This window comes from Emys orbicularis, chromosome 5, assembly GCF_028017835.1.
Source record: "Emys orbicularis isolate rEmyOrb1 chromosome 5, rEmyOrb1.hap1, whole genome shotgun sequence".
Classification (NCBI taxonomy): domain Eukaryota; kingdom Metazoa; phylum Chordata; order Testudines; family Emydidae; genus Emys; species Emys orbicularis.
In genome coordinates this window covers 24,115,356-24,187,444 of record NC_088687.1, presented here as the reverse complement: position 1 = coordinate 24,187,444, position 72,089 = coordinate 24,115,356, and the positions used below count along the sequence as shown (strand labels likewise).

Below are 72,089 nucleotides of genomic sequence, written 5' to 3'. Positions count from 1 at the left end.
AAACAGTAAATGACTGACTGTCCTTGGCCACTTTTATATTGTGTGAGTACATGTACTGCCAGACCCCTATCTGCAGAAGGGATTCTTTCAGCAGCAAAGTAACATGAAGTGATTTACTTTGTCCATATTGGATACAAGGTTCGGGGGGCGGAGAATCACTCCAGGTTCACTTGCTTTTGAAATTTTTATTTCCATATTCCATAGGTCCTTTGGAAGAAATTTCATACAAAATGAAATCAAAGATTGCCTAATTGGAACTTCTTTTTTGGATGGGATAAGTATTGCTGGTAAGTCATATAAATGATTGTGCTGTTAAGATTTGAATTTACTTAGCTCCTGGCCTAGCCCAAATTTGGTTGTGTGTGTGTGTGGGGGGGGGGAATTGGTTTGTTTGTTTGTTTGTTTTTATTCTACATAGATTGTGCTGCCTTGGAACAATAAATAAACTCCACACTAGAAAAGGCCCATTCTGTGCATTAACGGCTGGCTTCCTCTCTCCTTTACTTTCACTGAGCAGTACTTTCATTCCATGAGTTGTCCCCCTGATTTCAGTGGGAAACTTTTACTAATAAGACACCGGAAGTGTGTGCTGTAGCAGAATTGATCCCTTGTTGCCACATTTTCAAGAGTTCAGTTCCCCTTTGGGTGCTTTAGTGAAGTGGCCAGACTTTCAAAAGTGCTCCATACTTGCCAGCTCCCACCATTCTAGCCTTTTGAAAATCTGATGCTAAATGTTTGTCAGGGCCCTAATTATGTTCTTCAAAGGCAGAAGGAATGTGGGATCTTTTATGGTAGACTAGTTCTGAGACATTGTAGCTCAGGATAATAGAACAGACTTGATGCTGCAATTCAGCTAATTCAAATGATTGTAGTCCCTTGCTGAACTGCATTTCCCAGGATTATTTCAACCTAAGATCAGAACTCTTCCTCTTCCCAGGTATAAATGCCAAGCCCTGGAAAGTCTTGATAGAGCATCTTAAACAGCATAGTGTAGAGACCATCCAACCAGGTATGCGTGTATGTCTAAATGACTCAGTTTCATTAGCCCCGATCTAGCTTCTCCCTCCAAAAACTGTAACTTTAATTTTCCTGTAATTATATGCTTTCTTAAATACTCCTTTTTCACCACCTCACTACCTGTCTGAGGTGTAAGTTTGCCCCCTTGTCCTTTATTGGGGCCAGGCCTTCAAGGATGTTCCAGCATTTTATTTTGTAAAATATATGGGCTCTTCCTGATCTCCAGCAGAGGGATGCTCCACAGGCGAGGGCTCTCGGCTCCAGAGGGAAGTGTAACTTAAGCAGTGAGTGTTGTTTTTCCCCCCCAAGCTCTGTCAGTCATATTTCTTGTGTGGATTGGTGTATTCTTGAAGGGTTGCACAGAGCCCCTGATCTAGCTCACATTATTGGGGCTTTATAGATCAGGGCTAGGACCTCAAAGCAAATCCTGCACTGGGGAGACACTGCAGTGCATTGAACATGGCCTAATAAGCTGTTGCCAAGGTGACGCTGTCAGTTGTTCCAGCATGCTGGACCAGTCCAAGCTTCATCTAGACTGGGCTGATTGAGACTGGGCTGCTTCTTTACCGATTGTTTTCCCCTCAATTTAACATACACATGATAACTTGTTGTAGGGAGTTAGGACAATTCACCTTGATGGTGTCCCTTCTTGGCATGCCAATATTTTATTTATAAAAATGGATATTATTGTTATTGACCTTCTGGGAAGGACTAATGGACAGGCAGTAGATACTGAGGAGGTGGAGCCAATATTTCAAAGCCAGTAAATAAATTACCTATCTGCTTTAGAAGTAGGTTTTAGTTTCCTGTTTGAGTGCTAGCTAACAGATCTTTTAGGTCCAAACCTCAGCATTTGCACAAAGTCTTATGCAAATCCACAAACTACATGTAACTGACCAATTTGCCCTGCAGATAAATCTGCCTACAAATGTTGAGGAAGCCTTTAAGGAGGTCTGTTAAACATTTGGCCCGGAGAGTCATACAAGAAAGGTAGAAAGGTAAAAGTTGTTCCACTTATTTGTAGCAGATTGCTTCTCTAATGTCCATGTCCAGCATATGTACATGTGTCTTTATGAGGACCATTAAGGGACTGGGAGGGATAGCTCAGTGGTTTGAGCATTGGCCTGCTAAACCTAGGGTTATGAGTTTAATCCTTGAGGGGGCCAGTTAGGGATCTAGGGAAAAAATCTGTCTGGGGATTGGTCCTGCTTTGAGCAGGGGGTTGGACTAGATGACCTCCTGAGGTCCCTTCCAGCCCTGATATTCTATGATGGGGTGAATCTGCTTTAAATTGCAAAATCTGTTGGAAAGAGGGATGGTGTCCCTAGCCTCTCTTTGCCCGAAGCAGGGAATGGGCAATGGGGTGGATCACATGATGATTACCTGTTCTCTTCATTCCCTCTGAAGCACCTGGCATTGGCCACTGTTGGAAGACAGGGTACTGGGCTAGATGGACCTTTGGTCTGACCCAGTATGGCCATTCTTATGTTGAATAAGTTTCATAAAGATGTGTTCAGCTATTGAGGGTCTAATCATCCCAGAAGAAATGTAACATTTTCGTGGACTCTCATTGTGCTGGCGCCCAACTCTGGCCGCAAGGATTTCACTACATAGTTTACCTCACTCAGCTGCTTGATGACCTTAAAGGGCCTGTCCCGGGCAGCCTGTAGTTTATTCTTTCTTACGGGAATGAGAGCCGTAACCTGGTCCCTGGTAGCATAGGAGCGGGCATGCGCTGAGCGGTTGTACCAGACCTTTTGCTTCTCTTGGGCCCTGGCTAAATTCTCACCGGCCAAGTCCATGACCTCAGCGAGCTTTTCCCAGAAAGTCAGTGCATACTCCACCTCTAATTTTCCATCAGGGGAGGCCTTCCCCTTCCATTCGTCCCTCAACAAGTCCAGAGGTCCCCATACAGCAACTCAAAAGGAGAGAACACGGTTGATTCCCGGGGCACTTCCCGGTACGCGAACAGCAGGTGGGGTAAATACTTGTCCCAGTCCTGTGGGTGCTGGTTCATAAAGGTTTTCAGCATCATCTTTAGGGTTCCATTGAACCTCTTCACCAGCCCGTTGTATGCTGAGGCCCAGGTGCGTCGGACCCCACACTTCTCCCACAAGCACCAGAGCAGAGTTGATATGAAATTGGAGCCCTGGTCTGTAAGTACCGCATTGGGGAACCCCACTCCGCTGAAAACGGTCAGCGGTGCGTCTGCCACAGTGTCTTCCTCACCAAGGCCACCTCCTCAGGATAGGGAATAGCGAAATCTACCACCACCAGAATGTATTTTTTCCCTGTCCGAGTTGCCTTGCTGTCCATGGCCACCTTCTGGAAAGGCTCCTCTATGATGGCCAGGGGCCTCAAAGCTGCTTGTGCTGGGCCTTCCCCACCCTCTGGCAGGGGTCACAGGACCTGCAGTACTGCTGGACGGCATCAAAGATCCCGGGCCAGTAAAAGTTCTGTTGCAGCCTCTGCCTGGTGTGCTGGATTTCCTGGTGTCCTGAGAGAGGGACATCGTGGGCCAGGTACAGTAGCCTGCGGCGATACTTCTGGGGGACCACTAGCTGTCTCCTGATCCCCCATGGTTCCACTTCCCCTTGGGGAGCCCATTCCCAATACAGGAATCCCTTCTCCCACAGGAATCTTTCCCGGCAGCCTACCCCCAGGGGTTTCGCTGTGCTGTGGCCAGAAAGTTCCCTTAGCTTCTCTAAGGAGGGATCCTTCCTCAGCTCGGCCTCGAATTCAGCGGCTGGGGAAGGGATAAGAACATAAGTAAGAACATAAGAAAGGCCGTACTGGGTCAGACCAAAGGTCCATCTAGCCCAGTATCTGTCTACCGTCAGTGGCCAATGCCAGGTGCCCCAGAGGGAGTGAACCTAACAGGCAATGATCAAGTGATCTCTCTCCTGCCATCCATCTCCATCCTCTGACGAACAGAGGCTAGGGACACCATTCTTACCCATCCTGGCTAATAGCCATTTATGGACTTAGCCACCATGAATTTATCCAGTCCCCTTTTAAACATTGTTATAGTCCTAGCCTTCACAACCTCCTCAGGTAAGGAGTTCCACAACTCCTTATGGGGATGGGGACCTGCTGCCTCTCAGTGGCTGGTCTGAGGCCGCAGCCCCACCAACTCCTGTCCCCAGTGACTCCTTTCCCGCTGGGGTAGGAACCTGCACCTCCGGCAGGGCACTGCCCTGGTGTCAGAGCAGAATGCCCTTCGCTGGCTCTGGCTATGGGTGATGATTAGGGCGCTCTGGGGGCCGCCCGGCCAATCCACCATGTCACCCCACATCAGCACCTTGGTTGGCAACTGATGGTGCACCCCCACATCTTTGGCCCCTCCTTGGCCCCCCATTTCAGAGGTACCCTTGCCATGGGTATCTTAAACAGGGGCCCGCACACCCCCATTAGGGTTAGGTAGGTGTTGGGCACCACCCGGTTTGGGGCCACCACCTCGGGCCGGGTCAGCGTCACCTCAAGTCCCAGTGACCTGCTTCCCATCCGCCTCCAGGGGAATGAGGCACTCGCTTCTCAGGGACTGTCCCGTGCCCACCCTGTAGACTGAGAACTTTGATTCCAGAGCATCAAGCCTCCCCGAGGAGCTGGCCTGAGAGACTTCCTCCCTCCTTAGGCCATTGCTAAACTGCCACCCCCTCCTGCCTGGGGGCCAGCCCTTCCTCTGGCTGGTCTCCCACCCAGTTAACCCTTTGTGGGCTCGGTTTGCTCATCCTGTCCCTGAGCTTTTGGCACCGGGCCCATCTGTGGCCCCCCTGCCCACAGTAATTACACCTCAGGTCCCGTTGGTCTCCAGGGGTTGGTGGGTCAGCTCTGGTATTGGCTGTGCCTCTCAGGAGGGATTTATCCGAGACTCCCTTCAGGGAAGCCCCTGGGTGACCCCCCTTCTGCACAGATGTGGGCCTGTCCCCCTGGGATTCCATTCCATATCCCAACCAGCTAGCTACAAACTCGTCAGCCAGCAGCCCTGCGCGGCACAGGTCCTTCGGCCTCTTGTCCACAAACTACATCCTCCGGTCAGGGGGACAGAGTTCATACAGTCGCTCCAGCCCCATACAGTTCAATCACGTCCTCCTTGGTCTGGGCCCCGGCCCCATTCGCCCACTTGCGGGTGTATTCCGCCATCAGCATGACCAGTTCCAGATAGGTCACCCCCTGGGTCTTCTGCACACTCAGGAACCTTTTCCTGTACACCTCGGGGGTCAGCTCAAACTTGCACAGCAGGGCTTGTTGAACATTTCAGTCAACTACTTCCACCTCATCCATCTGGCTGAACATCTCTATGGCTTTGGGATCTGGTAAGGGGGTGAGATTCATAGACTCTAGGACTGGAAGGAACCTCGAGAGGTCATCAAGTCCAGTCCCCTGCCCACATGGCAGGACCAAATACTGTCTCGATCATCCCTGATAGACATTTATCTAACCTACTCTTAAATATCTCCAGAGATGGAGATTCCACAACCTCCCAAGGCAGTTTATTCCAATGTTTAACCACCCTGATAGTTAGGAACTTTTTCCTAATGTCCAACCTAAACTCCCTTGATGCAGTTTAAGTCCATTGCTTCTTGCTCTATCCTTAGAGGCTAAGGTGAAGAAGTTTTCTCCCACCTCCTTATGACATCCTTTTAGATATCTGAAAACTGCTATCATGTCCCCTCTCAGTCTTCTCTTTTCCAAACTAAACAAACCCAATTCTTTCAGCCTTCCTTCATAGGTCATGTTCTCTAGACCTTTAATCATTCTTGTTGCTCTTCTCTGGACCCTCTCCAATTTCTCCACATCTTTCTTGAAATGCGGTGCCCAGAACTGGACACAATACTCCAGCTGAGGCCTAACCAGCGCAGAGTAGATGCTGAAGCCTGTCTGCAGGGTCAACCTGGTGCACACTGTAGGCCTTCTCAAAGTCAGTGACGAAGGAATCTATATCATCCCCTTTTTATACCTCTGCAGCAATTTTATATCTGAGTTCACTAGGGGCTTAGCCAGCCTGGGCCCATCCACACTCACCACAGGAGGGGTCTCTCTGCTTCTCAGCTCCGCCATCACCAGTTCATGCTGTCTCTGTCTCTCACGGTCCTCCCGTTCCTTCTCACGGTGTGACGTTATGATTGTAATATAATATCTCATTGAAAGGTGACAGGGCCAGAAAGAGTTAATTAAGTCACAGACTGACCTGACCCATGGCCAAACTTTAGAGACTGGTTAGGAAGATATATAAATGAATAGAGCTTTGAAATGCAAGTCTGCATTGTTAGAGATAGAAGGGTAGATGTTTGCTCAGGTCTTGTGATGTAAGCAAACAAGTCTTGTCTATTGCTATAGCTTTGATTCAAAGTTCAAAAAAGGAGTATTAACATTTAGGAAGACACTTGAGTGAAATAGTATTATTGTCTATATGTCTCTTTGAAGGTTGTGGTAACCTGTATCTGAACTGTTTAATGGATAAATTATCCTGTGCTAATTGCCAGGATGTTTAGGAGAAGGAAAGGTAAGCTTATTGTTTTCTCAGGCCAAAAGGCTGCAGGAAATGTATAAAAACCCTGGGACACGATCCTTCTTCATCTCAGATCTGCTTTGGGTTTCAAGAGGAGGAAACCTTAAGCCATAAGCATTGAGATCACCAGTCTCTGACTGGAGTCACCCTGAATATGGACATTGGATTACAACCTATGGACTATTTCGAAATGGACTTTTGGCAACTACAAGCTCATCTCTGATATGTATTAGAACTTCAAGAATTGAACTCAGGACTGTATGTATATTGATCTTTTAACCAACACTCCCACTTTTCTTTTTTAATAAATTTTAGCTTAGTTAATAAGAATTGGCTATAAGCATGTATTTTGGGTAAGATCTAAGTTATCATTTGACCTGGGTCTGGGGCTTGGTCCTTAGGGATCAGGAGAACCTTTTATTTTATATGATGAGATAAGATTTTCAGTAATCATCATCATATCTGACATGTGTGTCTGGATGGAGGCCTGAGGCTCGGTACTTTAAGGGAACTGCGTTGTTTGGACTTCTGAGTAACCAGTGAGGTAATACAGAAGTTGTTTTGTGCTGGCTTGCTAAATCTAAGTACACCTCTACCCTGCTGTCCTCGGGACCCAAAAAATCTTACCGCGTTATAGGTGAAACCACATTGTATCGAACTTGCTTTGATCCGCCGGAGTGCGCAGCCCCACCACCCCGGAGCACTGCTTTACGGCATTATATCTGAATTTGTGTTATATCGGGTTGCGTTATATCGGGGTAGAGGTGTATTGGAATATCCACCAGCATTTGGTGTTTGTCTGCCCCATTCTGTTTGCAGTTCACCCTAATTGAGTGACCTCAGAGCTGGCTCCCATGGGCAGCATCGTCACACAATGGTCCTGCCATTCCCTCTCAAGGTCCTCCAGCTCTTTCATTTTCAGTCCCTTTTCCAACTCCAACCGTCTCAGCTCCACCAACGGGGAACTCGGTCGGGAAGATCCCCTGCTGGTCGGGTAGGTGGATCCTGGGGCTACCTAGCTGCTCCCAGCCTCTCTTGCGGACCCAGCTGGCTCAGGAACTAGCTCCTTAGAGCAATCATTCTCTTCCAACTGGGCAATCAGCTGTGCCTTGGTGAATTTTCCAATGCGCGGCCCTCTCTCTCTGCACAGTTCTACAATGCCCTTATTAAGGAGATGGTTATAGGCCATGTGCATGCTGTTCCTAAGGGGTCACAGACTCACAGGCCTGTGATCTTTCAGCTCCCCACGATCCCTGGGAGGAACCACTTCAGTGCAACAGCCATTCTCAAGAGTCCACTCTCTCTCGGGGGTTAAGCCAACGGCTCCTCCAGCTCCTGGAATCGCACCACTCGGACCCGTCTCCCGCTAATCCCCCTTTGTTTTATTACTCCACAGTCACTTACTGCAGGGTGCTCTTTGCAAGATGCAGTTTGATACCACCTCTGCCACCAGTTGTCACAGACACTTGGGGCGATGCTCTGCAACTACTCCATACGAAGCCAGTCAGGACTCTGGGGGAGCATGCCTCCTCTCTTTGCGCATACTGTCTCCAGAGCAAGAAGCTTCCAGAGCTTCAACCTTCCTCGGTTAAAGATGTGACAAAGTGCGGTTTTATTCATCTCATTATGATGCATGTGAGTCTTACTGTCCTACACTAATATTCTGTGTACCTGGGCGCCGATGGCCGCAAGGCCAGAGGGGGGCCGGCCCCGCCGATGGCCGCAAGGCCAGAGGGGGGCCGGCCCCGCCGATGGCCGCAAGGCCAGAGGGGGGCCGGCCCCGCCGATGGCCGCAAGGCCAGAGGGGGGCCGGCCCCGCCGATGGCCGCAAGGCCAGAGGGGGGCCGGCCCCGCCGATGGCCGCAAGGCCAGAGGGGGGCCGGCCCCGCCGATGGCCGCAAGGCCAGAGGGGGGCCGGCCCCGCCGATGGCCGCAAGGCCAGAGGGGGGCCGGCCCCGCCGATGGCCGCAAGGCCAGAGGGGGGCCGGCCCCGCCGATGGCCGCAAGGCCAGAGGGGGGCCGGCCCCGCCGATGGCCGCAAGGCCAGAGGGGGGCCGGCCCCGCCGATGGCCGCAAGGCCAGAGGGGGGCCGGCCCCGCCGATGGCCGCAAGGCCAGAGGGGGGCCGGCCCCGCCGATGGCCGCAAGGCCAGAGGGGGGCCGGCCCCGCCGATGGCCGCAAGGCCAGAGGGGGGCCGGCCCCGCCGATGGCCGCAAGGCCAGAGGGGGGCCGGCCCCGCCGATGGCCGCAAGGCCAGAGGGGGGCCGGCCCCGCCGATGGCCGCAAGGCCAGAGGGGGGCCGGCCCCGCCGATGGCCGCAAGGCCAGAGGGGGGCCGGCCCCGCCGATGGCCGCAAGGCCAGAGGGGGGCCGGCCCCGCCGATGGCCGCAAGGCCAGAGGGGGGCCGGCCCCGCCGATGGCCGCAAGGCCAGAGGGGGGCCGGCCCCGCCGATGGCCGCAAGGCCAGAGGGGGGCCGGCCCCGCCGATGGCCGCAAGGCCAGAGGGGGGCCGGCCCCGCCGATGGCCGCAAGGCCAGAGGGGGGCCGGCCCCGCCGATGGCCGCAAGGCCAGAGGGGGGCCGGCCCCGCCGATGGCCGCAAGGCCAGAGGGGGGCCGGCCCCGCCGATGGCCGCAAGGCCAGAGGGGGGCCGGCCCCGCCGATGGCCGCAAGGCCAGAGGGGGGCCGGCCCCGCCGATGGCCGCAAGGCCAGAGGGGGGCCGGCCCCGCCGATGGCCGCAAGGCCAGAGGGGGGCCGGCCCCGCCGATGGCCGCAAGGCCAGAGGGGGGCCGGCCCCGCCGATGGCCGCAAGGCCAGAGGGGGGCCGGCCCCGCCGATGGCCGCAAGGCCAGAGGGGGGCCGGCCCCGCCGATGGCCGCAAGGCCAGAGGGGGGCCGGCCCCGCCGATGGCCGCAAGGCCAGAGGGGGGCCGGCCCCGCCGATGGCCGCAAGGCCAGAGGGGGGCCGGCCCCGCCGATGGCCGCAAGGCCAGAGGGGGGCCGGCCCCGCCGATGGCCGCAAGGCCAGAGGGGGGCCGGCCCCGCCGATGGCCGCAAGGCCAGAGGGGGGCCGGCCCCGCCGATGGCCGCAAGGCCAGAGGGGGGCCGGCCCCGCCGATGGCCGCAAGGCCAGAGGGGGGCCGGCCCCGCCGATGGCCGCAAGGCCAGAGGGGGGCCGGCCCCGCCGATGGCCGCAAGGCCAGAGGGGGGCCGGCCCCGCCGATGGCCGCAAGGCCAGAGGGGGGCCGGCCCCGCCGATGGCCGCAAGGCCAGAGGGGGGCCGGCCCCGCCGATGGCCGCAAGGCCAGAGGGGGGCCGGCCCCGCCGATGGCCGCAAGGCCAGAGGGGGGCCGGCCCCGCCGATGGCCGCAAGGCCAGAGGGGGGCCGGCCCCGCCGATGGCCGCAAGGCCAGAGGGGGGCCGGCCCCGCCGATGGCCGCAAGGCCAGAGGGGGGCCGGCCCCGCCGATGGCCGCAAGGCCAGAGGGGGGCCGGCCCCGCCGATGGCCGCAAGGCCAGAGGGGGGCCGGCCCCGCCGATGGCCGCAAGGCCAGAGGGGGGCCGGCCCCGCCGATGGCCGCAAGGCCAGAGGGGGGCCGGCCCCGCCGATGGCCGCAAGGCCAGAGGGGGGCCGGCCCCGCCGATGGCCGCAAGGCCAGAGGGGGGCCGGCCCCGCCGATGGCCGCAAGGCCAGAGGGGGGCCGGCCCCGCCGATGGCCGCAAGGCCAGAGGGGGGCCGGCCCCGCCGATGGCCGCAAGGCCAGAGGGGGGCCGGCCCCGCCGATGGCCGCAAGGCCAGAGGGGGGCCGGCCCCGCCGATGGCCGCAAGGCCAGAGGGGGGCCGGCCCCGCCGATGGCCGCAAGGCCAGAGGGGGGCCGGCCCCGCCGATGGCCGCAAGGCCAGAGGGGGGCCGGCCCCGCCGATGGCCGCAAGGCCAGAGGGGGGCCGGCCCCGCCGATGGCCGCAAGGCCAGAGGGGGGCCGGCCCCGCCGATGGCCGCAAGGCCAGAGGGGGGCCGGCCCCGCCGATGGCCGCAAGGCCAGAGGGGGGCCGGCCCCGCCGATGGCCGCAAGGCCAGAGGGGGGCCGGCCCCGCCGATGGCCGCAAGGCCAGAGGGGGGCCGGCCCCGCCGATGGCCGCAAGGCCAGAGGGGGGCCGGCCCCGCCGATGGCCGCAAGGCCAGAGGGGGGCCGGCCCCGCCGATGGCCGCAAGGCCAGAGGGGGGCCGGCCCCGCCGATGGCCGCAAGGCCAGAGGGGGGCCGGCCCCGCCGATGGCCGCAAGGCCAGAGGGGGGCCGGCCCCGCCGATGGCCGCAAGGCCAGAGGGGGGCCGGCCCCGCCGATGGCCGCAAGGCCAGAGGGGGGCCGGCCCCGCCGATGGCCGCAAGGCCAGAGGGGGGCCGGCCCCGCCGATGGCCGCAAGGCCAGAGGGGGGCCGGCCCCGCCGATGGCCGCAAGGCCAGAGGGGGGCCGGCCCCGCCGATGGCCGCAAGGCCAGAGGGGGGCCGGCCCCGCCGATGGCCGCAAGGCCAGAGGGGGGCCGGCCCCGCCGATGGCCGCAAGGCCAGAGGGGGGCCGGCCCCCGCCGATGGCCGGTTTCATAAAGATGTTGTGATAAATGAATTGGCGTGGGGAAGGTAGTTCCCTTTTATGGACACCCAGTCAGCCCTTTTTCTATAAAATCCCTCTTAGTAGATGTTCTCTACTTGCTTTACCTGTGAAGGGTTAAAAAGTCTCACTGCATTGCATAGGTAAAAAGAAGTGAGTGCGCACAGGGCTTGAACTTTTGTAAAATTGAGGCAAAACTCTCCTGCTGTCTGTCTCTTCTCCCAAGTCGAGAGACCCAGGTTCCTGGGACCCAGACAGAACCAGTCCTAGGATCGGAGCAGGCGGAGCAGTCTGCACCAAAGCCTGTGCTTACAATCCCACCAGTTCCAGGCAAAGCGGGAAGCGGATGAGAGCCTCAAGGGAGCTTGGACGGCAGCCCGGAACAACCCACCACCTCTCAGCTTTTCTCATAGTTCCAGGTTTGTTGTAGAAGCAGGACTCTCACACGAGGAGACCGTTTCTGGTGGGCACAGGGAGGACTGGCATCTTCAGAGACAGTTGGTAGTTCCAACTAAGTATAGGGAAAAGCTCTTGAGCTTAGCCCACGATCACCTTCGTGGCCATGCTAGGGTGAACAGGACCAAAGACCATTTGGGGAAGTCATTCCAACTGGGAGCGAATCAGCAAGGACGCAAATTGAAAACAAATTTCAGTACAATATTATTTATTTTTGTAGTAAATAAAATATTTGACATATTAATAAATTCTCAGAAATGTAGAGAAATGAATTATATTTCATATTCCCTCCGTACACACACGGGAATTGAAATGACGACATCTTTGTTATTTTATTTGTATTTTTTTTTATTTTATTTTTTTCCTCGAATTTGGAACCCCATTTACCTTGGCATCCTAGGCGACCGCCTAGTTCGCCTATATGAACGCCCCCCCACACACACACTTTCTCTCACACATTCTCTCTGTCTGTTTCATTCCTTCCTGTGATGGGGTGTTTACCCCACCCTTGCCTGCAAAGGGTTGATGCAGACAGAGAAGGGGGCTAATTAACCCAACAAGCCACAGCTGAGGCGAATCAGGTGGCCAAGTAATTCCCTGGCTGAATGAGGGAGCCCACCTGAGGAGGAACAAGCTGGACTAGGACTATAAAGACACGAGATTGGAAGCAAAAGAGGGCTGGTAGGAAACTCTGTAGTTACAGCCTTGGAGAAGGGAGGTATGGTTGGGTTAGCAAACCTGGAGTCAGGGGAAGCCAGGGCTCAGGGAAAGGCGGTAAGGTTCTAGAAGAGACCAGACCTTGACTGTTGACGAGTGGGGTCCCTGAGCTGGAACCTGGAGGAGAGGGTGGACCCAGGTTTCCCTGCCAGTCACTGAGAGAGTGGCACTATGAAGCAGAGAATGGGAAGGCTGTCTAGGGCTGCTGGTAAAGATAGACTTTCCAACCCTAGGAGGGGAAAATGCGTACAATGACCTGGCTGGAAGGCTGAGTCACAAAGAGGCAGTAGCAGCTTGTGGAGAGAGAGAGAGGTGCAGGCTGGTGTGCAACTGTGGGAAAGGGTGTTGACCTGGTGAGCTATTCCCCACCGTGACCAGGAGGAAGTGCCAGTCTAGTGGTGAACAGAGCACCCTGTTACACTCCACGCTTGGTTCCTTAGTTCACTATTGCCTGCTGTGCTGTGGAGTCAAGACATCATCAGTGCTATGAAGAGCTGAGTCTGTATGAACCACATAAAGACTTGATTCCCTCCATAGCCCTGATACATAGGAAGGAACCTGTTATGTAGCCCCACTATTCACTAACTGCCCCACTCTACCTTTCATGGCCTGACAGATCTTCAGTCTATCCCCTATGCCTCCCAAATACCTGTTCCTGCCTGTTTTTCTTCCTTGGCTCCTCAGGGTCTCTGTGCTGAGTGGAGATAGAGGGAGTCAGACTAGCAGCATCAGAGGACAGAAGTAGCTAGTAGAACTCAAAATGTCCATTGGCTTTTCATCCCAGAGATAAAGCAGGTTATAATGAGGAAAGGGAATAAGTCTATTTGTGTTTAAAGTTAACCGTTTAAGAATTTTTGTGTGTGTATGTGTGTTGGAGTTGCTGTGGCTCTTAAGCTAGAGGATGGGGGGACATTTTGTAACTGTAGGGAAAAAATTCAAAAAGGGTTCATTCAGAAATGTTTCCTCTGCTGAAGTTAGTAAATCTTTGAACAAAAATATTATAGAAAATTCAGTTGACCCACAAAGAGCATATATTAAATTTGGAGACTAAATTCAATTGTTAAATATAAAAATGGCTTTAAATGCAAAATTTGAATGCAACCTCAACTCTGGAGTTACTGCTAATGAATCCATAATAACTATAGCACTCCTTGTCATAAACTTTAAAGTGCTCTGGTCCTACAGCGTAGTGTTACAAAGAAGGGGCCAGGTATTGGCTCATGGCATGTAGATCAAGTTATTATATTGAAGGTTTTATTGTATTCATTTATACTTTTTCAGTCTAGTGCAAAGGCAATCTCTTCCCTACCAGCTCCATTCCTGCAGCAGTTGTTTGCATGAGTATTCAAACCCCAATGAGAAACATGGCAAACATTACATGATGTACCAGTGTATTGAAGTCCATCCAAGTCCTTTTCTAGGGAACTCAATAGCAAGTTCACAGCAAATATGAACAACTAAGTGGCACATTTGACAAGTAACTCATGTTCTGTGCACAGATGCATATGAAAGGGAAATTACTTAACTGGTTTGATGTTGTTTCCCCTTCAAACTAACTTCACTGACAATGTTTCCACATACACATTGTGCCATTAATCTTCATCCTGTAGCTTCAGCAGAGAACCCTTTTTTCTTTCCCCTAAGGCTTCCAGGCTCCAGCCCTGTAAGGGGACACAGGTTGCAGAGAAATTCACAGAAACAGGAAATTGAGCTTCCTCAGTCAGTTTTGAAACAACTAAAAACCTGTTTCCTCTTCTACAGAAACAAAACTGGCAGAGCACTCTCTGTGCAGGTTCACTCTGAGCTGCACCTCAGGAGGAGGAGAAGGCAGCTGCAGGATCCTCACACAAGGAATACATGCGAGACATCTCGTGGCTCTTACAAAACAACACAGGATGAAGGAGATAATCTTCTTATTGTTTCTCTCGCACTTGCAGAGTGGCAGCCTGGGATCTGCTACCACTGGCAAGCCCTGGCCCATGACTAGGGATGGTGAGACCCAACCAAGCCACGCAGACTTGACTTCACCTCCTACTGCAACGCACAGCCTCAGAAACCTGGTGGCAACCCCCATATCCACCCCATCTGAGATCCAAACAGCTGCAGCAAGTACATCATGGGAGCATGCTGTGAAAATCACCCCTGCGTTCACAGAAGAGGCTCAGGGATTGAAAACCCTGCCAGGGACCGAGGAGAAGAAAACCTCCACCCCTACAACACAGTCCAGTGGAAACAGCAATCGTGGTGGTGCTAATGCTAAGCAAGGAGCCCTATCCAACAGCACGGGGAGCTTTGCACAGAGCATTCCTAGAAAGATGCCTCCCCAACAAGGGGCTGTTAAAAGCCAGCAAAGAACAGGGAACAGATCTCCCAGGCTGTCGTACTACAGCGCCGCCAGCACCAGCACTAAGAAGGATGCTGACTTCAAAAAATCCGGCTTTGAAACTACCCGGGGAAAGTAAGGAAAGCTACTTATTTTATTCTCTTATCTTATGATCTGCTTATAAAGGCCATGGGCCATATCCTGGTCCTACTGAAATCCAAGGCAAAGTTTCCATTGATTTCAATAGGACTTGGATTTGAGGAGGTTGGGGGGGAGCCAGGGCCAACATCTGTAGTCCTTACTCAGTGTATCCAAGTCCATGCACCCACACCTGCAAACTCATGATTGCCAAGTTCCCATGGCCCCATACCATCATCAAAACTCCCATTGTAGTGGCTAAGTAAAGACTGCAGAGTTTAGCCTGTCATGCTTATTATTTTAAAGCCAGTGTGCAAGTCCTCACTATCATGTATGACTAGAATGGAAGATGGAATAACCTAATTATCTGTGGTCAATATTCTTCAGGGTTTTAAGGAGCTGCCCACAACACACATTTGATTGTAGATTGTCTATGCTTCCTGTTTTAGGCACTCATTGAGCAGTGTGGTGTCTAAATTCTCCCTCTTGAAAATTTTCATTTTTGTGGGTTCAAGAGATTGCACACCCACTTGTTTGGGTGCACAAACATAGGGGCCTTTTAAAAAATGTTTGGCTTTGTGTTCCTGAACTGCCCCTGTTAAAGGGTATGCAGTGGTGGTGAAGCCGTGTTGGTCCCAAGATATTAGAGACAAAGTAGGTGAGGTAATATCTTTTATTGGACTCACTTCTGTTGGTGAGAGAGACAAACAGAAGTGGGTCCAGTAAAAGATATTACCTCGCCCATCTTGTCTCTTTGTTAAAGGAATCATGAACTATTAAAATAAAAAAAAATTAATTGAAAGCCAAACCAAGTGGCACTGCAGCACCGTTAACATTCATGACTGGGTACTTGTTAGACCAACTGTCTTCAGTGAATAATCTCGCCACTGGGCAGAGTAGCTTGGGTGAGTCACTTACCTTGTTTGTAAAATTCCTTACACTTTAAATGGGGACGATAATCCTTACTTACCTCAACGAGGTGTTGAGGCTTCCCTAATTGTTGGTAAGAGTTTGGCTATTTGGCGGAATGGTGCAAAGTATTGCTATTTTTCAGTAATATTTACCACTATGTGGCTATACAATAGAAGTTTCCTCTTCTACAGTGCTTATTTACATCTTAATGCTAAAAATGTAGACTTGTTTTTCTCTTTAATTTAAACAAAAGATAACTGACAAACTCCTAGAAACATCTCCCTGCACGGTATGCAGGGATTTGATCTAAAGCTTTTGGGCAATGAAAAGATTCCCATTGACCTTGCTGGGCTTTGGAGCAGGCTCTGTGTGCAAGTGATAACAGACACAAATGACCAAAGTCCATTTGGTCTAACCTAGGAAGAGCTTACAGTAAGGAGAGCACTTCCATAAAAGCAGTATTCCACTGAAGTTCTCGAAGATGAATATAGTGTGTTATAACAAACTCCTTGTCACAGTGGTCTGGGTAAACTGGAGTTAAACTGGATCTCTTTATTGGTGAGAGATCATGCAACTATCATCAATTTCATATTTGTTTGAATGAAGAAATAGGTGAAAACTTTCACACTTGATAAAACTGAAGTCCCTAGGCTTTTCCACATTGATTCAGCTTCCAACTGGTGTAACTACTGACTAGGAAATGGAATTTCTCAGCCTTTCTAAACCCCTCAAAAACAGCCATAGCCAACTCTGGCAGACCTCCCTTTGCAGTATTCAACAACTTACAATTAATGTTCACAATACCACCATGGAGTAGGTGCGTATTGCCCCTATTTTCTAGTTTAGGGGGGGCGGGGGAAGAAATGGATATAGAGGGCCAAATTCAGCCCTGGAGTAAGTGAGCTCACTGGAGTCACACCCATCAGGGCTGGATGTGTTAAATAGTTAAATAAACCTCATGTTAAATAGTATCTTTTTCCAGGAGTAGCCCCATGGAAGTTAGTGGGGTTACTTGAGGACTAAGCTACTACTACTTCACTCAAATCTCATTTTGCTCAAACCTCATATAGCAGGTTAAGTTGCAAAGCAAGAATTAGATATCACGTTGAGATATTACAGGGATGAGTTGCAGTATAGGGCAATAAGATGGATCAGAATGCCAAACTCAAGCCACATGACTTGTCACTCTGAGCTAACTCCTACAGTACAAGGTTAGATTTGATCCTGATGGTCTTTCAGGTAGAATGGTTAATATTCTGCTTCTCATTCCAAGATCCTAATTCTTTATAATCCTATAATATAGTCATAACTATATGTGAGTATGTTTACAACAATTTAAGGAGACTTGGGCTCTATTCCTGGCTCTGTTACTGGCTTGCTGGGTGACCCTGGGCAAGTCACTTCACCTCTCTGCCTCAGTTTCCCCATCTGTAAAATTGGGGTTCTGATACTGACCACCTTTGTTAAGCACTTTGAGATCTACTGTGAGATGAAAGTGCTATTTAAGAGCTAAATATTAACTATTTTAAATAAATGTGGGTTTTTTAACGTCCCCACAAAGTACTTAAACATGATTACGGCTAACCCTTTTTTGCAGTATGGTGTTAAATAAAAATAGAATGGCACACTGTAAAACTTGATGTCAATACATATGGCTTTCTGTGAGTTTCCTTCATTGTGTAATGAGCATAGCACAAATATGTCAATAGCTTTACAGTGCATTATCTTTAAGCTATTAAAAACTGCTAACTTAGAAATCCAACTTGACCTTTACTTTATTTTGAATGGGCACATCCATCTTTTGTTAAATTCAGTTTGAAACAGACTCTTCCAGTGACCGTGTATAAGCTATCTGACATCATACCCTTCACAGCGACCCATTGTGTTAGCATATGTACAGACACACCGATGTCAAAAGGTTCCGTATACAAAGCACAATAGGAAGAGACCTTGAAGAAGGGGAAGAGATAATAGGGGGAAAAAACATAACATCATTTATTATGTGATAAATAAAGTTATTTTGTGGAGGGAGGAAATAAGCACCTTTCCCAAGATCTACAATATGTATCTACAGTATAACTTAAATTATCCAACTACTCTGCCTTTCGAAAAAGGGTCATGTGCCCTGCTGACTATTAATTACAATGGAAATTCCCTCAGTAATACCTAACCTTGATTAGCTGAACTTAATCATTGTCCCAGAAGACATTTGGATAATAAAGTTGTTTTGCACATATACACATTACATGTACATTAGAGCAGGTGAAAAATTAGCATCTTTTTGCAAACATTTTCATGAAAAATTCATTCCTTTTGGTTAATATTCAAAATGTCATCAAAAAAGGTCAAAATAATCAAATTTTAGAAAAATTCCACCAGTTCGCTGTGTGCTGCTTTGTTTGTGTATAGGTGTGTGTGCATATGCTTAAACTTATGAGGAATATTTTTTATTTCTTATCATAGTTTTAAATAATTTGGTACTAACTAATCATTATTAGTGATCACTTTATTTAGAGAATACTCCCACCACCAGGCCACTCCATGCTGTGCAGACCATCAAAACAAAATAAAATTCACTATAAAAATCCATTGAAAAATAGCAAAAGTCAAACAATGTGGCAACCCAAAAACAAGGGGATCCTACACAGAAATAGAATTAAAAACTGGATTAGCCACTTTAAAATTTTATTTTCTATCCTAATGTAGTTACATAAATATGGCAAATGGTCCTTTAATTGGGGCATTAATTATAATATCCAATGGCAGGGTTATATCTGTTACCTGACAGTAATGTGCTCAGCACTACATGATGCACAATGAAGACAGTGCTTGTCCCAAAGAGCTTCAACTCTAGTAGACAGAAATACCAAACATAGGCACTAACGTACTGGATCAGAGCAGTGCTCCACATAGTTCAATATCCTGCCTCCGGTGGTGGCCAGGACCAGATGCTCCAGAGGAAGGTGCAAAAAATGTTGCAGTTGGCAGTTATGGGATAACCTGCTTCAAAAAAGAATTTCCTCCTTGCCCCCAATAAGCTCTAATACATGAGGCGTTTTGTCCCTTCATAACCTTTTTTTGAAGCAGTTCCTTTTATATTTCTGGATTTTCATGTTATCCATATAAATGTCTAAAGCATTTCTGAATCCTGCCAAGCTCTTGGACTCAGTGAGTTCCATAGTCTAATCGTACGTCACGTGAAAAAGTATTTCCTTGTGGGTTTTTTTTTAATGGCCACCTTCACTGAATGACCCTTTAAAGATGGGAGTCACAGAGAAACTCAGAGGGGAAAAGCTAATTAGAGGACTGGTTGGTTTTGTATTATGTTCAGTGTAGTTCTTTTCTTGTAGGGCATGCATGCAGAAGCAATGAGTCTCAAAGAGGGACATAATGTATCCATTGAACAGTATTAATACTTTTCACCACCTCTCATCACTATACCAAAGGTTACCAACCACTCAAACTAGTTTGAGTGACAGAGTAGGGTTTAGTCCTTTAAGTTAGTGGGTATTCCACACCACAGGGCTTCCACAATTGAACACTAAATGAGTGCTGGCTAATTCGAGGTGGGCCTGAGCAGTGAAAAATGGAGCCTGACCTACAAAGTTGAACATTGCTCAGATTTGGGGTTCTAGGCAGAGACCCCGTCTCTGTCTCCTTGTTATCTACTAAGGCTTGGTCTACACTTACCCCCCAATTCGAACTAAGGTACGCAAGTTCGAAGTACCTTAGTTCGAACTTACCTTGGTCCACACGCGGCAGGCAGGCTCCCCCGTCGACTCCGCGGTACTCCTCTCGTCTAGCTGGAGTACCGTAGTCGACGGCGAGCACTTCCTGGTTCGACTTATCGCGTCCAGACAAGACGCGATAAGTCGAACCCAGAACTTCAATTCCCAGCCGCCGAACTAGCGGCTGGGTGTAGACATACCCTAAGTTAGTTAATTAGTGAAGCACATTACTACTGTTGACTCCACGTAAGACAAATATTAGTTGACTGGATCAAAGCTAATTTTCCAGCTCAAATTGACTTGCTGGATGATATGTGAGATCATTTAGGGCCCAATTCTGTTCTCAGTTAGTGTAAATTCAGAGTAACTCATTGACTTTATGTGAGCAGAGCAGCATGACTGCAGCTAAACAGATCTTGCTATCCTTTTCCCATATCCAAGCTGATCATGGCTATTCCGACTGGCCACTGGTCTCAGGAATTGGACTTAATTACGTTCCTAAAATGGAAAGTGCTATAGAAGTGCAAAGCCTTATAATTGACTCAGTGGGCCTTGGAGAGAGAGAGAGAGCTGCAGTTTAATATTAACAACACTTTATTGACAACTATTATAGGGCTTTATTATAGGGCTGTAAGTATTGTAAAAAACCAAACCCTGAATTGATAGCAATTTACTGTTTTAGGACTAGTTGTCATTTAAATACTTAAAATGCCATAAGCAAGAAAGTTACAATAAAAATTAAATGAAGAGTTGTTTTGGAACTACACCATTGGGTCCAATATGACTCAACTTAACTTACAACAAAGGCTAGATTACCACAATATTTCACTGCAAGTGGTAGTGTAATGATTTTATTATGTTGGGGGTACAGAGGCAGTCACAGGCTAATCCATACAGGGTCTCAGAGACCTCTATAAACCTATCTTTCCACCCCGAATATGCTGCTTTTGATTGCTATTATTACATCTATTAAGCAGAGAAAGGTTTAATCAACCCAACAGCCATGATGGATTTGCTCAGTTGTCATAGCTGATGTGTGTGCTGCAACAATTCCTAGACATAACCAGTGCTCTGAAATTCTCAGCAGTTCCCTGTATATTTTTTGTGATGTTTTTGACATGGAGGAATGTGTAGTGAACATAGAAATAAAAGCTGATGCACAGTGTTCACCGTACAATCTGGCTGCTTCGATGACCGAGAACAGCTGTAAACCTGGTTTAACCGATTGGTTAAGCCACGTTTATGGATGCTTTGCATCACCAGAGTTGCACATGGTGGTGAATCTGGCCTTTTGGAGTTTTAAATTCAGTGGAGAGAGATTCTCGAGTGGATTTCAGAAGACCTTGGATATCCCTGTATTTTAGACACACCATCTTAAGCCCTGCTTTTTATCTTACCTGTGGGCTGTGATTACTGCACTTTCACAACGGTCTGTATGGAGAGAGGCCTCCTGTGTAAGGTTGCTCTAGTAACTAGCAGGAGATACTTGAAGAGTGAGTGGTCCTTCACCTTCCTTCCCAGAGCCTAAGTCAAGTACTTCCTCTCCAGTAGTGTAAGGAGATGATGATATTCCTGAACCTTGTCTCTAATCCCCCGGTCTAGCAGCTTTTAATTTTCCTATCTGTGTATTCTGAGCACGTTTACTACCATTATGATCCCAGCGCCCAAAGCATATTGCTAAACCAGGTAGTGGCATTATTTCACCAACTCACTGCTATGTTATATACTAGGTATTAGGGTTAATAATGTACCTCCATGGCCGGTCCATGTAACTACCTGATATGTCACTATAGCCCCATGGCAAGGAAATGATAATGTCCCAAATAGAACTTTAACAGGGAGTACTTATAAGAATTTCATTGCTGAATGCAGAAGTGAAAGGTTTAATATGGTTAAGTACTGATGAATCACTAAACATGCTTCTATAAGGTGACAAAGGCAAACCTGCACACTGCATGGATTTTTTCATTTAGCTAGGTTGAATAGGGCTGATATAGTTCAGGGAGGTGGTGGGAGTACATGCATCAGTACTGCAACGATGTTATGTTACAGATGATCATTCCCAGTAGTAGTGCCCCGTGCATGGAATGAATGGACAGGCAATGTAGTTCAGTTGTGAGCTTAACATTACAAATAGCTACAATATACAGTGTTGGATGAGTCGCTTTTGGGACTTGGCACATAGAGTGACAGTAAAGGCTACTTGGGGTTGTTGGAGGAGTTCTGCTCTGCAGTGTTTACAGGTACCAGCACACTAAAAACTATCACTTGTCTTTTCCCGCAACCACTCAGGAAGGAAGGAAAGAGGTGTTATGTGAGCTGCCCCTGTAATTATGAAACTTAAGTGAAAATGCTAATTGCTGAAAACAAACATTGTGGTTTAGAAAAACAGCAACATCTAAAATGCAGGTTTTCTAAGCTTCAGGCTGGTGGTTAAGATTTCAAGGTATTAGAGAGGCAGGCTCTGTTTTGGAATACAGTACTCAATACAGTACTAAAGGAATCCAGCCCATCTCTCCAAGTGGCATTTTTGCAACATGAACTAGGAATTTATTACAGAGGAACACTCTTGGTATAGCTCTTCCCTTCGCTCCTTCAGTAAGAGGCCAAATTGGGGCACTTAGTTTCCTCTTCAGATCAGATTGCGATGAAGTGATGTTCTAAATGCCCATGGTTTTGCTTTCTAAAGTCTGCAATATTTTTAAGGTGGTAATAACTGCTCCCGCTCTCCCCGTTATACTAATTACTTTAATGTTAGATGTTTATTTACTCTCTATATAAAGGTAACACATAAGAACATATGTATTTAGTGGTTCGGTCTTAGTAACAATAAAATCATGAGATAGGAGTAGTCACGCTTGATTGCCTTTATTAATAAAGTTGCCTATATTATTAAGAATAGCTCATAATAAGAAGAGGTGTATAATACCTAATCTTTATGGAACCGAAGCTTTCAACCACTGACACGAATGACAGGCTGGTCCTAGTACTTCTATTGCATCAGTAACTCAAACTTAATCTTTTATAGACAGATTGTTGTCAAGCCATAACTTCTCTTTTTACACATGACACTTACGTATATCTCCTTTTCTCTGGTACATGTTGCAAACTTCCAAGTACATATTGCAATAGCCAGACTTTCGATAGTAATGTGGTTAGTACATTTTGCAGTTAAAAACACTTCTTCTGATACACAGGATATTATATGAAACATTCTGCTCTTACTAAACTAAATTTTCCACTCTTAGTAAAGGTTGCACGAGTTAACATTCATTATTGCAAATTATTCTTAAAGTTTGATAGGGGGTTAGTTCACTTAACAATAGGCCTTTTCTTAGCAACAGGCCCTTTGGCTTAATGGTCAACATATGCCTTGTTTCATGTTCCATGTGAGCAGCAAGTTTCTCACATTATTGTCACTCCTTCCCATTATACAGATTAAGATTACACTCACAAATTTGCCAGTTAGTGTTAGGATTTAGTTCCAAACCATTCACATAGGTCTGACATTCAGTTCTTTGCTGTATTTCTTATCAGGTGCACCTGTAACATCTATTTAAATTTGCACAGAAAATACGAACTCTCACAGATATGAACACAATGAACACTTTAGAAAATGAATGCACTAATTCCTAGAAATAAATGTGTCAAGAAAAAGAACAGCAGCTAGGTGTCCTCGTATGTTCTCACAAGGTCTTTCTTTTGCGGCCTGTTTCTTGTGTGCTGAAAGTGGGTTAAAAGGCAAATTTCATACTGAAAATGAAGGAAGGGAAGATTCTGCTGCTTGTGCTCCTAGTAAGTACTAAGGGCCTGATCCAAAACCCACTGAAGTCCCTAGAAAAACTCCCATTAACTTCTATGGGTTTTGCATCAGGGCCTTATCCTGCAAGGAGTTCCACTGAAATAAATCAAACCACTTGAAGAGAAAGGTACTTCTCAGTGGCAGAATCCGCAAGTGATGGGTAAGTCAATTTACAAATTTCCTGAAACTAAATACAAAAAGTGTGTCCTCAGCTCCGTGCAGTCTCACTGAACTGCTAGCTAAGGATAAGTAAGGATAGCCTATTATTTTCAGATTAGAGGATGACTAAACCGACTGTGAAAATCAGTACTGTTGAATGTCAGGTGAGACTCAATGATATAAGCAGGCAGTAAGCCAAAAGGATGATCGCATATGGGACTTCATGCTTGTGGCTGATTAGGTTATGGGAGATAATACTCGAGAAAAAGATCTCAAATTTAACTGTAACTATGAGCATTTTAGAGACTGGATATAGGTTGGTTTCTCAGCTGTATTTTGAGGGCTTACTTTCAAACTAGGCTAATGGAAGTATTTTTGAATGGTTAGTTTACACTTTGACTGCAGGAGATGTTGGTTATTTTGACTGGGCTCAGAAAGGTCAGGTATAGCTGTCAGTTGGACTTTGAAATAGTGGAGTAAAGGTCTCAAATCCCACCCCAGCTTACCTGACATGTCAGTCACAGGATAGTCCTTATTTTATCTGAGCCAGTTTACTGATCCCTAGAAATGATGATAAGCTAATAGGTGAGTGGATGCTGTGGATTGACACTGCAGCATTGGAAAGAAGATTTAATGGCTCATGATATTAAATCAAAATTTGAATAACACAAAGGGACTGTTCACTGTCCAAGATTTCAACATGCTATGTGCGACAAAGGAAATGAATGATGACAGAAAAGCATCTGTTTTGGAGAATGCAGGACAAAATGTCAGGGCCTTGAATCCTGAGCAAACAAATTGTACACCTTTATTTCCCCTTATTCTTTTATATCAACAAGAGTGTACTCTCTCTCTCTCAATAAAAACTACATATTTCAAAGACAGCCTCCACTGAATGTGGTACCATTACATGCAAACTGATTTGAGCTGAGGGAATTCTTTGCAGATTTTTTTTTTTTTTTTTTTTTTGCATTCCATTTAGCATGGACAATGAAAATAGACTAGTCAATTTCACTTTTTATAGTCCATTTCTAGCCAGTATAAGCATTTTTTTACCTTTCAATTGGGATTAATAAAATCAGAGATTTTAAGGCCAGAAGGGACTATTACAGGTATCTATTCTGACCTGCATGATAGAGGCCACAGAACCTCATCCAATAATTTCCCCATCAAGTCCATAACTTTTGCTTGAGTTACAGCATATTTTTTAACAAGATATCCAGTCTTAGCTCAGGTGGCATCTACACTTGTGAGTTGGGGGTGTGGTTCCCAGCTCACGTACACATATTTCTGCTAGCTCAATGAGAGCTGGCGTGAGTATAGGTGGAAGCCTAGCCCCAGTAGCATGGGCAGTGGTGGCATGGCTCAGCCGTGCTGAATACAAAGTCACCTGAACTCTGTGGATGCGTATTCAGCATAGGGAAGTCGCGCCACTGCTGCCTGTGCGACTATGCTAGTGCTACTACTTATACTTGTCTAGCTCTCATTGTGTACATGAGCTGAGAATCACATCCCTAGCTCATAGTACAGACGTAGCCTCAGAGAGTGCAAGTGATCGAGAATCCATCATGTCTTTAGTTACTGAACAGGTGAAGAGACTCTTATTATGTCACCCATTGGGTACCAAGAAAATGATTGAGGGGGAAATAATTGATCCTGTTGTTTTGGGGCTCTTGTGCAGTAGCAAAACACTGTGATGTTTCTTTCTGTTCTTAGTATGCTGATTTGCATTATATAAATGTGCAGACTCTCTCAGTACAAATACTTGGCAGGCTGTTTAAATCAAGCTAAGCAATATTCTCATTGGAATCTTTTATAAAATAAAAATGTATGGATATATTTCTATGAATCATAGGTTTTGGAACATCTTGTTTCTACATAATCTAAATTCAAGGCCTGACTCAACCTAACTGTGTTCCTTGAATAACACTATTTTCAGATGGGGAAAACTTATTATGAGGTTAATGTTTTTTAATAAAAGACATAATCATTGCAACCCTTACTCACATGAGCAGTCCCATTGAAGTCAGATTCTACCCTGACTTGCATCTTGATTAGCATTTAAAGTTTATGCAGAATGAGCGTAAAATGCTACCGGAACAGAATTCTTCTCTCAAAGCTTTTCTGAATTAAAACGTGCACCAGTTAAAGAAAAAATGTTTTAAAATGAAATAATTAAAGAGGTGCAAATCTATGTATGGACTCCTTTAGGTATCGAAATAACTATAAATCAATCAATAAGTCAATCAATTTAAAATTAGCCAAAGAAGGGTTTGCACTTTTTAAACTTTTGATTTAAAAATACACCTTTGGGTAAAGTGGGACCACTTCTAATACATGCAAAGATTCACTTATACCAGGGTGGGCATATTACACTCACTCTACGCTTCTTTTGAACAGGTGCAAGTAACTATAAAAAGTGTAAGGCAGTAGAAAATTAGCCCAACTGATCTACCTGCATGAATGTGGAGTAGCTAAATGTGGTAAAGGCTGCAAGATGAGACACAAATAAAGGAAAATCATCCTTTAAAAAAAAAAAAAAAAGCAGTATTTCTTTGCACACCATACTGCTACACAACACTATAGGGCCATGCTTTAACAAAGCACTTAAGCATGCGCTTAACTTGAAGTCAATGGGAAGGTTCACATGCTTAAAGTTAACTATGTGCTTATGTCTTTTGCTGCACTGGAGCCTTAGAAAGAAAGTGAAGAATCTCATATCCAGTTTAAATTGTAAGGGGAATTTACATAGCTGCAATGAGGTTTCAGAAGTTGGAATATGATAAGAACGCTGGACTCAACACCCCTATTCCTGAATTTTACTTTACTATTCTAGAAGCCTGATTCTCCACAGCTTTGTACCTTGGGGAGACGTACATGTCAGTGCACAGCAGGTGTAACATGCTACCATTCTCATTTGGTAGCATTTTACAACCATTTTGCACTGGTGTAAATGATGACACAAAGTGCAAAGTCGGGGAGAATCAGGCTCTGTATCTCCTACACTATTCCATGCAATGTATACAGTGAATATCATCTGAATCAATCACAGAGCCATGTGTTGCCTTTAATTAATGCTCCAGATCTAGGTCCTTTTGTATTTCTTCAGCTACACAGTAATCCCATGGTTCAATGCAGTTCAACTGTGCAGATTCAATATTGCATCAGTTAAAAGCTAAGTAATCTAATTTACTTGTGGATAAAAATAAACCCCTTTTCAGCAGCAGTACAAAACGAGTAAGGGAGCAGAACTAAATCCATGCCCTTTGGGCTTTTAGCTAATGGTAGTGTGCATTTTGCCGGGGTTTAGGAACAGTTGCAAGGATTGTTCAGAAGCATCATCTGTGTTTCTAAGCAAATGGAAGCAACTGCTCTAAGTTACAGAGCTAGCAGTGGATGTTCTTTTTTGCTTTGTAATGTATTTACAGTGGCGACATGATATGGAAGTGGTTATTACAGCCTCGTAAACGTCCACTCTCCCAGTCGCCCCAGGGAAATAAACATTTTTTTGATGGTTGAATAAATTACATTTCACTTTACATTTGCATCAGTCATCCTAATCATAAGGGGCCTGATCCAAAGCCCATAGAAATACTCCCTCCATTCACTTCAATGGCCTTTGGTATAAGTCCCCAATGAACAAGCTGATTTTGTCAGCGGGCTGGTAAATTTTCATGACAATTTTGCAAGGCTAGCCTTCTTTATAGAAAGGAGGCTGATTGAACTGCTCCAAAGCAGGATACACATGTCCCCGCTTAAAAATACCCCTTTTTTCTTGCAGTTGTTGGAATTGAATGGAATATTTTTGTCTTGTTTTTTAATTACAGTTCAGTAATCTCTATCGTTCCTACAACGCTGGCTTGGTGGTGTGATTAGTATAAGAATCCTGGCCTCATTCTGCTTGTTCAAGGCAATGTATTATATTAACTGATGTGTTTAGGAGCACCTTTATGGCTATGTGTGAATTTTGCACAACCATGTAGTGCAGCTTAACAATTCTGGCTCACAAGGAGACAAGATCCTCAGCTGGTGTAAACTGATGACTCTATATTGACTTCAGTGGATTTTGCTGCTCTATTCCTCTGGAGGATCTGGCTATTTCTCTGAATGCCACGAACCTAACAAATATTTTTTCTAATGCGGTTTAGAATGCAAAATTGTTTTAAATTGTTTTTTAAAAAAACAATTGTTATTCATATGGGAAGCTCTCTTAGCAAAATCTAAGATTCTCATGTGCACGCACCACACTACACAGTTGGAAACAGGAGAAAAACCACAGTGTGGGGAGCAAGGTGAATCGTTCTGATGTATTTAATTGTGTGGATATAGTGAGTGAGTTGTTGTGCATGGTCCTTTCAGCTGTGTATGTTAGGAAAGGTTGCCACCTGCTGGCTTTTACTGTTAGTGAGTGAAATAGATACACTGAGATGGAAGATTTTAATACAGAAATTGAAAGAAATTCAGCAACCCAGAAAAGGATGGTTTCAGCACCTAGAAAAAGACATAGACATTAAACCAAAGAAATTAGAACAGACCTTCACCAATGAACCCTGTGCTTGAGCAAAGTTTATGATTTACTAGCCTTCTGCTAGCTTTTAACTGGATTTGGGGCAGTGGAAAGAACGTCATTTGCTCCAACCACATTGGTATTATTGCTAAACCCCGATTCAGCAACGGACTTAATCATGTGCAGATCCCAGCCTGCCCAAGAATGAGCAACATACATTTGACTTTCAAGATGAACATTCTGTCCCTGCAATCTTTTTAACCCAACCATCTCTTTCTTCAACATATACGATCCATAATCCATGACAACTTCAGAAGCTCAGACAATCAGTGAATTATGTCTGCTCATTATCATGAATGTTATCATAAAATCATGAATGGTGTGGAGAAAGTAAATAAGGAAATGTTATTTACCTCTTCACATAACACAAGAGCCAGGGATCACCCAATTAAGCTAATAGGGAGAAGCTCTAAAATAAACAAAAGGAAGTACTACTTCATACAACGCACAGGCAACCTGCGGAACTTGTTGCCAGGGGATGTTGTAAAAGCCAAAAGGATAACTGGGCTCAAAGAAGAATTAGATAAGTTCACAGAGCACAGGTCCCTCAACAGCTATTAGCCAAGATCAGGGATGCAACTCCATGCTCTGGGTGTTCCAACTGCCAGAAGCTGGGGCTGGACAACAGGGGATGAATCACGTGTTAATTGCCCTGTTCTCTTCCCTCTGAAGCATTTGGCACTGGCCATTGTTGGAAGACAGGATACTGGGCCAGATGGACCATTGGTCTGACACAGTATGACCATTCTTATGTTCTTATCAAAGGTTAAACAAAAGTACAGTAAATAATGTGTGCAGTGATGTTAGCTATTTTTCATCTGCTAAGGCTGCACCACAGCTCAGGGTTTGTATGCTACTTGTTCTTACTCCACAGACAGAGAGAGCATTTTTCTGGGGATTAGATCATTTTGAAGTTCAAAAATGCTGCTCATACTCCTGCTCCATCCACACCCTGATATCATGAGTTTATTACAATTCACTCCGACATGGCTCAGTCAGCTACAAATGGGTAAGCATCCCTACCCTGCAGTTAGCTTAATACTTTCTGCCTATTGAGGAGGAAAATGCATTATTAGTGAATATATGCTAGAGCATGGCAATGTGCGTGGTGCATGAGAGGTGGGGACTGGACGCTTCATAGGCCTGATTAGTCCCGCTCCCAAGACCTACAACATGAGAATTATTTACATTGGCTTCTTATCTTGCATTGGCAGGAGAATTGGACCCTGAGTCTCCATAATGCTTGCATTGGTGCCGGTGGGAGTGATGCTTGCTAACCTTTCCTGTACGTGCAGCATGAATTCCCTCAACAACCCCAAACTCCCCTGGCATGCACCCTCCGGGGCATGGGACAGCCCAGCCACCAGCATGGCTGCTTTTTATATTGGAGCCTTGGGGAGAGAGGAGAAGGCTTCCTGCATTCTTTCATCTGCAGTGCACCATAATTTGATCCTTTATCGCTATCCAGGCAAATGTCCTTGTCACTACTTAATATGGCTCAGATTCTCAGATCTAGCCATGAGGCACTTGGTGCAGAACTCAATGGCTGTGGAGCAAAGTTGGCTTTACACCCAAACACTATCCTAAATTTGGCCCTGCCAAAAGGGTGTTCTCTAGCAGCTAGGAACAGTGGGAGTGTAGAGGTATTCTTACTGCAGCCTCTTTCCAGCAATCATTTCCCCGCGCCACTCCCCATGCTGGGAGCTGCAAAAGGATTGTGAAAAGCTGCTACACAGGCTTTATGTCACCCAGGGATCTTCCACTCTTACTACCAGTGCGGTTGTTTTTGTTTTTTTAAATACAATGTTTCACAAATCAAATCTAAGTCAGTGCAAAAGGAGCGCAATGGCAACTGCAGGTTGTGACAAAGCCCACAGATTTAGAAGTCAGTATTTCCAATCTGGAATAAATTATTCCATGAAAGGTAAAGAGGATTTTCAGGTTTAAATTCCCTTTATGCAAAACAGTTGTTTTGAGTGGCTGCCTTTGCCTTTACACACCCTGTCATCATCCTTCCGTCATGCTTCATTTTCTATTTTTAAACCTAAATTTTTTTCCAGACTATTTGGTTTCAAAATTATATTTACATTTTCAACATCATTTAATGAGCTTATTTCATTGGTAGCACAAACCTAATTATGAGTCTCACCAGGGGCTCTTTTACCATCCATCTTTCCTCCAATTTAGGCTGATCAAAGATTGCTAGGCTATGAGAGAACCACTTCAGCCGTTGCCCTGATGTAGCTTGAAATCAGTTTAACCATTTTAAATACAAATGCTCTTTGCAGGTAACACTAGAGTTAATTTTTTACAGAGATCAGAGATTTATGTTGACTTTTTTTTTTTTTTTAAACAAAACAATGCTTAGCCAATATTTTGGAGTGGGCTTGGCTGCTTCCTTTCCCGTCCCCCATTGAATGCATCTAGCAACAACTATGTGTGCAAGTTCCAATAACTCGTCCACTCTCAATAATTATGATAATTAGTGGATTTGCACTATGAATCTTAAAAAGTAGGCTACGTTTCTGAAAAGTAAACGCTCTCTGTGTTTCAGGCCTTTAATGTGGCTACTTTTTTTTTTCTTTTTCCATTTTGTTCTTTGTTCAAGTGTAAAGCATCTAATTTTAAAGGAGTGCTACCAGATTTATCTTAGTTAATTTATTTCTGTGGGGAGAAGTGTGATCTAGCAGTTAGAGCACAGGTGTGGGAACCGGGAATTCTTAAATTCTAACCTTGCCACTGGCTCCCTGTAGCTTTGAGTGCGTTATTTCAGACCCCATTTTAAATTTTTGCCTCTAATTTTGAGTGCCTCAGTTGCTGGGTGGCCAGCTTTAGAAATTCAGAGGCATGATTTTTCTGGCATTCTGAATATCTGCAACAGTTGAAATTGAGGATACTCAGTACTACTGCAAATCAAGCTCTCCATGTCATAGGTGGGGCACATAAAATTATAAGCCACGTACCAAATTCAGCTGGAGCATAAACAACTGGCTTCAATAGGAGCTCCACCTCTGTATACCATGGCTCACTTTGGTCCAGTCTTGTATTCCATATCTATAAAAAGGAGATAATACTCACTCCACATCTATGATGGGAGACTTAGTCCTTATCTTTGACGCACGGTACAAAGGTGGAACTATCTCTGATCTCATTGTTATCCATGCAGAATCCTCACCTGAGCTATACCGGGTGCAAGGGTTGGGGTTCAGATGCTGGAGGGGTGCATGCTGAGGATTGACATTCTAAATGGGTGTAACCTGCAACACATTAGCATGTGTTGCCAACCACACCATATGCACAGGAGGGCAAGAGCATGGCCACGTCCATGCACAAAAGGCTGTGTTCCCTTAGGATTATAGAGCACCAGCAGGTGCTATAGCCAGAACTTATTCCTTCTACTCAATAGCAAGAGACTGCTAGGAGCATATCTTTTCCTACTGCTGCATAAGTGTCCTGGGGTGGAAGGGGCTACCTGTGCCTTTTTCTCCCCTTACCTAACTCACCTGCATAACACAGGATAGGGAGTTAGCAAACATGTCATTTTTATTCTGAATAACTATGATAATTTTTGAAGTTTCCTTGTTTCCTCACCCCATTGGTGGACTTTTATGTCCCATACGATCACGTGGTGGTTGTAAGTGATTTTATGATCTCTCCGCTATAACTATAGTGTTTGGTTCTCCATTTACTTACACCAGTTTTGCATGAGTGTAACTCCATACACGTCGAAAGAATTACTCCTGATTTACACCCTCTACATGAGAGAAGAATCTGATCTTTATGTTTACTGTTGGAGGCTGCATTTATGTTTTCCAAATATTTATTGATGCAGTTTGCAAATGGACACAAAAGAATGAAGCTACGAGTCCAGCCATAGGAAAGAATATAAACAGAGCCTCATACGACAGCACAGTGTTTTTACACCCCCAGTTAAAAAGACATGTTTTTCCTGATGTAAACCCCCAAGGAAACATACAATGAGTAAGAGAAACAAGATCAAAGAAACTACACAACAGCTCTTATATGGAGCACATTCTTCAATAATTATATAATATGGGCTGTGTGGGGGTGCCCCAGAATGTGATGTACATGAGTGCTGCTGAGTGTGGAGAGAGCAGTTTCTGTGGATGTAAAATCTCTGTAGTCCAGCAGTCACAAGTGCAGTTGGGCTCAGCGGCACCCACCATATGCTTGGTGCTCATAGTTCCTTTTCCTGTAAGGCTCTCAAAGCACTACACAAAGTGGGTAAATATTAGAACTGGTTAAAAATGTGGGGCGTGAAAACCTATCAATGAAATAGAAATACTAATAGAGGTGTGGATGCTGAAACTCTAGGACCCACTTCTGTGAATCCTAGAGAACAAGTTTCTATGGCCTCAAAGCTAGAAAATGCCTGCTGAAGTCTACTGTTAGTGTTATTTGTTTGTGTTCCTGTAGTACCTAAAGGCCTCAACTGATATTAGGATCCCTTTATACTAGATGCTCTACAAGCATTTAGTAAACAACAGTGCATGCCCTAAAATTTACAGAGGGGCACAAAGGAATTATTATCCCCATTTTACTGATGGGGAGTTGAGGCACCGAGGGATGAAATGAGTCACCCAAGATCACATGGAAATCTATGACAGAGCTTGGTGCTGTACCCAGATCTCCTGTATCCCAGTCCCCTCCTTAATCACAAGGCCATCCTTCCTCTTGAAGGATCATGTTCCCATCATATTTGGGGAAATGTTATTTGGATATTACAGTTTTGATTTAAAAATCAATTAAGCTGTTTCCTTCTTTCTTATACAGGAACTGGTGTGCTTATGTCCACACCAGACTCTCACCTACCATCGTAGTGGACAACATGGAAACCTTGACATCAGGCAAAGCGAAGCCATGTACCTGGACTACTGGAGCCTGTAGTGTGAGGTGCGTAATCCTTTGCAGAAATAGCATTTGCATGCACTTTAATTATGAACGAGCAGGTAACCTGCTATTACTTTGAATGAAAAATAGCAATTCAATCCATCCTGCTTATAGCCCTAAGCCAAATATGGTGGGACAAGCATCTTGTATGATTCTTTGATCATATCGATGTAACGTTCTGAAGCAAAACATAGTAGGTAACTCGGTGCAAATTGCTATTCAGCTACTGTACCAAGGACCAAATACTGGCCCTTTACCAGTCAGGGTAAACAGGTTTTGTGTCGAAGTTCTAAGAGGTCCCCTGGAGGAAAGGAATCCCTGCCAGGGAATGACTGACTGACTTGATGCAGACACTCTTCTACTAGAAGCAGCTGAGGCACTTGCAGTCCCTCAATGTGGCGCTCCCTCTGCCAGTACAGAGCCTTCTATAGATGACTGGAAGTAGGGCTGCTGTCTGATCCCCACCCCTCCCCCCCATGCCCTCCCAGGTTGTTTTGAAAAAAGGCACGTGAGAGCAGAGCTCTAAAGCACCTATGCGGTCAGAGCCTCCTACGCACAGCTTCCTTTCAAGCTCCCCACACCCACAGATTCCCCACAATCACGAGGCCTTCCCCACACAAATGGTGTGGGCAGCATGTGGTCTGAAGGCAGTGGGCCAGATTGAGCTGTAATATTGCCAGAAAACGGGTGTACATAGGGTTAGCAAAGCAGTTGGTATTTGGTGGATGTGCAAAACTTGTGTAACTTACACCTGTTCTGTAGGGATCAAATTCAAATCTGAAGTGAGCAATTATAACTCCTACGGAAGGCAACAGAAGTTTCACTGTCGTACCCAAGTGGGGGAGTTGATTATTTGTGTGGCATAAGGCAATTTGAGAACCATGATGATTGTGCTGTTATTGCACCTTTAAGGTCTGGAACATTCTATGAAAAAGAGAATTCAAAAAACCATCTCAGTCACACATGTTGCAACTGGAGTTGGCTGAAGACTGAGCCCTGGGTGTACTTTACTGATTAGAACCCACTCACTGTGCTAAACATATTCATATTGTGTATTCCAACTGATGTGGCTATAGTTGGATTGCCTCACTGGATTCTACAAACATTAGTTTTCAATAACCTGCTAGTAGAGCTTGGGCAGGGTTGGGGGGATGGGATGAAATATTTGCAAAAAAAAGTTTGCAAAACATTTGTCTTTTGTTTTATTGAAAATTTTCATAATTTGGTATTTTTTTTGACTAGCTTTATTTTCCAGTCCCTCTATTTGGACTGGACTTTTTCATGCATTGTCCACTTGGTGGTAGGATTGTGTACAGAGGACAGGATTCAAGTTTAGGTTAGGAGTAGATTGAAGTTTGGCACTGCTGTCCTTCATCTCGCCTTCAGCTCCTTCTTTCCTTGTCTGTGATAACCTCCATCCAAGACTAATTGCCTGTGCTAAAAAGTTTTATTTCCAGAGTCCATCTGAATTTGGCCTGGTGTGTGCTTTGGTGTTTTCCCTAGTACACTCCACTGCTACTTGAGGTGTGCCAAGGGAGAAATCTCCTAAGCGTGTCTGAGTTGTTCTAATCAGAAGGTAGGACTTATTGGCTCTCGGTCTGTGGCTCTGACCACTAGGCTATAGCATTCTCTTGTACTGTATAAACATCACGTGCTGGAGTCTGCCTGTGGTTTTGCTACTGCCTATCTATAGCATGTAAATTACTCTCCGCATTTTGGGAATGCTTTAAGTGGCTCCAGGGAAGGCCATAACATGTGTTACTAATATACTGTGCATGAGATGAATCTTGCAGTTGTAACATTGTCTCTTTTAAGGTTTTTTTTTTTATTAATTCAAAAATTTCAGGATGCAAAAATAATCTGACTTTGTAGGAAAATAAGCTCTTTAGGCTGGTTGTGTAAGTAAGTATTGCACACAGTCTTACTCTTCTAGTCAGAGCTCAGCCATGTGGGGGACAAAGGGAGAGCTTCTGGCAGCTGCAGAAAAGTAGATGATATAAGACTATCCGTTGTGAGATGGTGTTGAGATTAACTGTAGAGTAAAACAAAATAGTATTTTAGAGTTCACTGGGAGGATGTTTTCTGACACAAACCTGGTGGATTTAATCTCCAAGTTTGCCCTCTTCCAGCAGTCCTTTAGATTGGAATTGTGCTGCTATAAAAGGACTGAAGAATTCTGTGGCAGCTACCTTCAGAGCTCCTGAACTTTGTAACTTTAGCCCTCTCATTGGGGACAGTGTCTAGTAGCCAGTAGCATTTTTTATCACTGCTTGTGTTTGGGGTTTATATTTAGAATGTTAAAAGGGGCAGAGGAGATTTTTATATATATAAAACACACACTAACTTCCAGTCTAGACTGATTCTTGTATGAAATTAAGGGGGAAAGAAACAAGAAAGACCAAATGCCCAAGAGCAATTGTGGCATGTGTGTGCTGTCTCTCTGATGGGCCAAGCAACTCTAAGAACAAAATGGCTACTTTCTCTGCACTCAGGCAAAGTTCTTCATTATAAAGGTGCAGTACACTTCAAATGGAGGCAGCACAGTTACACAGCTATATCTGCCTTCATTTGACTTTCCGATTGGCTCTTGGGTTCTCTCTTCCCATCCTCCCTCAGTTCTTCACCAAGAGCCCTCTGAAGCTTCCGTCTCTTCCCCGTTCCACAAGGTTTTCCACCTTAAGTCAATTCCGTGAGGGACCAGAGCTCCTGAATGTTTAGGTGCCCAATCTAAAATACCATAAAGGGGGCTGATTTTTTTAAAGAAAGCACTGAGTTGACCATCATCTGAAAATCAGGCCCCTTTAAGATGTCTGAAGTTGGGCACCCAGAATCAGTAGTTAGTATTGAAAATATATGAAGGGTTTTTTGGTTTTGGTTTTTGTTGTTGGGATTTTTTAATTCCTTTCATTCCAAAGTAGTTGTAAAAAAATTCATAGGTGAAATGTGCAGTGTAATGTGCTGATTGCAGATTTATCTATCTATTTATTTATGATAGATCATATCATATTCAACATCATATTCAATCTTCTGAGACACTTGTAACATTTGATTTCCAATATCTTCTTGATCTCCAGATCCCAGACGATGATCCGCCAAGCCTACAGAATCAAACATAAAATTGTGACATCACTGGAGTGGAAGTGCTGTCCTGGGTACAGTGGAGAAAAGTGTCAACCCAAAGGTGTGTCAGAGTTGTATTGATATGAATCCAATTCAGTTTAAAGAAAGAAAAGGCAACCTGATTTAAGAGCAAAAGTCCCAGATGAAAATCAGTCTAGTTCAGATCTTTTCCTCACAGAATGAAATCCATTAAAATCAGAAAAGTGCAGATTGGGCCAAAAATATTGGCAACATTTATTTACTGTCCCTGCTTTCAGTTTTTACTGTTCATGCCACATTATTGAGAGGGAGAGAGAAATTACCTCCCCTACCTCTTCCCTAAATAAATAAAACTCATGAACTCTTGATTCTGATTCTATTGTGCAGCAACCTGGAATCTGTATTAAATGCTTCACTACTTCTGTCTGACCTTTTTGGGGGGCAGAGAGGGCGTACAGAATTGCAGTCTCGGGGATATTAAATCAAGGTCTTCCACTGAGTACCTACTGTAAAATTAATCGACCTATAGTAGGCTGACCCCTTTGCCTATTCAGATTCAGCCACTTGGAATATATTTCAGCCAGTAGATAAGATAATGTGCCCGAACCATTTTACCACTGAAGTCAATAGAAAAATTGTTACTGATTTCAATGGTAGCAGGATTGGACCTGCTGACTGACTTTTACAAAAAGCCACACCGGATATTATACCTGGCCTACGTATAACTGTGCCTTTTTAATACAAAGCATGTAGCGTTTACCATTGCCCTGGTGATCAAACATATGGCAATGTGCTGTCATTTAACATCTGTATAACTGCTACTACTTTGCTCCTGGCCTTAAACAAACTGCCCTTGAAAAATAAGATATGGCATTAGCATACATATTTTAAATGAATGAATATTACAAGAAAGGCTATTAGATGTGGTAGGGAATTCCATCAACAGTGGTAGAATAGAGGCTGTGATTAAAAATTAATGTAGAGGAATGTAGAGAAGCCACAGCCATCCCCACCTAGGAGAGGGAAATGTCGAAGAGCTCGGACCCCAGCAGTCAGGGAAGTCTCTCGTACAGTATTGAAAGCTAGTGAGCATTGGGTCAGGCTCTAATGTGGCGCGATCCGTCACCATGATTTATATCCAAAACTCCGTTTGACATTTCCAGGGTTGACTTTTTTAAAAAAATACAAAACATTGACAAAAACAGATTTAAAAAAATGAAAGCTTAAGAAGGAGGCAGAGTACAATCAAAGTAACTGGTCCAGCATCAAGGTAATATGGGAAACGAGGTTTATACCCCAATTCGTTATATATTAGTGTAGAAAAATAGAAAGGGGAGTTGTGTCGGGTTACAGATGGTGACCTAGAGTCAGAACTCCTGGCTTCTACTCCCAAATCTTCCACTAACTCGCTCTGTGACCTGGGAAAGTCACTTAACCACTCCACGTCTCAGTTTGCCCAGCTAGAAAAATGGGATGGGACATCTCACCAGGACATAGAGAAGCTTAATTAATGAATGCTTGTAAAGCACCTGAAGGGCTGGCCTTGGATTAAAAGTGTTATGTAAGAACAAAGTATTCCTCTTTTCTGTCTCCAGAATCCTACCCAACCACTCCAAAGCCACTGACACCCACCTCACAAGTAGGGCTTTCGGCAAGTGAATTTGCAGAGTGGTGAGCCAATGGCCGTGTCCCCGGGCCTCCCTTTCACACAGCTGCAGCGAGAACGACTATGTACACACAGTTCTGTCTCACACAGAGCTGAGTGGTCTATGTGGCCTCTCCTGACCTTGCCCTCTCTACACAGTAGAACTGTGGCTGCCTGATGCATTTATGGGAGTCCCGTGACTATGAGTGCATCATGGAAGATGTAGTCCAGTCACAGAGCCTGACCCATAAGGAAGAATGAACAAGGCCATAAGGTTTCAGAATTATAACGCTAATGAAGCAATGTAGCACCATAGGAAAGCGTCATTTCATGCTGAATTGACTTGAAATGAAATGTTTACGGTCAGTTCAAAACAAAATGTTTTGGTAGGGGAATATTGAATTTTTTTTTTTTAAATCAAGAATGCCAAAACAAAATGTTTCACCACGTCCAAATCAAAATGTTTGGTAACATTTTGTTCTGCAAAATAAATAAATAAAATAAAATGATCACCTTTTCGTCCCAATATTTGATGAAAACCAATGTTGAAATATTGGAATTTCCTCACAGGATAGGAGTTCTGGTTTTTGCTCAGCTCTGCTTACATACAGTGCAGTACGCACCACAAAACATTTCTGGAAAGGGAAAACTGCACCCTCATGAACGCAGGTCAGGTGGCATCCAAATGCAGTATTGCAATGAAAGGCAGTAAGTTGATTTTAAGTGCATGGATTAAATTCCGTCTCCCTTCCCCCCGATTTATTTCATCTGTGCTGGCTGCGGCTTAGAACACACAATATTCTCAGAATTGCTGAGAGAGTACAGTAACTATTGTTAACTCTAAATATGTCTGCAATAATACACTTTTTCCAGCAGATGGCTCTAAAATGTTCTGAACAGAAGCAAGCAATCCACAGCGTAGTGTAAAAGACACAAAGGGCAGCAATTCAAATTTAAGCACAGAACTGTCAGAAGGATTATAATAGGGATGGGGAGGATTTTTGTAATGAAACTCAGAAACTCCCCACAGTGATTCCCCTTTAGCTGCTCCTGCTACATCAAAAATATATTCAGAGAAAAAGATGATCTAATTTCCATATTTTAATACTTCCTGAAAATCATTTCATGCATATATGTATTTAAAAATACATGGGGCAATATATTACATATCTAGCCCAAGATTTGCAAAGATAGGAGTCTGATGTTGGGCTCCTGAATAGGTGACGTAATTCTTCAGAAGTGCTGAGTGCCCAACAGGTGCTGCTGGTTGCTCAGCACTTTTAAATAACGGGCAGTTGTTTTATTTATTATGCCTTCGAGTGGATTTAATAGGGTGACCAGATGTCCTGATTTTATAGGGACAGTCCTGATTTTTGGGGCTTTTTCTTATATAGGCACCTATCATCCCTCACCCCCTGACCTGATTTTTTACACTTGCTGTCTGGTCACCCTAGGGTTTAAGAACCTAACTTCAGTCTTGTATTTTTGAAAATCTTGGCCTAAATTTAACATTGTGGGTGAAACTTTTAAAAGGCAGCCTCAAATTCCATATGTGCAATTTCTTCATTTAGACCTCTACACTTCTTGTGCACAAAATTGATGGCCAGACTGGCTGAGAAATCTAGCCTTAGACTTGTGGCCAATTCTCCCAATTACATGGGAAGCAAAAGATCTGGGTAGAAAGCAAAAGTTTTTGCCATTTGGTGACTGTTTGCTGGCCTATGGGAAACAAATTTAATGATTTCAGTCCAGTGCTCACATTACAGCTGGCACTACTTTCATCCTTGTTAGGACATCCTTGTGTCCAATGAATAGATAAGCATAGGGATTCAACTACCATCTTATCTCTCCAGATGGTTCCTTCAGAACAGGACTGAGACGTGTTAGCGGGATGAGGTGAGACAAGTCATGTTGCTGCAGTGCTGACTGTTCTGGACCTTTTTTGTGGATAAAGGACCCAAATTTCTAAAGTTGTCCATCATGTACCTTTCCCATATGGGCAGGTTATTCCATAATTGGTCACTCAGAGGAAAGCACAAGAAAACCCAGAAGCAGTTTGTCCTGGCTACAGTAGAAGACAGGATACAGGACTAGAGGGGCCACTAGTCTGATGCAGTATGGCAATTCCCATGTTCCCGTTCTCGCAGGCATTAAATTAACTAGACAATTTAAAACATTAGTGAAATAAACATGAAAGGAGAAATATAATTCCTTGAAACTATAAACATGAATAGAAAGGACTATAAGGATCAGGAATGTGCAACCTGTCTGAAGCAGTGAATAAGCTGCTTGATTTGATGGGCGGGGGGGAGATGAAAGATAAGATTGCTTGAAAAATCTGGTGTCTTTAGCAGTAAGGGTGCTAGTGAATACATTTGGAAAGACAGAAAGATTGGTAAATGAAAGAATAAAAGGACGTCGATCAGCTGGTCCTTTATTACAGGCGAGTAACTGACTCCACCGTCATAGATGATATTATCACATTCCCACCTGATAAATACAATATAATGAATTGGGATGAATGTAAGAGTTTAACTGCTATCAACAACCATGGTCAGAAGACGATAACAGAAGCTCTTGAAATCGTAAACAGACCTTTCAATTTATTACCCAGCATGATTGCAGTTCCAATGGGTTCCATGGAACAGTCCAGGTGATAATTTGATGTCATGAGCACCTGTTCAGTAGTTAATTGATATTTCCCATATTCACTTACCCCATAATACAGCTCCTTGTATCTTCCTTAAATGTCATTGATTGATTACCATAAATATTGTTATGAGGCTGACGGAATGTAGGGAAATGTATATATTTACTTCATTCCATTCAGTTACCTTGGAGAGTCAGGTTAGGACCAAACTAGATTTTAGTTCTTTACCTAAAAATAGTCTCCCTAAACCTAGCCTTTTCTACTTGTACTGTATTTGGGGTCAGAAATCCTGTCAACCAAATTATCACTTGCTCCTGTCCATAACCTTCCAACTAGAGCCAAGTTCTTTATGAAATATTTTGCACACTTAGTAAATGTGTAGTGTCTATTTTGGCCACCCCTACTCAGTGTAAGTAGTACTTTATACTGCAAACCGTCCTATTGATTTCAATAATAAGATAGGCATAAGAGAGACAACATTGTCTAGTGGTTAGAGCAGTGGTCTGGGAGGGAGGAAACTTTGGTTCTATTCTTGACTCTGCCAGTGGCTCCCTGTTTGACACAGGCAAGACAATTACCTTTTCTGAGACTTTGTTTCCCATCCTGTAAAATGAGAATAATACAATTTGCCTACTTGTATAAAATGCTTTGAGATCCTCATGTAAAAAGTGCCACAAACGTGCATAAATGGATGGAGTTCCCACCCGGCTGCCAATATAGATAGTGGATGTTTTCCAAACTTACAACCTTTCTTGGATTTGCCTTTATTGTTAATTTAAATACCAATCAATACCAACTTCGGTCTAAGCTTCCTCCTCTGCATGGCTGTTTTGAGTTTTTCCTTGCAGAACCTCATTGTCCCTGCCACTAGTTCTCTTTACATTACAGACACACTCAAATACCTTAATATTCTAAGTTTGGAACGTATAGGACCCATCTGGTCTGGTTAGGGTGACCAGATAGCAAGTGTGAAAAATTGGGACAGAGGGTGGGGGGGTAATAGGAGCCTATATAAGAAAAAGCCCCAAATATCAGGACTGTCCCTATAAAATCGGGACATCTGGTCACCCTATGTCTGGTTGCCAAAGAGAGGCACCAGGATAGCTCTGAATCTCCATGAAGGTCCATACAGGACACCTTGTTATGAAGTGCAAAGTATGTATTGATTATTATACGAATAATGGGCAAGCTTCAAAAGGTTCAGACAATTCCTACAAAATTTGGATATTTGAATTTATCTGAACCTTTTCAGGTCTCCGTCTCTGCTCTTTTCCATCTTGCCTCTGCCTTTCTTCTCTCACTCCAAATAGATCCTTCCCCTGTCCTCACCTTCCCTTTAGCCTGACTCTTAACTCCTCCTCCCTGAGCCCAAGGAGTTTGAATGCTATTCTAGGGTGTAGAGATCTCTAGGCTAAATATTCCTTTGAATTCTGGCCAAATACTACCCTCATATATAGCAATCTCCATGTCTTGCCTGAGTTAGATGAGCCCCTGAATGAATTGGGCTAGATTCATCCCTAGTCAGTTTGGGTTCACCCCTGAGGAGATTAGAGAGCGTTTGCTTTGGCAAGCTGCATCAGGGGTTCTGGAGGGAGAGATGAGCTTTAAATGACAGTTGGGGTCATTAGGAATTGTACCAGCAAAGGTTGCCCAGTGTATGTGCTGAATCGGCACATTCCATGATCATTCTTCTCCACCCCAGTAGTGCTTCACACAGGGCCAGCTTTAGGACCTGCGGGGCCCGATTCCGCGGTCCGAAATGCCGCCGAAGACCCCAGAGTGGACCCCCCCGCTGCCGAAATGCCGCCGGAGCGGACCACCGCCAGGTGTGCCTAACGCGCAGGGCCCTCTTAGGCGCGGGGCCCGATTCCGGGGAATCGGCCTAAAGCCGGCGCTGGCTTCACACTTTGAATTTCCATTGGTGATAGGGCCCTCTGCCAGAGGGAGAGTTGCAGGTATCTTGCCCTGCTGTCTTCCTACTGTATTTTCCACTGCATGCATCTGATGAAGAGGGTTTTAGCCACGAAAGCTTATGCTCAAATACATTTGTTAGTCTCTAAGGTGCCACAAGGACTCCTCATTCTTTTTGCTGATACAGACTCACACGGCTACCACTCTGAAACCTGCTTCTCAGGTTTCTCTTACCTACCCCGTGGCCCTCACGAAGTCTCATAACACCTGAGATCTAAAGAAAGCAGCCAGCCCAACAGATATACTGATACAAAGAGAAGAAAAATGGGGGGAGGGAACCACTTATCTGAATCTTTTCTTAATCTTAAGAAAGTTTCTGTTTTAGTTTCCATTCACTTGAAGATTTGAGCTCCCCTACACATTTGAAAATCCTACCATAAATACTGCTTGTTCTAAGGAAACTAATATAACAGCAACTGTGTTTTAAATACATGATTACACAACTGTTTTCCTTCTTTTAGAAAATATCCTCTTTATATAGATAAGGAGTTGTTATTTTATTAAATATTGTGGTTGATTTATAGAAGAATGCCCTGCAATACTTTAATATCGCCATTCTCTTCACACAAAAAAGTTATTTCCATTTAGAGAGGAGCTGCAGCACATAAAAGCCTTCATCTCAAATCTCCCTCCTCTTGTCCTGCAGTTGAGGGAAAGTTCAAATCCAAACATGAATCTTTACTTTGCAGCTTAGGCAAATCTCTTATTTCTTTTGTAGCTTAACTCTTGGTAAAAGTGTATATAATTAGCTCTGTTATTCACTTATAAATTATAATAATGCCTGTCATTTATGTGGCACTTTTTATCTGCTGCTCTCAAAATACTTGTAGTGGTAAAGCACAGATAACCCCCAATCATATCTAGGGAAACTGAGGCACAGATAAACTATATGAAGGTCACCGGTCAAGTCAGATGTGAGTACCAAATCCCTATCACTAGACTATGCTGCTTTCAGTATTCAGTTAAGGTGACTTTCATTACCTTTCTGTACTTAGTTTGATGCTCACAAAATGTATTGTTTATACAGTTCTGTTTTTTTAATATGTTTGATTTTCAATAAGCAAAAAGCCATTCTCTATTCTTTGTTGGACACCAGCTGAAAATGTCTTTAGTTAGCCATCAGGCAAAGACATGAGATATTTTTATATATTAGTTTTGTTTTATATCTATCTTAAAGCCTCTACTCTAAATTTAATCCAGATTTCTAAATGTTCCTAATTATAGGGGAGGTTTAAACTTGTATTAGCACCAACTTCTACAAATCACAATAAATTGCAACATCAATGAGACATTTATAATCTTCTCTGGTCAGAATTAAATCCAGTCAGTGTCTTCACCAGTGGTCCACATGTGTTTACAGATGGGCTAAGCTGCTACTCAGGAATCACCACAGACAATTAGGTTTTGGAAGAGATAGAATGGAGAACTGAAGAGCACTACCAATATTGCTGAGTACTGGATAAAGTAGTCATGCTGAATGTTTTGCTTACCTCCTTTCTTCCCTCCCTCCCCCTTTTAGACCAACAACATCAATTGCTTATACATAGCAACCAAGCTGAGAGCAACACAGCTATCAATGAGGAAACACAGGGAAACCAGCAGGACCCCAATGACCCAGGTCAGTAGTAGTAATTACTGTCATCTCTAACACAATCATTGTCAACACTATTTATTAAAGCTACTACAAAAGACATTCCCAGCTGCCAAAAGCTCTGGGATGAAGCATCAGATTCTCTTGCAGACCTGTTCCACTGGTGGTGCTACTCTGAGAGGAGTGAGGGGAGGGAACTGAATCTGCTGGGTCAGTGTGTCTCAGAGCATGCAACTAAGAGAGTCAGTCTGCAAAATAAAAACAAAACCCACTGTGTTACTGGCCACAATGCCTCTATTAAAAATAGACATATCTAGTCCAGATCCACAGGCAGCATAGCTTAGCACTGCATCGCAGAAGAAAGGAGAGTTATGCTGATTTACGCCAGCTGAGGATTTAGCCCTCTCTGTTGCGTATGTTCTTATTGGACTGATGTGTTTATTCTAAACCAGTTCACTGCCAGAGTGCTCAACATTTGACGAGAGGAGTTTGGTGTAACTTGAATGTCATCTTCCCAAATGGGATCATAAGCAAGCTATACAATAATACTTTACAGCTCTGTTCTGAATAGAGTGTGATATGACCCCAGCTTATGTTGCTAATCATAATTGTCTCTCTGTTACTCTGTTCCTCCCTTCTCTTAGTTGCAACCACCTGTTGTCTATCATTTCATAGTTAGATTGTGAGGACTTTGGGGCAAGGATTGGCTCTTTGTTATGCACATGTAGGCAGAGCCTAGCCAAGTCAGACCCCAACCAGTAACATGAGTAATTTTATACAATCAGTAAGCTAAAGTCAGAGAGGATCTAATATTGATAAAGCTAGATACCGTAAGAAAGGCCCCCTCACATATTGTATTCTCTTACAGTGTTGAATGCATATGCTTTGGTCATGCTCACTTCCCTTTTGTATTCATTTTCCACTACTATTTTATGTTGGAGTTTTATTAGCGTAAATGTTCCAGACAATGAATTCCATTGTAGCCTGTGGTGACAAAGTCAGGCTGGGCAGCTGCAAGAATGTGAGGGAAGGCAGATATGTTAACCCTGGCCTAGAATGATAAAGGCCCTTTTTCCTATAAACTGAGAAGGGTTACTTCAGGTCAATTAGGGACACCTGAGCCCAATTAGGCTGTTGGAGACCTTTAAACGCCCCCTCCGCTGGCTAGCAAGGGGAAGGAGAGATGAGCTGCTGCAGGGCTAGTGGCAGGCTTCTCTAAGGTGAGCAGCTGCAATCCTCCCTACAGCGGGAACTCCCAAAGTTGAGTGCCTGTTTAGGAGAAGGATTGACACCTTGGGGCCCACAGCAGGACAACAACCCCTCAGGAAAGGGGGTGGGGACAAAGGTGTTCCCTTTTTGTTCTGTTTTTGTAAAATGATTTCTTTTTGTTTGCTGGAGGAACCCTCCTTGGGCCTTTCCTGATCGGGCAAATGAATGCACACCACTTCTTCTCTATTTTATTTCACTCCTAAATTCTTACAGTGCAAGTCTACTCTGAAAAGTGACTCTATACAGATAGCATTTGACCAGTAAAAAGATGTCTCCTCTGGCTGCCAGCCCTGCAAACACATCCTGGGACAAGACACTCAAATCTTCCTGCCTCTTGCTTCATTACCAGTTACACTGATTCTGCGTGCCAAATTCTGTTCTCACTTATACCTGCTCAACCCCATTTTCTGCAGACCATTGCCATTGCTTATCCAATTCTGCTGTCTACAATGGGCAGCGAAGGGGAGGATCAACAAACATAACTGAGGAGAGAATCTGCAGATGTAATATAGTTAACAGTTCTCTCAATTATGCATGAGCCAAAATTGAATTCAACTTGCCTTCCCATTGCTGAAATGTAAGCAGGAGTGAAAAGTAGTCAAACACTCTTATTAATGTCAGTAAGGCCAGTAGCTGATAAAAGACACATCTACACTGCAACCAGGGTGTAATTGCAGCACACAGACATACCCAAGCTATCTAGTTAGCTCAGGTAGTAATAGCAGTACAGGCTTCAGAGCAGGCTAGTCACCTGAGTAAACCCAGGGCCTGTGCGGGCTTGTAGGGCCTGTACTTAAACCCATACTTGTGCAGCCTCATGTCCATGCATACTGTAGACATACCCTTGACAAGAATATCCTAAGATTACCCACAGGAAGAACTGTTAAATAAGAACGTGCCAGTGTTAAATAGTCACTTTTCAGCGTAGACCCACACTTTAAAATAGATGGTGTAAATGCCAAGTCTGCTAACTAGAATTTTGAAGAATCGTCGTCCCATTACACTACCGCACAGTTGAAAGAAAATTCCCCTTTGCAGGCTACTTCCTTTGTGTGGTCTTTATACTTCCACCCTTCCACAATATTTGTGACTATGGCCATTTGCTGCCACGGAAAAAGACACTGAGGCCATAATGAGAAATGACACAAGATCAATACTAATACTATGGATCTCCACTAATAAATATTTGTATGGATCCATTGCAAGGTGGTTTATTAAGCCAAAATATGGTTTGGTCCATATGGGGTAGTGAAAACATATCTATATTTATCTATCTATATCGGGGTGGCCAACCTGAGCCTGAGAAGGAGCCAGAATTTACCAATGTACATTGCCAAAGAGCCACAGTAATATGTCAGCAGCCCCCCATCAGCTCTCCCCACTTCCCCCCTCTGCTTCCAGCGCCTCCCCCTTCCTCCCTGCACCTCCTGATCAGCTGTTTCAGGGCGTGCAGGAGGCTCGGAGGGCGAGAGGGAGGAGTGAGGGCATGGCAGGCTCAGGGGCGAGGGCGAGAAGGGGTGGAGTGGGGGCAGGGCCTGTGGCAGAGCCAGGGGTTGAGCAGTGAGCATCCCCGGCACATTGGAAAGTTGGTGCCTGTAGCTCCAGCCCCGGAGGCGGTGCCTATACAAGGAGCCGCATGTGGCTCCAGAGCCACAGGTTGGCCACTCCTGATCTATATATTTAACGTAGTCATTTAGGTGGGATTTTCAAAGGAGTCTAAGGGCGTTGGGCACAGCAACTCCCTCATATTTTGAGTGCTTAACTCTCTCAGGCTCTTGAAAATCCCAATCTTAAAACTCACTCCTGCAAGATGTTCAATGCAGGCATATGCGTGGAGCCCCAATAATGCAGGATCAGTTCCTTACTTCTCTACTGGCTAATTTAAAAGCTGGGAACCAGACATCCACTAATCTCAATAGACCACAACCACAAGGAGGGACAATTTGGATTGATATTTTAATAACTGAACTTCCCAGACTGGGCAATTTACTCTTTTTCGAATGATAGTGTCAGAACTATAATGGTTCTAGCCTGTATTTTTTTTTTCTGGTGTTCATTCTTGTAGGATCTGGCTGCCCTGTTTAGAGGGTCCTTCTTTTGATCCTATCACTCATAAATGGATATATCTTCTTTAGACTGAAGCATTGAAACTACATGTGTTCATTGATTTGTAAATGATAAGTGAAAATAAATATCTTGGTGATGCTATTAAGGGACAAAGAATTAATGAGAGAGTGGTAACTGAATCCTCCACCGGGTAGTAGGTGGGAGAAGACTGGGATTATGCTGATTAAGATTAAAGAGCTCTTCTAGAATTATAAATACTTGATAATGGATATGGGATGCTTCAGTAATTAGTTACTGCTGTGCTGCTGAATGTCACTAATATGTGATATATGACAAAAATTAAGACAACTCACTCACGAATTGTAACTCAGAAACTTTGCATTCTACTTTCAGCTAATGTTTCTAAAAAAAAAAAAATCTACTTCCTCTTTCCCCTGTGATTTAATAAAGCTTCTTCTTTGCTCTATTCTTCCACCAAGCAGTTACACAAAAAATGAATGAGCAGATTAGCAGCCAGGAGATGAAACTGACTTTTCTACAGAAGAAGGTTGACAACATTTCTGCTACCATGAGTGATGTGAGCAAGACACTCTCCTCTCTGGAAGGCAAAATCAATGAAGATAAGGGCAGAGAGTTCCAGTCTTTCCTAAAAGGTAAAAGAAAGAAAGAAATTAAGGCAATCACTCACCCCGTTAAAGGTGCCAGGAAAAATGTTCTTATGCTGACCTCTATTATTATTCGATATTTGTAGAGGGAACTCTTTCTTTGTTTCTTCTGAGAGTACAATTTTTAAAAGGCCTTTATTTTGGTCTCTTTAATAATAATAACAAATAATCAATACAATATGTTGTGTACTCTCCAAGGTAAGTTAAACCAAGTCACTATTCTGCAAATTTCCTTTCCTTTGCACTTTCTCCATTTTGCTTGCTGTTGGAGAGGTGGGATTAGCTCTGTTTCTGAGAAGTCTGAATAATATGTGTGCAATACATGTTTCATGCAAGTTTTGGGCAAACCTTTGAGGAGGTTTGTTGTTGTTTGGTTTACAATCCAGCATTCATTCTGTTGAAAAATTTGCCTTTGTGATAAAGATTAAAATTTTCCAAATGGTAAGTGAGGGTTTAGCCATATCTCCAAGGAGAAGGATAGCTGTGGCTAAGGTATTGGAATGAGGGCTTGTCTTCACTGCTTTAAAAAAAAAAAAAAAAAAAAAAAAAAAAAGCTGTGGTTTTTTTACTTTTTTTTAACTGTGAGAGCTCTCCTGAGGTAAAAACAAAGCAAAGACAAGGCACTTCTGTTTTAGCATGAGGTAAACTCGCTGAGGTCAACCCCACATGGGGATTATAAGGCTGACTTTGGCCAAGATAAGGGGGTGATGAGCTTCTCTGGGGTGCAACCTGGAACGGGGTTTACCGCTGAGCCCTCTGGCATATCAATCTGGCCCCCTCTCACACTGTGAGGCTGTGACAAACTGCAGACCGCTCCCGGTTCTGCACTCACACAAATATTTACATAGGCAGCGACACACGCAGCTGCAGTTACATGAATGCTTCTCCTCAGGCACTAATGAACTAACAATAGAGAGGCACCAGCCAGCTCTCCCCTCGCCCCCAAGCTCCACAGCTTAGGACCCAGAGATGTACCATCTTGCCCGCGTCAAAAACCTGACCAGTATAAGTTTATTACCCAGTCTGCCCCTCCCTCAATGTGGAGAGGACATGCACCAGTTTTTGTTCCTGAGCAGATTCCCCAAGCACTTTTAGCAAAACACACAGTTTTAAGTAAAAAATATAAAACGCATTTATTAACTACAGAAAGATAGATTTTAAGTGATTATAAGTAATAGTGTACAGATCAAAGTTGGTTACCTAATAAATTAATAAAATTGCAATCTAAGTTCTGTACCCTAGACATGATTTGAACTAAGCAGTGTCTCGCCGTGATGGTACAAACAGTCCACCAATCTTCCATACACAGACAGGGCCACCTTCTTTCCTGCCTGGGACCACCTTCCCCAGTTCAGTCTTTGTTCCTTCGGTGTTTCCAGGTATTGAATTGTAAGGGAAGTGAGGCCAGGTGGTGATGTCACTTCCCCTTTTATAGTTTTTTCCATGTGGAGGGAACTTCGTCATTTCAAGCAAAATCCCCATCACAGTTTGTGGAAAAATATAGGCACAAGATGGAGTTTAGTATTACATGATCTGGTCATCTTCCCTTTCATGCTTCGATGAGTCATAGCAGCCATTACCCATATATTGGCTGAAGCGTACACAGGAAAACTCCTCATGTGAGGATAAGCTTTTCCCGTGGCCCATTGTTTTTGCTGATGCGGTTTTATATAGAATAGTTCCTTCACAATGCATTGGCTAGACTGGATGTAAACTGACTTGTGGGAGTTACCCAGGAGCAAGCACATTTGAAATACAGCTGCACTATTCATAACTCCTGATACAAACAATGATACATGCATACAAATAGGATAATCATATTCAGCAAACCATAACTTTTCCATTGACACCTCACATGACATATTTTGTACAAGATGCATCATGATTATGTCAATCATATCACGATGGTGAATATGGGGTGCGGAGTGTCACAAAGGGATTTTATTTTGGGGAGCTCATGTGCTTTAGTTACCGTGAGGTAGAAAAACACTTTTTTTTTTTTTAAAGCAGTGAAGACAAGCCCTGATGTTAGAAAGCCGGGTTTAATTCCCAGCTTTGCCACATACTTCTTGTATGACTTTGGCAAGTCACTTTGGCCCCAGTTCATCAAAGCGCTTAAGACTGCGCTTAAATCCCTCCTTTAGTGCTTAAGTCCCATTGGCTTCAAATCAAGCACCTGCTTAAGTGTTTGACCGAATCAATGTACCTTAACATACCTGTGCCTCTGATCACCATCTGTAAAATGGGGATAATACTTCTCTGGTCTGTCTTGTCTTGTTAGATTGTAGAGACACAAGGTGGGTGAAGTAATATCTTTTACTAGACCAACTTCTGTTGGGGAGAGAGACAAGCCATCAGGCGTATACAGAGCTCTTCTTCAGGTCTAGGAAATGTACTCAGAGGACATGTCTACACTGCAATTAAAAACCTGCAACTGGCCTGTGCCAGCTGACTCAGGCTCACAGGGTTTGGACTACATGGCTGTTTAATTGTGGTATAGATGTTGGGCTTGCCCAGGCTCTGGGACCCTGCAAAGGGGGAGGATCCCAGAATCAGGGCTCCAGCCCAAGCCCAAATATCTACACTGCAATTAAATAGCCCTGTAGCCCTGAGTCCCGTAAGCCCAGGTCTGCTGACATGGGCCAGCTACAGATGCTTAATTGCAGTGTAGACATGTCCAGAGTGACACAGCTAGATACAAAGAGGAACAGATTGCTTAACATAAGAAGTTAACATACTTCAAGGGACCATTCAAGTTGAAGTGAACCGTTAACACCTTCCAGTCATGGAGGGGGGGGAAGGAAAAAACAAAAGCTGGGGGCAGAGTTTAAATGGGTTATAGATTATTGTAATAAGGCATAAACGCAGTGTCTGTGTGCAGTCCATGATTTTGAGTATCTAGCAAAGTTATGAATTTAAGCTCCCAGGCTCATCTTTTGAAGGTTTGCACAGGTTTCCTTTGAGGATGAGGACTGATAGGTCAGATATAGAGTGATTGCTTTGTGAAAAGTGTTCACCCACAGGTGATGTGGTGTTTTTGTCTTTTATTATTTTCCTGTGTGAGCTCATTTGAGAGTGTAGCGATTGTCTGGTTTCACCCACATAGTTATTGGGACGTTTAGTGCACTGGATGAGGTACACCACACATTGTAATAGGCATGTGTAGGACCCATGAATCTTGAAAGGTGTGATGTGTGGGGTATTGATCATTGTAGCAGTGGAGATATGTCTGCAGGTTTTGCATCTGTTGTTCTGGCAGGATCTGGTGCTGCTTTGAGTTGATGTGTCCTGGTCTCTAGGCAGCTTGTTTCTGATAATGAGCTTGGAGAAGTTGGGGGGTTGTTTGAAGGTCAGATGAGGGGGGTTAAGGAAAGATTTCTTTCAGGATATGGTCCACATTGGGTATGAGTAGTGTTGTTTGATACCCATACAGGTTCCAGTGTAGGGTGGTAGGTGATAACTAGGGGTGTGCGGTTGGAGGGGGTTTTATTTCTGTATTGAACCAGGTTCTCTTGGAGTATTTGGGTGGTCCATTTCAGGACATGATCTACTTGTCTCATGGTGTGTCCTTGTTTAGTGAAGGGGGTTTTAAGTTTGTTAAAGTGTATGTCCTGGACTTTCTCCTTGGAGCATATTCTGTGGTATCTGAGTGCCTAGCTGTAGATAACAGATTTCTTGGTGTGTTAGGGGTATATAGTTTATAAGCATTTAGGGTTGGGACTGTCCCTTACTCTATATTCATACAGCATCCACCGCACAGGGGTGTCTAGGCACTACTGTAGTACAAATAATAAATGATTAGCACAGTTCCCTTTGGCAGCAATAGCATTGTAAGGTAAAATTTCTTTACACTGCTATGAAAATTTCCACCTAAGTGACACTTAATTGGCTCTGCACATTCTTCTGAAGGGAAAATCATGTACGGATCAAAGGTAAATGTGTTTTATACAGTAGTAAACTTAGCACTGATGTGACACTTTTTTTTTTTAAAGTCCAATTCATCAGGACTCTATGAATCTCACATTATCCCAACTCACGCATCCTAAAACATGACAGTTTTCTCTGGAAATAAAGGAGAGGCCCCCTCAGGAATGTGAATTCAGGGGATACCTTTCTCCCCAGTAATCCTGATGGATGCCAGGGGGAGGAGAGATTTCCTAAGAGAAAGGAGCTTTCACAATGGAAGAATCTAGGACTGCTAATACAACTGAAAGACTGAAAGTAACAGGATAAAGATAGCCAATGCGGTGCTCAGATGCCCCAGTGATAAGCACAGTAGAGACAAGTTTAGCCAGAGGGAAAAAACGAAGGAAAGATTAGATTAAACATGAAGGGTGGAACCCTGGCCTCATTAAAGTCAGTGCCAAAAGTCCCACTGATTTCAGTACAGCCAGGATTTCACCCATAGAACATAATTCTTCATGACCTCAAAGAGTAAGTGGATCCAATTAACAGAGGAAAACTCAAAGCAATATTTATTAGACATGATCTCCCTTTTATGAAACCTTGCTATCTATCTGTAGTTAAGTCAAGTTCTTTCTTGACTTCTGTGGTTTTTTTTTTTTAAAAGATGACATGAACCCTGACCCCTAAAATAGGTAAGAAAATAGAAAATAGCTATTTTGGGAAGGTGGCAAGGGCATGGCCAATGTGTCAGTGCGGATCCGCCTGTAGAAAACAAGGAGGAGCAATGACACACATTGACTACTCCCTTGCATACCCCGTAGTAATAGCTATGGTCCAGCGGCACAGATACCTCAGCTCATCAGGGCCGAAAATTCCTTCCCTCAGAACTGCAACATTTTGTTCAGTTTCCCAGGATTTGCCCCCAACTACTTACTTTGTTTTTTTATCTATTGGCTGAGAATAATTTTAGGAAACTGGTACTGTAGGCATAAACAACATGCCTTTGCTTTTCTAAGTCTATGAAATGTAATTCACATTTCCAATCCTTCTGTCTCCAGAGTTGTATACTCCACATACTGTGTGGCTCTCCTTTACCCTTGATCACATTTATACTGTCTCTATCATTCATATTGGCCTGCTTTCACTTCTACATTTATTGACTCTTGGGCATACATTTAATTTGTCTTCAAACATTTCCCCTCTGCATCTTTTCTATGCATTTCTTTATTCCTTTCTGCATTATCCATCATTTCCACATTCTTCCAAGATGTGCATTGCTGAAATCCCATGCCCATGCCTTCCACCTCTATTTTGGAATCATTATAAACCTAATTATGAATGTACATTATAAGAATAGCAGTTTTTATACTATGTCTGTCTACAGTTTTTGAGCCTTTATTGCCTTTACCTATCATGTCCCATGTTTTACCTGGCTAGATGAAATCTCCCATTACTAGTTCTGTGTTAGATTACCAACATAAATCAATCTCCTAATCAAGTTGCTCTGATGAAAGTGCTGCCATCAACTGCGTTTATTAGCTCTAATTATAAACCTCAGGCCTGGGTTGTTGCTGATCTTTATTCAGGTGCACTGTGGGGAGACAGGAAACTAGGGTCACATCTCCCCCTGGTGCTGTCTTCATGAGGGCTAGGAATAATTGCAGTTCCTGCACTCTGCAGTACACAAGTACTACTCCCTCCATATTCCCCCGAGGCAAACAGCATACCAGATTGGATATGTCCTCAGACCACTTCCACACTGACCTGAGGAGCAGGACAGATGCACAGTGGATAGGATGCTGCACCCCATGAAAAGGTGTAGCAGCAGCACATGTTTCCCAGGAGCACTGAATGCTCCCCTGACTTGGGGTAGATCTGCACCACCCCAATGCAGTGATTTGCTTGTACAGCACTACTGAGCCCATAAGGATTGTATGCCACTCAGTTTGTCCTCTTTCAGTTACAGCCAATCTTTCTTTCCATTGAGATCTTCTGCTCCTCTCCTGTGCTCGCCACATGTTTTTCCTCTGCCTGCTTATCCCAACACTTGTAATATCAGTACCTAGCTCTCAATCAGTGGATCTCAAAGCACTTTATCATATCAAAGAGGCCAGTATCATTTCCCCCAATTTACATATGGGGAAACGGAGCCACAAATGACTTGCCTGAGGCTGCTTGTTGAGATCTATTCTGTGTACTAACAGTACCATATATGCCAAAGTCTTCATCTCTTTGCACATGAGAGCATACTTGGATACTTCTGTCCTACCTTACACAAATGGCACCAATCACCAGGGTGTCTGTCATGTTCCTTGCATTTTTATAATCAGGGCCGGCTCCAGGCACCAGCCCACCAAGCTTGTGCTTGGGGCGGCACCTGGAGGGGGGCGGCATGGTGCTCCGGCTCCGGCCACCGGGGAGAGCGGAGCCGCAGTGGGATCGCCTCCCTACCCCAGCGCTCTGGCCGCCGGGGGAGAGCAGAGCCCCGACCGGGCTCACCGCCCTCCCCCCGGCGCTCTGGCCGCCGGGGAGAGCGGAGCCCCGGCCGAGCTCGCCGCCCTCCTCCCCGGTGCTCTGGCCGCCGGGGAGAGCGGAGCCCTGGCCGGGCTCGCCGCCCTCCCCCTGGCGCTCTGGCCGCCGGGGAGAGCGGAGCCCCGGCCGGGCTCGCCGCCCTCCCCCTGGCGCTCTGGCCGCCGGGGAGAGCGGAGCCCCGGCCGGGCTCTCCGCCCTCCTCCCTCCTCCCGGCGCTCTGGCCACCGGGGAGAGCGGAGCCGTGGCGGGCACTCCGCCCTCCCCCCGGCGCTCTGGCCGCCGGGGAGAGCGGAGCCCCGGCCGGGCTCTCCGCCCTCCCCCCGGCCAGGCTCTCCGCCCTCCCCCCGGCGCTCTGGCCGCCGGGGAGAGCAGAGCCGGGGCGGGCACTCCGCCCGCCCTCCGGCGCTCTGGCCGCCGGGGAGAGCGGAGGCCCGGCCGGGCTCTCCGCCCTCCCCCCGGCCGGGCTCTCCGCCCTCCCCCCGGCGCTGGGGGCGGGGGGGCGGCGGGAGGCTTTTTTGCCTTGGGCGGCAAAAAAGCCAGAGCCGGCCCTGTTTATAATGAGAATCAGATACTCCAAGAATAGAAAGACCTTTTCAGTAGGTTCTTTACTGCATTACCAGACCTCCCTTCCTTCTTCATGCCCAAGTTATTCTCTCTGAACATTTTCCCTCTATTTTCTGTCTAGGTTTTATATCTATTTTCTCCCCCAAATTACATTCTTGCTCTCCCATTTGCTTTTTTTCTCTTCTGACATATTTAAATTGAATCCTTCCATTATTATAACAGTATCTTTATATTATATTTAAAACACTAAATTGACCATAGAGTTAAGCAATTAGAAGTCAAAAATGCCAGTTACAATTGGACATGAAACCTTAACTCTGCCCTCTTTTGCATGTACACTATGATACATGCTATTCCTTCATTAATAGTTGAAACTGCAAAGGGAATTTATAGATGCAGACTGTAATTAAGTACCCAAATTGGAATTTGGCCAGGAAACTGGGATTAATACCTGTAATCTTGCTAAAATGGCCAGGGATCTTTACTGACCACCAGTAGCAGGGATCTTGGTTTTACAAATTAACTAACCTGCAGCTTTCGGCACGGCCCTGAGCAAGGGGGCTATACAACTTGCACCACCCAAGGAGTAGCCCCAAGAGGGAGGGACTGTGACTCAGAGACCGAAAACCCTGCGAAGGCACAATTCCTGCCCTGCTCTCTCCAGGGCAAAAAAAAGGTGACTGCAGCCACTGAAAGGATGCAGATTTCTCCCTGTGTAGCAGCTGGCTGGCTACCCTGGTCTGCAAGCAGTCGTCTTCTTAGCATATGTACCATAAGCTTCATGTGGCATGTGACCAGGATTCATCACCAAATTTGGTCCGCTGGTTGGATCATTAGCTTCCCCGGCCTGGGACGGGTACTGACGGGGAATGCAATGTGAACGCTGATCCATGCCCCCAGCAGTGGGAGGGCAGAACCTAGGCTTGTGCATTTTGCAGTTCTGCTTGATAATGGGGGAATATCTGAAAAGCAGGGGTGTTGTGCTCCACAGCAGGCAGGTTGCTTTTAGTTAAGTTGGAGCACTGAGTGACCAGGAAGGTAAGGGTACAATATAGCCCCCAACAAACATCTCTTTCTACAGCACCCAGATTTCTTTCAAGTGGTCTCCCATCCAAATATTAGCAAGACTTGATGCTGCTTAGCTGAAGAGATCTGATAAGGGTACCTTGTCCCTCTCCATAACTATTAAGATCCTGCCCTGCCCTCTGTTTACTCTTTTAAAAATCCGGAACATATTCCAAAATGAAGCAACTTTTCTGAATCCTGGGTGAAGACACCACATTATGTATGTAAATTATTTTAGTCTTAAACCACATCTTCAGTTCTTCACCCATTGGGTTTTCATTCTCTGGTTTCCTCCTTACAATCTTCTCTAACTTTGCTGCTTTCCTGCTGCAGCAGAGTTGTGCCCAGCAGTTAAGCACCAATGTACTATATATAAACTCTGCTTGTTTGTAGGGGTGAAAAGTAAAAAAATAGGGGGCAGCCCAATTTTCTTCCTTTGCTCTATTATTCTATGTGTAAAAATCACCCAAACATCTGTGACCCTAGAACACAATAAATAAGTGTGTGAATTGCCAGGAGAACTCCCTGCCATTTCTTAAATAGCATCTCTTCATGCTCTTGCACCAACTGCCCCTCCTCCCTATTATATCTCTTGGCTCAAAAAAGCCACTTGCTGAACAAGTGACAGCTTCCTTGTCTAAGCATCTGAAGTGTTTACCGGTCATTTCACCAGACACAATATACAGCAGGTCTGTTCTTATGTCCTAAAAAGCTGCTATTACCAATTTGGCTCACTACTTTTCCAGCTGGAAATACACACACAATTCAAGATGCTTAACACAAGAAGCTTCCTATATAGTCAGGCTTGTTGAATGAAACAATTTTTATTTTGAATCCTAATTGCAGCCCAAATAATTTTCAGAAGTTATAGAGGCAAGAACCAAAAGCATCTGTGGCATTTGCAAACATTTGACTACTTGTAAAGACCCAGGAAGAGCCATGTGTCAGGCATGACTTATGCTCTTCCTTCGGCCAAATTTCACCATGGTTTAACTCCATGGGCATAGCTTCTTCTAGAATTGGTACTTATGTGAACTATATTGAAAGTACAAGAGGCGCCACTACAACTAGGCAAAGGTGTGACCTGCAGAGCCCCAGCCTTTTTCAATGGGTCCGCTGCTGCCTACAAGTTCTAAAGTGTTGGTAGTACCAAAATTAGAAGGATCCATCCCCTCTATCTCGATTCCCTTTTTCCCTCCCATCTCCTTTTACCTACTCACTCTCCATGTATGACAGGAAGGCTACAATTAATTTTCTTTATTTCTCCCCCTCCTGACCCAGCACAGCCAAGGTAAAACAGATATTTCCTCCCCTAATCTTCTAAACATGGTGGTTGAGGGGAAGGATAAGCCTTTTTCTCAGAGTAAGCCAAGAGAACACACTTATCTTCTCTGTTGCTCTGCTTGGGACTAGGCAAATGAACGTTGATCCCATACATTCAATCTCTGATTCTGAGCCTATTGAAATCATCAGTAAAGCTCCATTTGACTTCACTGGGAACAGTATCGGGTCCTCAAACACCAACAATTACTACCATATTAAATTAAATTTATAAGTAAGCAGATCACAATGAGACAACGATTACATTCCAGTTCCTTACAACACACTGTGTGTACTCATTAAATGAAAGAATGTTGGATGTCTATAAACAAAAGACTATTTAGTTATTTGTTTTTTGCCTTTTTTTTTTTAGGTCTCAAGTCTAAAAGTATCAATGAACTAGTCAAAGACCTTATCAGAGAGCAGTTTAAAGTCTACCAAAGTGACATACAAGAGACAGTGGCCCAAATTTTCAAGACTGTGTCTAGTTTATCAGAGGATCTTGAGAGCACAAAAGAAATAGTCAAACAGCTGAATGAGACCCAACAAAAGTATGCCCAGGAGAAAGAAGACAGGCCAACAAAGAATGAAGTCCTGGAGCTGAAGAATGATCTGGTGCAGATGAAAGAGGAGATGAGCCTTGCTTATGACAAGCCCATCAAAGAACTACAGGCAAAGCAGAAATCCTTGGAAGTTGACTTGGAGCATGAGCAGACAAGAAGCACCATTTACTATGAATCTCTGAATAAGACTCTTACAGAAATGAAAGAGGTCCATGAGCAACTGTTATCAGCTGAACGGATGTCAGACCAAATTGTCCCTCCAACAGATACAGCAGTGGATGATAATGTTACAGAATATATTCTCACTCTACATGAGAAAGTGAAGAAACATGGCCTAATGGTGCTGCAGCTGCATGACGACTTAAGAGAACAAGATATGAAGATCAGCAACCTCACTGTTACATTAGAGATTCAGAGAGATTCTGTTCATACAGAATGTGAAGACATATTGTCAAAGTGCAGGAATGATTTCCAAACAAAGCTAAAGGGCACAGAAGAGAATGTGCATTTCTTAAACAAAACCCTAGCTGCTGTTGTCTTTCCATTGGACAATAAGATGGACAAAATGAATGAGCAAATTAATGATTTGTGTTATGATATGGAGATCCTCCAACCCTTGATTGAGCAGGGACCACCGTTTAGTCTGACAGCAGAGTATGAACAGCAAATTGAAGTGGAAGCAATCAGCAGGACATTGGAAAACCTAACCACTGTTGTTAATAGTCTGAGTTCCACCGTCAAAGAACTTGTCAAAAGCCAGGAGGGACTTAAAAGTGAGGCTCAAACTCGAGATGAAGTCTTTGACAGCCGTATTAATGAATGCCTCATGGACCTAGAAGATGGCTTAAATAAGACCATGACCGTTTTAAACAATGCTGTTGATTCCATTCAGGATAACTATGTTCTGAAAGATACTCTAAATGTCCTGCAAAATAAGACCGAGGCCTGCTGTGGTGGTGCTGAGAAGATGGACAGCATATTGGCATTTATTCCCCAGTTCCAACTGTTGAATGAGTCCCTTCAGACACTGGTCAATGACAAGCAAAGGCACCAATATGCTTTAAAAGTAATTCAGGACCTTTCCGATTTTCCATATGAAGAGCATGAGAAAATAAGCCTCCCTGACCTCAGAAAAGTTTACCACATTTTAAATGAAACATCATCCAAAATGGTTGAGCACCAACAAGACATCAGTCACCTAGAAGAAAAGCTGTTACACTCTACAGAGGTATCAAAAGATCAAGAAGTTCGCCTGCAGAGTATCGAGTCGAATATAACCAAGCTTTTGGTGAATAATTGTGTTTCACTAAAAAAAGGCAAAGTTTCTTCAACAGAACAAGAACAAATGGTCTCTCCCAAGCTTCAGACACTGAGTTCCAGAGTCAAGGCACTGGAAGCAAAATCTGTCCGTTTCTCAGTTAATATCCCCCGTTTAAACAAGACTGCTTATGAGGCTTGGGGGCTGTGTCAGGATGCCTCCGCCAGCATTCGAAAAGTGAATGCTAGTGTACCCCAGTTAATTAAACTTGCTCAACCTGATATCCCACTGCTGCAGAGAGGCCTAAAAGAGCTCATAGAGTCTGTGTTAGAAATAAAAACAGGGACTATCCTGTCTAATTTGACCTGGTATGTGGACAAATCCATGGCTGACGCTCTGAGCAATATTACCAAACTCCAGAAACAGATGAAACAGGCTGTAAAGAAACCAGCTGTGGTGAAAAAAGGGACCGTGAATGCCACCACAAGTCTGGCAGGCCGAAGTCAGAGAAACACAGACAACGCTATAGAACCAGGTAATGCATTTTACAGACACTAACTGCTGGGGTCTTTACTGTTATAATAAAGGCTTATGTAATCAATGTAATTAACCAAGTCAATTAGCAGTCCCAACAGAATTGGCAGGAGAACTTGACTAAAAATGAATAGGAGGAAATAATGCAGCAGATCACTCTCAACATATCTGTGACTATGGGTGTCTGTATAATGCAATTAAAATCCTGCAGTGGGCCCATGCCAGCTGATGTGGGCTCATGGGGCTTGGGCTGCAGGATTGTTTAATTGCAGTGTAGATGTTCAAGTATAGGTGGCAGCCCAGGCTCTAGGATCGTCTGAGGTGCGAGCGTCCCAGAGCTTGGTCTACAGCCCAAGCCTGAACATCTACACCACAGTTAAATAGCTTCTTAGCCCAAGTCCTTTGAGCCCAAGTCAGCTGGCATGGGCCAGCTGCAGGTGTCTAACTGCAGTGTAGACATACTCTTAAAGTGTATTTGTCCTCTAGAAATGGACTTTTTGCAAAAGACCTCCTGAGGTCCCATGGTTTTTTTCCCCAGTGAAGCCACATCTGCTCAGTTTAGGATGTAAAAGTAACGATGGGTTAGTTTTTAAATACCAGCCCAGCCTTTCAAATTCAACTGAGAATCTGAAAATCAAGTGGCAGTCCAGCTAATGCATTAGCTATAAAGATTCTGCGGTTGGATGTCAGAATAAAGATGTGAAAACCAGAGTAGGAATCCAGTTTGCTCTTCAAGAGTTGCATCAGCTTTGCACAGGCCCGCCGATGGGGCAGGGAGGGCAAAGAGTACAATTGCCCAGGGGCCCAGGCAATTTAAAAGGGCCCGGGTGGCCCCTGCACCCCCTCCCGCACCCAAACTCCCTCCCAGAGCCTACACCCCGCACCCCCTCCCGTACCCCAACCCCCTGCCCCAGCCTGGTGAAAGTGAGTGAGGGTGAGGGAGAGAGAGCGATGGAGGATGGAGTGAGCAGGGGGTGGGGCCTCAGAGAAGGGTCAGGACAGGAGCGTGGTCTCAGGGAAGGGACGGGACGGGGGTGGGGCAAGGGTCTTTGGGTTTGTGCGATTAGACAGTTGGCAACCCTACCAGGCGGGCATGTGAAAGCCCTGAATGTGCCGGAAGAGCGCACCCAGCAGTGCAGCCGGCAGCTCACTGGGCACCAACCAGCACAGACGTAGCGTCGCCCAAATGTCAGGCGGACCGCGTCCGCATGGGCACGGCTTGTGCGTGCGTGGGGGCCCATTGACTGTTCTGCCCTGGGGCCTGGGGTTGCTGTCGGCAGGCCTGGCTTTGCAGTACTAACGGGAGTAAAAAAAAAAAAAAATTTAATATAGGCCCCAAGCCTGCAAACACTTAGGCACATGTTTCACTTTGAGTATGTGAGCAATCCCACTGATTTTATGGGACTACTGCTAGCTACTTCAGAGCTTCGGTAAGACTACCAGTGTACTTAAAGTTAAACATATGCCTAAGTATGTGCAGGATCAGGGCTCTAGTCAGTAAAATGGGTGTGACTAAGTATACCTAAAAAGCAAGTAAGATGATGTCATTTTTACAAAGGCACTTTTCAGAGAAGAACCACATGTGAATGGTTTCCTAACTTCATGTCAGAGGTCTAACAGAAAAAAATAAAAATATAAAATTTGAGGTACAATATTAGGCATCAGCTTTGACTGAAATTCTACAATACAAGCAAATGCTTAGTCTGTGTCACTTCTGTGAAAGTGAAATAAAATGAGAAAAAAATAAGATGCTGGGTAAAATTTTCAAAAATGGTTTAGTGACTTAGGAGCCTAAGTCATTTTTGTAAATGGGACTTGGGCTCCTAAGTCACAAGGGCACTTTTTAAAAAATGTATCCACGGTCTATGCAGGATAGGTAATGGTAAAGGAAATAAACATTTCCATGTTACACTTCCCTTTTATATGTGCTCAAGTGTTGGCAAATCTCTTTGTATCACTCATCCACCTTTTCTATCCCATTTTCTCCCAGGTTCTTTACTAGGTTTAACTGGAATCTGCATTATGTGCAGGAACCTATCCAGTTTTTTCCCCATCTGTGATCAGTTTCCGATTTCCACACATCCATTACTAAAGCTAAGTCAATAGTGCAAAAAAATTATTCCTAAAAATCCATTTGATTTAAAAAGCCAACTTCAGTTTCACTCTGTTTGAGACCCTTTTGTGGTAGCTTGCAAGTGCTTGAGCTTTATTGGAATGAACACTGACTAAGGCCTCAGTTCAAGTATTTAAGCATGTGTTTAAGTCCAACTATTCAGCAGAGTTTTTAAGCACATGCTTCAGTTTAAACACACATTAACCCCATTAACCCAAAGATTAAAGAATTGGGCCCAAAGTTGTCTTATCCTTAGGAGGATACGTCAATCTTTTATCTGGCAACTGAAAGATACTTAAAAATGCACTGAAATCTGCAAAACCCTTTCCATACAATAAAAGCAAATTTCAATTATTTATCCTTAGTACAGCAACTCCTTTTGAGCCATCTCTGTTTTCTGCCTGCCTTTGTCATTGCACAAAAGATGGAAATTCAAAAAACCTTGATCCTAATTAAAACTAAAGGGAGAAAAAATTGATGTCACTCTGATCCCTCCTGGATCTTTCACTTTGTTGGAAACTGTCACAAGGGCCACTGCCTGGAGCACAGGAAGCTGCCAGCTGCTTATTTTTAAGCATTAATGAATAAATGTCCTTCCTATTTATTATTTATATGACTCTGAATTTTCACAAATAGCTTTCTTGATAACTTTGGATGTGCTTGTAGACAGCAGGGATCTTTGCAGATAATAGCAAACACAATTTTTTTAAAGTAATTTTTCTATACAGTTTGAAAGTAAGGTTTCTATAGGATTTTCTAAAGCTATTGAGGCTTTTGTATGCACTGTAGATAACCCCTTAGCACTGTCACTAGTTTATTACTGTACAGTTCTACAAATAGTCTAAACATTATCCCTCTTATGCTTCTGGTCTGCTCTGTCCTATTCCTTGTGGGATGGATTTTTCTCATCCAGAAAGGCTCTTCCTATTCATATTTTAAGAAACCATACACAACACAAGTGATATGTGTCAGCTCCATAAGAGTCATACAATATCAGGGTTGGAAGGGACCTCAGGAGGTCATCTAGTCCAACCCCCTTCTCAAAGCAGGAACAATCCCCAGACAGATTTTTGCCCCAGATCCCTAAATGGCCCCCTCAAGGATTGAACTCACAATCCTGGGTTTAGCAGGCCAATGCTCAAACCACTGAACTATCCCTCCCGCACCAAATGGTCAGCATCACCATTGAGTTACAAGTCTCTAATTACAGATTTTAATAGGACTTAGATGTTTGTTTTTCTAGGCTTGTCTTCACTATCGGGGTAAGTCGACCTAAGTTAAGCTACTCCAGCTATGTGAATAACATAGCTGGAGTTGACATAGCTTAGGTTGACTTACCCCAGTGTCTTCACTGCACTGCATTGGTGGGAGACGTTCTCTGGTCGACTTCCCTTACTATTCTCAGAATGGTGGAGTACCGGAGTCGACCAGAGAGTGATCTGCTGTCGATTTAGCGGGCCTTCGCTAGACCTGCAAAATCGACACCCACTGCATCGATTGCAGCGGCGTCGATCTCCCCATAGTGAAGACGAGCCCTCTGTTTAGTTTTGTGACAGCTTCAAGAGCCTAATCCTGCAACCCATATGCAACTAGAGCCAAATCTTGGTCCCATTGAAGTCAATGGTAGAATTACCTTTGACTTCCGTGTGATCAGGATTTGGCCCTACTTAAATGAATGGCAATGTTGTGACTGAGGTTTTGAAATCAAGGAGACAGCAGTTCTGAAGCCATTTGTGGTTACAGCTGTACACAAGGAAAGCAGAGTCAATTCAAGCCCTTTCATCCTATCTTGTGTTGAATATAATGGGAATTTGGGGTGAATGCAAAGTAATATTTAAGTAATGGCTCCACCAAGTAACCGACTTCAGTGGGATGACAGTCTTTGAGCAGGTGATGTATTTTGTGCCTGTGTGAGAGAGAGCAAGAGACCAGGAAAGGGAGAGATAAGCATAAAGGTTATTTTCTCTTAGTTCTCATCTCCAGTATCTTATTTTCATTCCTTCCATCTCAATACACTCACATGGACCTGACTAAAGTCAATCGTTCACAGTTCATCAGAGAATCAAGCATCCCAGAAGTTATAGTTTATTAAGGTTTCAAAAATATTTCCACTTTATTTCCTATCTTCCTCCTTATTGTTTCTGGCCCAGACTCCCAGAAGCATGGTATGTGTAATAATGGATAACAACAGTACAGACTGAACGTTTTTGTCTTTCAATAAGCTATATCAGACCATTTAATTTTAACGCACACTTCCCATTTGTTCCATTGGGGGTGGGACACTCATAATGAGGGTTAAGTTGGAGTTTTGCAGTCTGTAGATGTGGAATTAGAGATCTATTTTGGGTCACATTTTACTGATACATGTAAATTCTGACTCTTCCTGACAGAAATGTTAAGCTTTCATTGTTGCTTTATCATTCAAGCCTGCAGTAAAATAAGCCCATTTGTATTTTGCATTAAGTGTTTTAATTGCAAGAGACTGATCATTATTTTAATTCAATTTGACTCTTCATACTTCAGTTGTGCATATTTAGTTTGATAGAATAATAGGCAGATGAAAGGCGATGGTGATGGCTTTTTTTTTTTTAATTTAGTGCTCACAAAAGGCATTGCAATGGAAGTTCTGGAGACTCACATTCTCTGTTTTAAAAAAGAACCAGTAAGGATAGAGCTACTGCAGTACAAGCTACCTCCCCACTGCAAGGCCAATGTGCTTCAACCCTGAATGCTACTAGTGAGGCGACAGCGTAATTCCATGCTTTGGCCTCTCTGCTGAGATTGCCTACAGGGGAGTCAATCAATCTGTGCCTTTTGTGCCATGGACATCTAGCCACTGGACTGAGACCCGGAATTCATTTAGCCTGTGCCACTAAACGGCCATTACTTTTATCGCTGTCAGACTGGGCCAGATTCAGACTACTGACCTAATTGCGACTACGTTGTGGTATGACAGCCTATGGGAGTGTTAGAAATCAATTTGGCTCAGGATAATCCCAAACTCTGCCCATTTTTTAATGGTTGCAGATAGTTAGACAGTCACAGTTACTGAAAACCAAGCATTGAGAAATGACTTCCAAATGCCTTCCTCTTAAGCCATTCCCAAATTAAATAATTGGACTCATGCCTCTCAATAAGCAGGCCAGCTGCAAAAATCTGTTCCATCAGATTATTAAATATCTGATTTCTTTCTAAATAGCACCTCAGTGGATACTGACAGAGTTTCATTACTTGTTTGAAGATTTGTTTGTACCACAATCAGCAGAATATTCCCTAAAGAGAGACTGTGGCTGTGTGCCTTTACTAAGAGTAGCAGAACTCTGCTTTAATATTACATCTGTCCTCCGTCCCACTGAATTGCATGTAACTAGTAACCTCATTTATCTTATCCTCTGCAGTTATTTCTGCCATTTAAACCTTTCATTTAACTATCCTTGCCAAGTCTCTCCTCCACTTACCTGTCCTAGTGACTTGTGAAGGCTTAAATAAAAAGAGATTAAATGCTGTGCTCAGAGACATTTCCCTAAGTGAAGTCTGTTTGCAACTTTCCTTCATTCAGAAGATGTGTGCAGTATGGCAGTTGTGTTTAGGGATGTCATGTAGTGCTGAATGGTGCAAGGAGAAGGAAAATATTTGGTGGCTTGACAGGGTCATAGTGTGCTACAAGCACAGCACAGAGACTGTGGTGCTTCAGCAGACAGCTAGAAGATGAGCTCCTTCTGGGAAATTCCTCACTTTTTATGGATGATTTAATAACTTGGCTTAGTCCTCTCTAGGAATTGGAGGGTCAGATGCTTAGATGCTGTAAATTGGTGTAACTCCATTGACTTATGCCAATTTATATCATCTGAGGGTCTCTCTTGATGAGTTTAACTTCACTCTCCACAATACACATGTTCCTCCCTTTGCAGCCCTTTAACCAACCTTCTCCTCCCCAATGCAGATTGCTTCACTGGCCTCTCCTCCTGGCTGCTTCATGGACCTATTTGTTCCTTTTTGGTTGTCCCCGGCAGCTAGGCACAAACACAGGCCAGCTAACAGGCTGAGATGCATTCAGCATCCCATGCACACTGGGCTGTCCACCCAGAGGAGCTGGTGCTTTTGAACTACAGCACAATCAGCCACTATCCATCCTTCCTCACATACAACAAAAGCAGTTGTGAGAGTCTGAGAAATGTGAGTCAAGAGTCACTTCAATTAAATCTAGAGCAAAGCGATTATCCAGGCAGGAGCAAACAAGTGCTTCATCTTCAGCTGCCTGTGTTGTGACTTTTGACACTGCAATCTTACATTGCTTTATTTCAAGCACTATTGTGATGGATGATACTCACTGTAGGAAAAAATTACATGAGATACACAAGAACCTTTTTGGTATTTCAGTCCATAAGTCTGATCAGTCTAAACTCAAGAGACATTGCACAAAGAGAAAAAAGCTTTAACATTCTGTTCAGTGAAATAAAATTCATCATATAAATAATGTGACTAAATGCAGTAGCACCTGAAAGGGCTGTGCTGGAAACTAAAGATACCTCATTTGCAGTCATGGAGTTATCTGTGAAAAGAGACAATACAACACTTCCCCTGGCAATCAGAGCTTATTTGAAAGGACCTTTCATCTCTCAACTACCCCTTTAAATTTACCATCCTATTCTTACACACCTAGAAGTTGTCCAACTTGCTGTCTTTTTCATAGGACTATACACAATTTCAATTGCTGGACTCTGCTCTTAAGACCAGAGTCTGTTGTATAGTATGGCTGAGACGAGTGCACCGCAAATTATAGCAAAGAAAAATGTTCTCTAAGGTTTTTGGCTTTGATTGACCAATATAACAGGAGAAGAAAAATTTGCAAGCTCCCCTGCTCAGAAAAGTGCATAAGCCTGCAGGTGGTTTGGGAGCTCTTAATCTTCATCACCTTCCATTGAACAGTATGAACCTTGTACGTTCTTTAATTTCTGGGACACACTTTCAAAACAGCCTCTGTGGTAGCATGCCCAAAATTGCAGGGGCAAGGTTTTAAGTGAACAAATCATGGTGTTCCAGAGCTCAGATATTATGTCTTAGGGATTGCCTCTGTCCCTGTGCCATACCGCCACGACTTCAGGAGAATCCAAGCTGAATCCTGTTGACTTTATAAGAGAGGGGCAGCTGGCAGAGCTCCAAGACATGGGAACTTGATGCCCTTCTTGGTCCAGAAAAACCCAAATTTGGTGACCTTTCCAAGTTCTGCTGACACCAAATGGAGTGGTGGGCAATGAACGCCATCCCTGAGATAGCTTGCAGTGGGTTGGTGGACACTGATTCAGGGCCAGAAATGGGCCTACTTGCCATGGCCTAATTGCAAATTTGTTAGATGACCCTGGGCCATCCACCCATAGTAGGTAACATCATCTTCCATCTTATCTCATCTAGCCAACCTTGACAAGATATGTAGAGGTGTGTGTGTGTGTGTGAGAGAGAGAGAGAGAGAGAGAGAGAGAGAATGCTTCTGGAACCGGCTGCCTGGAATGAAGATGTGCAGGTAGGACTGACTGACTGACTGACAGGGAAGGTCCTGCTCTGACTGAACCCTCTCTGAGGTTGACTTTCACACACAAATTCAGAAGGGGAATTTCACCTGATTTCAAGTATGGATAAAAAAGTTTTGCATGGCCCTAGTCAAGACCCAGTGGGCATCATTGTAATTAATGTTTGTGAATATAGCGACCATGACAATTCAGGTTATTTTTTTTCCTTTAAAACAGATGAGTATTTGGGCTGCACTACCTCCCCCTGCCAGAATGGAGGAACCTGTATCAATGAAAAGCAGAGTTTTATTTGTGCTTGTCGCCACCCCTTTGGAGGAGTCAACTGCAGTATGAAGTTGGTAGACGAAAATTCTGTGACTGTAGGTAAGTACAGTATTTAGCAAGGTAGCATACTAATGCATATGAGCAGGGCTGGCTCTGGCTTTTTTGCCGCCCCAGGCAAAAAAGCCTCCGCCGCCCCCCCCCCCCACGGGGGGGGGGGTGGCCGGAGCCCGGGGGGGGGCGGCGGGAGCCCCGGGGCGAGGATGGCGAGGGGGAGGGCGCCGGAGGGGAGGGCGGCCGGAGCCCTGGGGGGAGGGCGGCCAGAGCGCCGGGGGCAGGGCGGCGAGCCCCGGCGGGGGCAGGGCGGCGAGCCCCGGCGGGGGCTCGGCTCTCCCCCCGGCGGCCAGAGCGCCGGGGGCAGGGCGGCGAGAGGGCGGCGAGCCCCGGCTGGGGCTCGGCTCTCCCCCCGGCGGCGGGGCTCGCCGCTCTCCCCCCGGCAGCCGGGGGGAGGGCGCGGGGGGGAGGGCGGCCCGAGCGCCGCGCCGCCCCCCTCCAGGTGCCGCCCCAAGCACCAGCTTGGTTGCCTGGTGCCTGGAGCCGGCCCTGCATATGAGCAATTTGCATCATGCACTAATCAGCCAGCATTTGCGAACATAATACACTGTCTAAATATCTTGTGGCCCCCTCTAGAGACTGGTTCACAGAGGATAAGGGCCTACTACTGCTGCTACCACTTAAAGTTACTCCTTTAGCTCAAGTAGAAGAGTCCTGTGCTTTAGTATTGAAGGACTTAATCCCTGTTGATGACCCATAATCCCCTATTTTAGTGTGGCCCACATCACAAGGTTTAATTGGTCTGGGTCACAGAGCCAGCCACAAACCCAGAGAGCTCCATGGTGGGTTGAGTAGACAGGTTACTGGGGAAGGTGTTAGAAATGTATTTGAACAAACTGAGATGGAATTTTATTACACAATGGTGAAGTCCCTTCACTGGGAAATGATGGGCCCAGCACCTCTTGGGGTGTGCTGTAAATCCCATTAGCTACTACTGAGCCTGGGGCCAGATCCTCAGCCAGTCAATCAAATCAGAGGAATTTCTAGGCCACCTAATGATCTGTACCCTGAAAGCCACATAAATGCTACTGGTAACAGGGAAAGCAGAAAATATTCTTGTTCAGCCAAGCTTAAAAATAAATAAATACACATTTTACATCCAAGCCACATGAAATGTGATTTGAATGCTACTTGCAGCAGCTGTTTGGCTGCTTCTCATTCATGACTACATATGAATAGTGAGTAAAATCATTTGTACAGTAGCAGGGATATTAGCGTGTATGCTCAGCTGGAATGGGAAAAAAACCCATACATTTTTATTTCCCCCGTTTGTTGTCAGGAGTGCTAAATCTCTCCCATATTTGTCTAGGGCCTGTGAGCACAATTCCTGGCTTCAGAACACCCATACACACTGTGTAAAGATTTGTGACACAGGGAAAGAAAGAGATCCTGCAGTGGGGGCAAGCGGAAAAATAAAAGCTTTTCTTAATAATAATGCAATACAGTCAACAATGAAGTTCCCTTGCTGTTTCTGACATATAGCTTTTGTAGGTGCACTTGGCACTAATTGTGCATTTTCTGCAGTGCATAGGGATTCATTTTGTTTCTATTCTAGCTGTTGAAGCTACTTGACGAGATGCCTTAAATGTTTCTACACTGTCTCTGTTTCAGTTCCTACTTGAAACTCTGACATACAGTATGGGTCCTCTTTAATCATGCAACAGATGGGGAGTGGGAGGGAAAGACCAAGAAACATATCTCAGAAATACTCTTTACTCTTTGCAGATTTTTCCAAAGGATCTTACAGATATGCACCTATGGTGGCTTTCTTTGCCTCTCACACCTATGGGATGACGACTCCTGGCCCCATCAGATTTAATAATCTGGATGTCAACTATGGATCTTCCTATGTCCCAGCAAGTGGAAAGTTCCGTGTTCCATATCTTGGGGTGTATGTTTTCGAGTACACCATTGCATCATTCAGTCCTCGCGTCTCTGGCTATTTAGTGGTTGATGGAATAGACAAGCTCGCTTTCCAGTCTGAAAATGTCAACGGTAACAAGTACATTGACAGGGTAATAACTGGGCATGCTTTACTGGAGTTAAACTACGGTCAAGAAGTCTGGCTCAGACTGGCAAGTGGCTCCATCCCAGCCAAGTATCCACCTGTCACTACATTTACTGGTTACTTGTTGTACCGTACATAAGTCAGCCATAAATGCAAAATACTACCTTTGAATGAAGCAGCCTGCAGAATTATTTATCTGTACCTTGAATTTCCACCTCTCCTGCAAGGTAAATTCCATTGCATAATACAGAGTTTCTCTAAGAAAGATACTCTCATCCTGCAGGACAGATGAAATTTCACGGGCCTGATTCTCCACAACCTTGTTCCTTGTATAACCATTTACACCTGTGATAAGAGAGTCCACAGGGACTGTAATATGAAAAAATCACCATCATAAGTGAGTGGAGAATTCTGATCTGGTCAAGTTTTGTGCTCACCTTGAACGGGTAAGTGTGCTTTTACAAGGCAGTGGAGAATCAGCCACCAGATCTGGATATGGTGGGTCAAATTTTGACCTGATTTTCCCTGTGCAACCCGCTTCACTTCCGAGGTGTTGCATAGGTTTTGCAGCTCAGAATTTGGGCTCCTCTTTAGCTTATTGCATCAAGTGAAAACTATGTATATTTTCTTTTTTGCCTTATATGATTTGTGAATATCTTTGTATTTTAAGGATATATTTACTTTATAATTTTGTACATTGTCTTGTATGTAAACAACATGGTAGCAAATAGCTCTTTACTAGAAAAAGGCATAACAAGATCTAGTGGTTGGAAACTGATGCTAGACAAATTCAGACAAGAAATAAGGTGCAACATTTTAACAGTGAGGGTAATTGACTATTGGAAGAACTTAGCTAGGGAATTGGTAGATTTTCCATCACTGAGCCTTTAAATCAGGACTGGATATCTTTTAAAAATATATTCTATATTGTATTATATATGCTCAGACAGAAGTTATGGGCTTGATACAGAAATTATTGCATAAGGTTCTTTGTCCTGAGTTATGCAGGAGGTCAGACTAGAATTATCATAATGGTCCCTTCTGGCCTTGAAGTCTATGAATCTATGAATGATTCCCCACTGCCTGACACCATTTATAGTCACCTACACCAGTGCAAAGTGGGTGTAAAATGCTATCAATGACATGAATGAGCAGAGAACTTTGTTCTGGTAGCATTTCCTCCCAATTGGCTTTCACTTTTCTCAGATGTAAATGACTACACAGGGTACAAGGCACTGGGTATCAGACTTCTAGCCGGACTCATTTAAATACATTTTCTCACTGCGGCTCAGATCTTCAATTGCTATAAATCAGCACTGTTTCATTGAAGTATACAGTATACAGCAGCTGAAAATCTGGTCCAACGTGTTTTGGATGCTCTCTAAATTATATTGCTTTCATTTGCCAGGAACTTATTTCTAAGAAAGTCACAAAACACCAGGTTTATTCTTAGTACTCATTAATAGATATACCTGAATCTTAAATAAGAAAGAAAGAAATGCACTGAAGTAAGGAGAATTAATTTAGAGTCCCATAATCCAAAAATATAGCTTAAAGCTAGGCATACTATTCATAACTGCTTTTTTTTTAGGAATTCAAGGTATTTGAACACTGCCCCTGTTCAGGACTTGTGATTTTAATGAAGGTCAGTGGTTTTCTCTGTAAGTAAAGGTGATGGACAGGCACTTGTCCTTCCAAAAAGCTCTGACTCCCACACGTAGCAGGACCAAACATTATAGGCCAAATTTGCACCAGGTCTGCTCTACCTTATGTCCTAACTGACCCTGATAGGGATTCTTCCCACAGAAAATCCTCCCTTAAGAGTGTCAGTCAGATAGTCCACCCTAAACGTGGGCAGTTATGTTTCCTGTGCAGTCTGGTGTTTACTTTAGATTAAGGAAAACAACACAACCAGAAAGAACAAAAATAAAGTCTCCATGAGAGAGGGCGAGGCATGTCTCCTCTGAAATATGCTGCATTAACCCTGCCTCATAAAATGGCAGCTCCCCCTGCGGAGAGGGGCAGTCTGTAGAAAGTTAAAGGGGCCGTGCCCAGAAAGCAAAATAAGGAGAGTTACATGGCTACATTCACCACAAGCAGGGTAGAGGTGTTCTTAGGGTGGTTAGGAGGTGAGTTGATTCATCATATCCCCTGGCAGCAGATGCCAGCAGGAGATTCCATGGAGCCTACACTGAAAATGGAGGCTGCTCTCAACTGACGAAAACCCCAAGGGAGAGCAGACAGTGATATCACCATCTGTTCTAACCTTGGGTTCATCACCAATGGGGAACAGTAGGCGTGTTTGGGACTGAAAAAATGCATCTCACCTACCACAGATCAGTTTGACCTATTGCATTTGTTTTTCCTCTGACTCCCGTGTGATCTGAAAGCAAGAAAGCCCCTTCCTTTTTCTTTGCCCATATCAGTCAGTTAACAAGTGAGGCACATGCTTTGCTCTGAAAAGCCTAGATTTAAAAATCTGAATTTCAAGGAGGAAAAAAACCTCAATAACAGTGC

At 44.6% G+C, this 72,089-nt stretch overlaps 1 protein-coding gene across 1 annotated transcript; it reads left to right on the top strand.

The window, feature by feature from the left end:
- The first annotated feature begins 14,106 nt into the window (after positions 1 to 14,106).
- MMRN1 (multimerin 1) lies at positions 14,107 to 69,711 on the top strand. Its single transcript, XM_065405236.1, has 8 exons — positions 14,107 to 14,767; positions 32,733 to 32,852; positions 35,924 to 36,030; positions 43,734 to 43,832; positions 47,621 to 47,794; positions 57,567 to 59,549; positions 67,406 to 67,552; positions 69,290 to 69,711. Exons 1-8 carry the CDS (start codon positions 14,205 to 14,207, stop codon positions 69,709 to 69,711), a joined length of 3,615 nt encoding a protein of 1,204 aa, XP_065261308.1. The 5' UTR covers positions 14,107 to 14,204.
- The last annotated feature ends 2,378 nt before the right edge of the window (positions 69,712 to 72,089 follow it).

Coding starts and splice junctions, on each gene's coding strand:
- MMRN1 (XM_065405236.1), top strand. CDS start 14,205: ATGAAGGAGATAATCTTCTTATTGTTTCTCTCGCACTTGCAGAGTGGC. Junction 36,031..43,733: donor AGAAAAGTGTCAACCCAAAG/GTGTGTCAGAGT, acceptor TCCCCCTTTTAG/ACCAACAACATCAATTGCTT. Junction 43,833..47,620: donor GCAGGACCCCAATGACCCAG/GTCAGTAGTAGT, acceptor TCTTCCACCAAG/CAGTTACACAAAAAATGAAT.